The following is a 70,380-nucleotide window of genomic DNA, read 5'->3' on the forward strand; positions in this document are numbered from 1 at the left end:
TTGTTTTTCCTGACCAACACACTGAGACTATGGATTTTTACCTGGTTGACTCCTCCCAACACCTGATTATCCTCGGATTTCCCTGGCTCCTCAAACATAACCCTCATATTGACTGGACTTCGGGGGTTGTTAAGGGGTGGGGAAAACCTGTGCCACGACCTGTTTTTGGTCCGGACCCGGAAGGGGTTCTGGGAGGATTATTCCTGTGTCTATTTCTGCGAATGTGACTGTGGTTCCTGCTCCCCCTTCTGTGGACCCTGAGGCTTCTTTTGAGAAGGATATTCCCGATCTCTCTTCCATTCCTTCCTGCTATCTGGATTTAAATGAGGTGTTCCCACCAACCGCAAAGAGGTTCAATGTTTAACTGGGGTTTGGTCATTTCTATAGAAAGTTGCTATAGACTATAATCTGTTGCTGCTCCATTGCATGAACTCACCTGTTTCAAGATTAAGTTTGAGTGGAATCCTCTGGCGGACTCAGCCTTCTGGCTCTCAAGGAGCATTTTGTGACGGCTCCAGTTCTGGTTTTACCTGATCCCGGTCGACAGTTCATGGTGAAGGTAGATGCCTCCAATGTCGACCTGGGTGCAGTCCTCTCTCAACGCCTTTCCACGGATGGCAAGCTACATCCTTGTGCTTTTCTCTCCCGTAAACTGTCCCCTGCTAAAATAAATTACGATGTGGGTAACCAGGAGCTGCTGACAGTCAAGGTGGCGTTGGAAGAGTGGAGACACTGGTTGGAACCCTACCTAAACTCCCTTCCGCCAAGGAGATGGCGGAGGTTATGCTTCAGCATGTATTCAGGTTGCACGGACTTCCTAGAGATGTGGTGTCTGACCGGGGCCCCCAATTCATCTCTCGTTTCTGGAAGGCATTCTGCAGTCTTCTCAGAGTCACTGTGAGTTTGTCCTCTGGTCACCACCCCCAATCAAATGGCCAGACTGAGCGGCTCAACCAGGAGTTGGAGGTGGGTCTTCGCTGCCTGTCTTCCAGGAATCCTGCTAGTTGGAGCAAACAGCTAATTTGGGTGGAATACACCCATAGCACTCTGCCCTGCTCCTCCACCATCCTCACTTCCTTCCAGTGTACGCATACCATTCCCCCCTCTTCGCGGCTCTGGAACAGGAGCTGGGAGTTCCCTCAGCCCAAGCACTGGTTCGCCAGTGTCGGCGGACGTGGACCAGGGCGCATCAAGTCCTTCTACACAAGTCTTCATTGTACAAGAAGTCTGCAGATCGCCGGAGGTCCAAGGCTCCAACCTATACTGAGGGTCGGAGAGTATGGCTGGCTACCCGGGATCTTCCTCTTCGCGTTGAGAGCTGCAAGTTGGCACCCCGGTTCATTGGTCCATTTCTTGTCAAGAAAGTTATTAACCCTATTACTGTGAGACTGAAGTTACCTAGGACCATGAGGGTTCATCCGACCTTCCATCTGAGCTGTGTGAAACCTGTTCAAGAGAGACACCTTGTGCCTGAGACTCCCGTTCCCCCTCCTCCGCATCATTGATGGAGGCCCCGTCTATACCGTGAAGAGGCTTCTTGCTATCAAAAAACGAGGGAGAGGCTGTCAGTACCTTGTGGACTGGAGGGGTATGGGCCCGAAGAAAGGTCCTGGGTGGCAGCCAGCAACATATTAGATCCTGAGCTTATTTGTGAGTTCCACCAGCAACACCCTGAAGATCCTGGGCCGTCTGGAGTTGGCCTTTAAGGGAGGGGTACTGTCATGTCTCGTCCCTGGGTCAAGTTTTTGTTTTTAGTTTGTTTGGTGTTTTCTGTTTAGTTTTCCATTTCTTGTTTTATTTTGAAACTTACCTTCTCGTCTCATTTCAGATCTAATGACTTCCTGGTTCTTTGTCCTCCTTCCCACCTGTGTGAGTACCTGTCTCTACCCCTATGTGTTGCACCTTCGTCTCATTGTCCCCCCTGTCTTGTGTATTTAAGTTCAGTCTTCCCCTTACTCCTGTGCGAGATTGTCTGTTTTCCTTGTGTGCAGCCTTTGAGCGTTTTTCCCTGTATTCCTGAGTTCCTGATTCACTTGGATTTTTGACTACTGCTTGTTTTTCAGATTTCCCTTTGCCTGTCGTTTCTTGGACACTGTTGCCTGTAAGTTTTATTAGTGCTCTAAAAAAAACAATTGAACTTCTACTTACCTGAGTTGAGCATTTGTGGGTCCATTTCCTGGTGTGTGTGACATTTTGTTGTGTGACAGTTTTGTGGCTTGTTTTTCTCAACCACTTATTTTTCTATTGTTCATTGTTTCAGTTGTAGACATTGTTTCTATTTACTCTGGCATTAAAAACACACCTGCACAAAAAATCTGCAATTTCACCTTTATAAAAATTCTAATTAAATTACACTAAATTAAACTTGTTTTTTTACCTCCTCTAGTTTTCTGTTTATAGGAATAAAACCTCTAAAACTGTGTCCTATTATTGTCAAACAATGATGCCAATACTCAGCGTTGGTTTGTTCTCTGGGAGGTTATGTCTTATGACCTCAGGGTCTCTTAAATACTTCCAGAGTGAAGCTATGAGAGCCTGACCCACAGCCCAACACAACTGATGACATAGTTTCCATCTGACTTGAAGTTTGCCTGTTAATTAAGGCTGTAAACAGGTGGGTGAGAGAGGCTTTGTAGCTGACTTTATACTTGACACTCACTTGAACTTTAATGATGTTTACCTCCTCAGGTCCCCTTGAAGGATGGAAATGTACCTTTCACTAAGCACACAAACACACAAACACACGTCTGTATGCAGACACAAAAACACGCAATGTGAGGAATACCCATACATGCTTGTTGTATTAGCTTAAGTGTTCTTGCTTCCACAGCAGAAACTCATTAACAAAAGAGCTGCCTAAATTCCGTTGGCACGCATAATGCACCTGAAAAAAATATTATTATTATTATTATTATTGTATAGTTACTAGGCGACCACTTGGAGTGCTTAAATTCATTAATTTTCTGAAAATGAATCGAAGGATGTGGTGTGTTCTGTCAGCAACAAAAGAAAAAAAGCTATAGCTATATACTATATATACTATGTTATACTACTAAAATTACAGCACCTTATCTGGGTTTTACCTGTAAACCCCTAGTCAGAGGATAGAGATTAAGATTTACAGGTTAATTACAATAAATTACAGATTCTAAAAGTTTACATTTCTTTCTTTCAAGGTTTTTTTATTTCATTTTTTACCAAGTAATCTTACAATGCAGTTATATGTGGGATGTTTGTGCCGTACAATCAAGATTTATTGAATCAAAGCATGTCAGTAAAAGAAAACGGAAAAGGCTACATTTTGTGAAGTACATATGTGTGCTGAAAGATGGTGCTTCATGTTGATATAAAATATGTGTAGTCAGTTTAAAGTCAAAAAAGGGAAAGGGAAGAGGGATAAAGCCTTCAGTTTGACAATGATCTCTGTATCATGTATCAGTTAAAGGTAAGAGCTCCCAGACTGTAACTCCTGTGGGTTAGATATTTACATTGTGAGAGAAAGGGTGCCTTGGGGAAGATTTTGTATCTATAATTTGCATCTGAAGGGTGAATACTACTTAAAGTGTTAAATGGAAAAGTACTTGTTTTGCAGAAAACTCTTGTGATAAAATGAATTATTATTTATACTGATGCATCAATATACACTCACCTAAAGGAATATTAGGAACACCTGTTAAATTTCTTGTTAATGCAATTATCTAATCAACCAATCACATGGCAGCTGCTTCATTGCATTTAGGGGTGTGGTCCAGGTCAAGACACTCTCCTGAACTCCAAACTGAATGTCAGAATGGGAAAGAGAGGTGATCTAAGCAACTTTGAGCGTGGCATGGTTGTTGGTGCCAGATGGGCTGGTCTGAGTATTTTACAATCTGCTCTGCTGTTATTGGGATTTTCACGCACAACCATTTCTAGGGATTACAAAGAATGGTCTGAAAAAGGAAAAACATCCAGTATGCGGCAGTCCTGGGGGGAAAAAATGCCTTGTTGATGCTAGAGGTCAGAGGAGGATGGGCCGACTGATTCAAGCTGATAGAACATCAACTTTGACTCAAATAACCACTCGTTACAACCGAGGTATGCAGCAAAGCATTTGTGAAGCCACAACACGAACAACATTGAGGCGGATGGGCTACACCAGCAGAAGACCCCACCGGGTATCACTCATCTCCACTAAAAATAGGAAAATGAGGCTACAATTTGCACGAGCTCACCAAAATTGGACAGTTGAAGACTGGAAAAATGTTGCCTGGTCTGATGAGTCTCAATTTCTGTTGAGACATTCAGATGGTAGAGTCAGAATTTGGTGTAAACAGAATGAGAACATGGATCCGTCATGCCTTGTTACCACTGGGCAGGCTGGTGGTGGTGGCGGTGTAATGGTGTGGGGGATCCCTTTCACCTTCAGAACTGCCTTAATTCTTTGTGTCATTGATTCAACAAGGTGCTGGAAGCATTCTTTAGAAATGTTGGCCCATATTGATAGGATAGGGTCAAACATGGTATTAGTATGGTGTTCCTAATAATCCTTTAGGTGAATGTATACTTTATACACAGTTTTCTGCAGATCCTGTAATGTCTGGTGCCCTCTGCTGGAATAAAGTGGTATCACTTTTTAGTCCAGGGTAGGAATGAGGTCACACCTTGTCCATGAGTGACACTTCCAATTACCCCAAGCCCACCATCCTTACTGGATGTCCCCAGTTGTTGTGTTAGCCTGGTCTCAGAAAGAGCGTGTGTTGAATAGGAGGCCTTGCACTGTTGTCTTTAGAGCTTAGAGCTTGAGAGTTAACTGGCTTCACTCTGGGGGTCCGAGGGTGAACTGACGCCAAAATCAACAGGAAAAAAAAAGAGAAACAACAGTGGACAGCTTGAGGAATGCTCCAGGAAAGAAATTATTAGAGGAAGGAATAGAGAGAAATGGGGAAAGAGGGGTAACAGAAAGAGAGCATGCATGCAAGGGCTTCTTCCACAATGAGCTGAGAACAGAGGCCCTGTTGTGTTGCAAACAAAACACCTGGCAGAGAGCAGGAGAAGGGGATGACAGGGAGTGGCAAAGCTCAGAGAGACCAGGGGCATATTGGACAAAAAGATCAGGGGAACCTGTGCTGAGGAGACCGTGTGTATATGCATGTGTGCTAATGAAAGAGAAATAAAGAGAATGAGAAAATTAGATGAAATACAGGAACTTCATCATGTGTACAATGTGCTTGTGTATGCTCTTGCGTGTCTGGGTCTAGACAAACAGCTAATGGGTAAATGTGCATACACGATACGATACAATACGATACGATACGATACGATACGATACAACTTTATTGTCAGCCATGGCTGAAATTCTTTTTGCATCCCTAGGTAGCTCGTTTAAAAAAGAGGACACAGACATACACACAGACATACATAAGATGAATAACACCAAAAGACATACATAAAACATTACCACAAATGACATAAACACCCAAGTAAGGAAACAAAGCATACATGTATAACAACAGAAAATGACATGAACATACACACAGACGAGGTATTGGACACTGGTAACCCTGAATAAATATTACACTGTATTTAATGTAGCTGGATTAACAATAGGATAGATTGATTTATGAAAGAGTTTTTAATTCTGATGCGATTGAAAGAATGAACTCTAAAGCGTCTGTTTGAAGGCAAATGTTGTCCACACAGCAGTTTAAAAGGAGACTGAATGTGATTTAGAGCCAATCAGAATTATAACACAGCTATCAATGTGCGGAATATTGAAGTTTAACTTAGAGTTCATTCTTTCATTCGCATCAGAGTTAAAAACTCTTTCATACATCATGTGTGTTTTTGTGCACACTGTAATCCCAGTCAGGGTCCCATGGGAAAGCAGTGTGTGTGTGTGTGTGTGTGTGTGTGTGTGTGTGTGTGTGTGTATGTGTTTCCTGGAAGAGCCCCCCTGGACCCAGCTGAAATGTGCTCCAGCCAGGTCCTATGCAGCTCAGCTCAGATTAGCCAGGCTCAGAGCCGCCACTGCCGCTGGTGCGAAGCATTGGTTTCCTGTGCACATTCCCCACCTCCCCCGCTGTGTTATTGTTGGCCCAGACAGAGGGGTACACAGCTAAGAACCAGGGGTCTTGCAGAGGCCTCCACGGTCCCTACTCCTGAAGGCCTGCAGAGTCCAGAGAAAGGCGGCTGGATGTAGATGGTGGACCTTGTGGGCATAGGGCTGCAGTGGTGAAGGAAGTATTCAGATTCTTTACTTAAGTGAAAGTACTAATACCACACTGTAAAAATACTCTGTTACAAGTAAAAGTCCTGCATTGAAAATGTTACTTAAGTAAAAGTATGTAAGTATCATCAGAAAAATCTTACCAAAGTATTAAAAGTAAAAGTACTCAATGCAGAAAAATCCTCACATTTTAGAAATTAAGTTTTTAATTGGCTAATCATTTCAGCTGTTGTATGCTTATATATTGCTGGGTTGTTTAATGTATATTAAAACATTGTATTTTATAAACTACATTTGTTTTGTGTGCAAAAATCTTAATTTGTAAAGCAACTAGTAACTAAAGCTGTCAGAATAAGGTAGTGGAGTACAAATCACAATATTTCTCTCTGAAATGTAGTGGCGTAGAAGTAGAAAGTAGCATGAAAAGAAAAGACTCAAGTAAAGTACCGTACAAGTACTTCAAATTTGTACTTAAGTACAGTACTTGAGTAAATGTACTTTGTTACATTCCACCACTTTGGTGCAGACTGAAATATCTCAACAACTATTGAATGGATTGCCGTGCTTTTTTGTGCAGACATTCCTAGTTCCCAGAGGATGAATCCTATTGACAACACCCCCTGACTTTTCATAGTGCCACTATTAGATTCACATTTGTGTTTTTAACTGAAACCTCAATTATTAGATGAATTGCCATGGAATTTGGTACACACATTCATGTTCCCATCAGGATGAATTATAATAACCTTGATGATCAGTTTAGTTTTCATCAGGTCCAATACTTTGGTTTACAGTATGACCAAATACCTGCTAAACTATAGACATTCCAATCTTTGGGTTTGGTTCTGATTAGCAGATGTTAGCATGCTAACATGCAGAATTAAAATGTTGCACACAGTAAACATTATACCTACTAAACACCAGCATGTTAGCAATGTCATTGTGAGTATGTTAGCTTGCTGATGTTAGCATTTAGCTGAACCACCACTGTGATGATTTAGCCTAGTTTCACTTTGCTTACCATTTTCACACTGTGTATATTCTTACTTGCTGTATTCTATCCAAATTGTTTTTGCATGGTGTAGCTCCCTTGGGGCTGCAGGTCAAGCCAAATAACAAACTGCAATCAGACAGCAGAAAAAGCTTTTGTCACAAAGGAGAGGATGAATAAAAAAGGTAGCAAAAAAAGCTGTGAATGTCATTAGGACACAAGAAAAGGCAGCAGGCATTCGATTATTTATGAACATGTACATTAATGCAATATCTATACAGACTACAAACACTTTTACACATGGTTTGAAGTTGAACAAATTCAAACTGTTGCTCTGTATGTTCAGCATTTAATTAATATTTACCACCCTACCCACTGTGCCATGTTTGTACATCTGTTGTTGTGATTGGCCGTAAAACAGGAAATGAACTCAGTGGTTGTCAAAACCCACTCTATAAACCATATGTTTTCATCTCAAAACCAACTTTGACTTCACTTTTTGCATCACTGCTGTTTTAAAATGTTGCAGAATATTAATTATTAAATTGGTGTCTTTGTCTCTATTCATTGCCTGTGTAATGTTGACATCTGTATGTGTGTGTCTACCAGCCTGATCCACTAAATTGGGTAACCTGCTAGTAGTCCAGACAGCATACATTCCACATCAATAACATAATTACATGTCATAGATTTTCTAAGGCTTACTTTAAGGAAATTCACTAAACCCTGAGTGTATGACAAGGAAGTGAAAAGGGACTGGCCATTTGCATATTTGTGCATGACCGCATGTGATTGTATCGACATTCACTGGTTCCCGCAACACTATAATATGTAATTAACCTCTTGCACAACCTGTCACGCATAAAGTATATTCAGGAATTGACAGAAAAATGTCTTCATCTCTCCATAATAGCTGCATCATCAGTCACATGTTCTGTCTGAATCACACTCAACTCCGGCTCATGGTCACTTAGACCTGAACAAACCCTGCCAACTAAGGACAAAAAAGACACGTTATTTTAGATAAAGCAGTCTAAATAAGTCAAAACTCCAGCAACACCTGTAGTATAGAGAACAACTTTATTGCACACACACACACACACACACACACACACAAACAGACAGAGAGGCCAGGCAAACAATTAAAGTAAAGATCACATTGTAACCATGGGCACAGGTGGAGCAGTCTGTTGCACTGCAGAGCACTACATTGAACTTCAATTTACTGCCTGGCATCCACAAAGTGTACAACTTGGGAAGTGGTGGTGACAGGAATCGCCCAGTACTCACAGATCTATGGTAACACTGAATATCCTGCATTTATTGTCCTTCAGGCTGTTCTATAGAGCCCTCGAGGATTTATATATAGAAGCAAATTGGGCAGAGATAAAACTGCCAGTCATTGGCATTGTAAAGGGAAATACCTGGAATAACACCTCTTACTTTATTACCTAAAGAGGTTAAACATTACATGGAATAGGCCAATATTTTCTTTATTACTACACCTACATCTACACGCTTAAGTAAATGGTTTGACATATATATGACACAAGCAGCAAGCCAGGACTATACCTGTATAAGGTGGTTAAATCCCATCACTATGTGCCTCCACACTTTACATCAGGATTCATCGCTTAAGGTTTTTTGTAATAAAAAGAGAAAGGAAAGTGTGTAGCCTATATTATCTACATAAACAACTGCTGGGTGGGATTTTCTCTTCTCTGTACGTACTGTGATTGATATGAAAAGCAGTGCCATGTGAGCACCACTCTGAACCTTATCAGCATTCTTAATCTCACATTTAAATGATGAATGATATGAGAGACAGGAAATATGTAGTAATTTCCTGAATCCACCCAGTACAGAGAAAACGTGTCGTTTCCTCCCTGATGATAACCAAACAAAAAACAAACTTGATAAGCTGGTGATGAAAAAAACGTAACTGTTGAAAGTATTCTGGTAAATACTAATAGTACCCAGGTAATATCCCCTATTACTTCTGTTGTAAATGTACTGCATGATGTACCTAATAAAATCTATAACATAATATTTAATTTACTCTAATTACTTCCCATTATGTTCTTCTCTGTTGTGTGTATTCTGCAAAATCCTGATATGACACCTTCACTCCTCTCTGTTGCTAAGAGTAGCCTATTGCTACTTTTTTGGTGCACTACTATAAAGAGATGTTTTGAATAAGCATAGTTCTTCTACAAAGAAATCACTGATGAAAGCACTGTCTTGGATTGATTTCCCTCTGATCGCCTTAGGGAGTGGAACAAGAGGAAAATAGGACATAATTCAGGCTGCTGTGATTTTCTCCAGAAATGTCCATGGCTCATTAATAACGAAATAAAAATACATTTGAAAAAAAAAGCATATATATGCTTAGCTCCTGCAGTCTTGGCAGGTAAGAAATGGCTACCTAACCTTATCTCATGCTGGTGGGTGACACAAAACCCAACGAGATGACGATGAAAACAGCGCGTGCCTCTCCCCGCCCACACAGCAGAAGCAGGTTGCGTAACTCTCCCATTTGCTGCTGTGTGCTTCTAATCTCCATCACAGGAGCGCGGACAGGTAACTGCAATGTCGCATTTATATTCTGTCATGGAACAACAATGGGACGGTTTTACGGTGTTTCTGACATGTGAAGTAGATACATGTGATTAACATGGCAGGTTGTTTGATGATAGGGCTGTTCGGCTCCAGGCTGTTCGGCGGTAGCGGGATGTGAGAGGCTTCCTGTGGCTACCAGACTTTATGGGATTATTATTAATAATAGGCTATGTGTCGTGTTTTTAATATATAACCTGATGTTTGTGTCTCTGGTTGTGCCTCGTTGGGTGTTTTGGTTTCTTTTGCAGGCAGGCTGCATGGAGGCTTTAACACACGCTATCATGCTGAACCGTTATGATCATGCCGCATAATATCAATGTGACGCGATGAGAAGCAGCTTTTAAACTCATATCGATCAGCTATGAGCATGTGGTTTCATAATCGCATAATCGTGTGTAGCCTATGTCTGTCTGTGTGTTTATGAATGTGTGTGTTTTGGCTGTTGGATTTGTATTTTGTTATGTATTATGCTGTAATGTAGCCTACTATTGTTTTTTTCTTGTTGTTGTCTCCTTGCTATACCAACGAATATGTGATGACTTCATTTTTCAGGCGAAAATGTCGAATATCTTCTGTTTCAGCTCCTCAGATGTGATGATAATTGGCTGCTTTTCGTAGTCATATTGTAAGCTGAGGCGTTTGGACTACATTTCCCCCTATTTTCTGATATTTTTATAGTCCAACAGTTAATTAATTAAGATCAAGAAATCAAGAAAACAAATAGCAGATTAAGTGGTTCACGTGTGTGTGTGTGTGTGTGTGTGTGTGTGTGTGTGTGTGTGTGTGTGTGTGTGTGTGTGTGTGTGTGTGTGTGTGTGTGTGAACATGCAAGAGGCTGCTTTGCTCCCTGCGTCTTTTAATGTCGGATCTTAAGGGTCTCTGCTGCTGTTTGGCATAAATATGAATAAGGCATCAATGTTTTAACAGTCAGGTCTGCTCTGGAGCTCGACAAACACTCACATGAAACACTGTTCTCTCCTCAGGATGGAGGCCCTGTTAAATGAGTGGCTTTGGCGGGAGGAGTACTGGCTTCCTCCTGGCGTCCGCTGGCAGGACATTGAGATGAAGGAAGACGAGGGTCGCTTCCCTCTACCCAGGGATCTCATCTACACCTTGCCACTGGCCTTCGCCTTTATAGCCCTCAGAATTGTCTTTGAGAGGTGAGACACACCTGCCTCCATCAGAGCTGGACCATGAAATCACAGATGCAAGATCTACTTTTTCGTTGTTTTCATTAACTTTGACGTCTGCTGTGCTTGACTCGCTGGAGCAGTATGTTTTTAATATGTATGGTGGAAATTTGTGGTGATCTTAAATGGTGTATCATTTATGTCACATATCAAGGAAACTTTAAGTCTGTCGCCAGGTGAAAGCAAATGTTTAAACACATTGTATGTGTCTTTCCTTTTGGCACTGGTCATGCTGGCTGGCTGACTGGCTGACTGGCTGGTTTTCAGCCTGCTATGCCGCCTGTGTAGCTCAGCATAATGGCTCCTTTACCCTTCATTAGTGCTCCCAGTAGATGGAGAGTATAGATCAGACATGCAGTGGGAGGCAGGCATCACGAGTGGACAGTTTTTAGCTGTGTGAAAGCCCCTCTTCCTCTCAGAGGGACTAGGCTCTGCCTTATAAAATGTGATGTGTATGTTGGAGGAAAGGGAGGAACTATTATGATGATGGTGGTTTCTTTACAGCTGATGTAGGTTTAAAGCAACCTTTAGCTGGTGGGCTTAACTCAAGTTTCTGATGTTGAATGGCTACTGATGCTGTAATGATTCACAGTACTCATTGCTAGAACGGCCTCTGCAACCGCTTGTAGAGATATACCAAATAGTGGGTGTTCACCAGGAAAATAAATAAACTGGGCTTAAGTGTATAGGTTGTAATTTTGCTGTAATTGTGTTTTTATAAGTAAGATGTTTAATTAAAGAACATCAAAAGTAAAGTATAGGACTGGTCAATAAATCCTATTTATTGGATCACCATCATTATGAATCTCGTACTGACCTTAAATTTACACATATTACAAAATAAGTCAGGAAATGCTACAACAACCTAGAAGTTTTAACCAATCAGCACACAGTACAGTCTGGAAATCCAGAATCTGGTGAAATTTGAAGGTGAAACTGGGAAGGAAATATCATGCATGATGTGTTAAAAACATGTCATTATCAAGGAGTAATGCAACATTTATTTAGTCTTCGAGAGCATTCTGTTTTTCTTTCACAGGTTGCATCAATTGTTTGAATCAAAGACCAAGCGGCTCAGGAACGCTTGTATTGTGAAAATTGTAAATTGGCAGGAAAGTTAACTTGTTTTGCTGGTAGCAGGAGAGGAATTGAGAATGTGACGTGATGGATAAACAGATAGGAGACTTGTTTGAAGGTGAAAAGGTGTGTCTTAATTCGATCATCCTGGGCCGCAGCTGTTTCCTGTGTTGAGGTAGGGGGTTTGTGTGTGTGTGTGTGTGTGTGTGTGTGTGTGTGTGTGTGTGTGTGTGTGTTTTGGAGGTTCCTATAACCAGAGACAATGTTTGTCTCTGTGAAAAGCTTTCCTGACCATCTCATTCCTTCTCATCTTTCCTTCCCTGCCCACTTCAGGATCATTATCTCTGAGATAGAGTTACACATGTGATTACGCACACACACCTAATGAAAACATCTTTCCAAGGGCTTTTACACTCACATTGTCCTCTCTCTTTTCCTCTGTCTCCACACACACATGCAGATCAAGTGTCTCTTGATGCCATATCAGCTAATGGCAAAGGCCGTCTGGCCAAATGTCACAATACAGCCATGGGAGCGGCTCTACAGGCTGTCAGGAGCATCATAATGAGCGAACTTGTTGCCATTACTGTGTACTGAACTTTGGTAGAATCACATTGGACAGCTGTTGATGTCATCTCACATTAATCCCTCTGGAATTATAATCAATCCAGTTGGTTGGACTATCAAGATTGAAGTTGTTATGGAAAAAACATTCATTCTTTTCTCTCATGTTCTCTGTCCTCTCAGGCTCATCGCCGTCCCATTAAGCAAACATTTTGATGTGAAGGACCGGATTAGGATTCAAGCCGCTTCCATCCCAAAGCTGGAGACCTTCTACAAACAGAACAGTGCGCAACCATCGCAAGTTCGTATTACCCCCCCCACACACACACACACACACACACACACACACTACAGCAGGAGGAGATAAAACTGTGTCTGAGGGTCTGAAAGCAGTTCTTTATGTCAAACTAGTATCCCACAGAGATGCTGTATAACCTGCAGAGTAGATGCAAAGCTTAACAGGACTGCGCACCACTAGCCTCACTCTAATAATGCTTAGTTTGTTTCTAATAGTCAGGAACAGTGAAGGTAAATGCATGATTGGCTAATGCAAACATATAGAAGTTTGCATACATTTGCAAACCAAAATGCAAAGAGTGAAGAGAGGCTGTTGCTCTATTGTATCATCTACTGGTTCTGAATGTCGTATAAGAGCCTTTAAACAGCTCCACTATCAGTGTGCTCTCTGTTCTCCTCATTAATCACTATCACATTTTATTGCCATCATTTGCTTCTGTGAAACTGCTAATCAGAAGTGTTAGATAAGCTCTGCATCAAACACAATAACTACATCATTACTTTATGATGACATTTTAGAGATGCACCGATAGACCGGCCGGTGACCGGAATTGGCCGGTTTTCACGTGCTCGGCCATGACCGGCGACCGGCAGGTCAGTCTGACATGTGCCGATTTCATGCCGGTCAATGCTACAATTAACTGACAACATAAGTTATACGAGTTACAGTTCTCAAGGACGCACGCACACACGGACGCGACAGCACAGTCTCTTTTTCCTTTCTCACAACTTTCCGCCGTGTGTCGCGCGTACCCGCTCGCGGTGTGAAGCGCGTGTCCGCGCTATTCTCGCACATGTAGGGAACCTCGTGAATTAACCTGCAACATGTCAGCTGTTTGGAAATTCTTCAGCGTGTGTGCAGAAGATAACAAGTTTGCAATATGCAACACCTGCAAGGAAAGAGTAGGGCGTGGAGGGACGACACCAAAACCCCAAATCACATTTTTTTTTTTTAGTTGGATATTGGATGTGAAAAGAAGGAAATGGTTCTAACATTGCACTTTAGATGTGTGTGAATTTCCTCCACCAGGAGTCATTTATATAGTTCTATTTTATAGTGATCCATTATCTGTTTTTTCTATGTTCTGTGCAAAATGTTCTATTAAAAGATAGAAAATAAATATTTGTGTGTGCTGTAAAGTGGTTAGAAAAAATGGAATCGGAATCGGCTAAAATCGGTATCGGCTGACCTAACTCAAAGAAAATCAGAAATCGGAATCGGCCAGGAAGTTGTAATCGGTGCATCTCTAATTCATATATAATTGTTTCATTGTGCAGAGAAAGTTTTACTATATTTTCCCTTAATCAGTGAACAGGTGTAGGCAGAGAAGAGAAGACATGTGCCTGTGTGCTCAGACTTATTTTCAAATCATCTATTTCCATTTGGCCTGGAATAGCAGCAGCACCTGATGCCTTCATTGTTCTGCCATCTAAACTCCAGGGACATGATAAGAGTAGACAGAGTAGTACGATATTTATTTGTACAGTAAGATGCCGGCATTTGCACAACACAGTCAGGAGAAAATGTTGCACCCTCAGTATTGTTGGCTTCAAATTTGAACACAAGTAGAGTGCTACACATGGAAATAGAAATACATGGAAAGATGTGAGTGTTGTTGTTTTGTATTAAAAGTAATTAGGTTTCCTCTAGCACAGGGACCTTTTTTGCAGAGCCACAACCCTGTGCAAAGGATCAGGATGCAGAAAGAGAGAGCAGGGAACAGTAGTCTTGTTGCAGGCTCATCAGCGCAGAAAAAATGTTCGGATACAGTACATTTATCATTGTAGGAATCCTCCATTTTGACAGGTCAAATATGCATCTTTTATGATCAGCATTTTCCTGTAATAAAGTTAAAACACAACTGTCAGAAAGCTCAGTAAGGAGCTCTGGCTAGCATTTTTTGCCATTGTCTCAAGTGCAAAAATGAAGTCTAACCCTGTATGTGTGCACCTATACTGTATGTGTAAATATGTATTTGTGTTTCTGTGTATTCAGAGTGAGGTGGTGAGCTTGGGTAAGCAATGTGGACTTTCCCAGAGAAAGATCCAGACCTGGTTCAGACACAGAAGGCACCAGGACCGACCCAGCAACACCAAAAAGTTCTGCGAGGCCTTGTGAGTTTTTGTTTTCTTAAACACAGTACACATAATGCATCAGTAAAATTCAGCATGTTGGAATGAAACGTTTCATATTGATGTGAATATACAGTACTGCTGTACAATATGCCTCTTTGACATTTCTTCTATTTATTCCTAATAAAACGAATTCACTAACTGAATTTATACCATGGTCTCTAACAATGTTTGGTGTTTATTTTATCTGTGCAGCTGGCGTTTTGTCTTCTACCTCGTATCGTTCACTGCAGGGCTCGGCTCTTTAATTAATGTAAGTCTGTTAGTAGCTTCTTTTTTTTTTAAAGATCAGCCTTCCTTATTGATTAAAGTTATTTATACAATGTGAAGGAATAACAATGGGACTTGTTATTGGATGTGAGTAGTGATATATACACATTTTAATAATCCCATGTGGTGTCATAGTCACACACTGTATAACTTTATTTGCTTACGAGGCTGAAGTTTGTATCATGTGAAGACTGATGATTGTTTGATCTTCCAGACTCCGTGGTTCTGGGATCACAGAGAGTGTTGGAGGGGTTATCCCAAGCAGGTGAGCAGGACATACTGTAGCATGATTTGAAATGAAAGTTTTAATGTTGTTGATGTGAACTGTTGATCATTATCAGGCAGGATTTCATAAGACAATCTAGCATTTTAAAAGGAAAATTGATGTGATTTTCTTTCATTCCAGAAATGCCAGTAAGAACTCAGTTATTTTACTCTTGATTATTTTGTTGTCTTTTCATTTAGATACATCAGAAAAGGGAAGTTTGTTGATTAAGATTTTTTTTTTTTAACCTTTATTTATTCAGGGAAGGTTCACTGAGAGGCAGCCTCTCTTTTGCAGGAACACCCTGATCACATTCACACAGTTACACATTCATACCTGGAAGCTGCCCAGTACAACCACAGTCTGATCTGCTGGCCACTGAGCAGCTCCACTGGAATTAAATAACTAATGCGTAACTAAATGGAATAGCTTTGGCTTTGGACTGTTGGTTGGACAAAATATGCAATTTGAAAACATTACTCTAGGCTTTTTGAGATTGTAATGGTAAAGGCATTTTTTTTTACTATTTCTTGACAATTTATAGAGTAAATAATCAATTATCTGACAATAAATTACAGATTTATTGGTAGCGACAATAAATGTTGTCTATATACAGCCTTAGTACTGTTATCAACCTGGTCTCATGCACAACTGGGATGTACGCTAACACCTTTAAAAGAAAAGTGAGTAGAAAAAACAACAGCTAAGAGGAACTCAACAAAATAAGGTATTTAGCCTGTGTAGAAGACAGATGACTTTGATTTCATATCATAACACAGTTTGGTCAGTACACTCCACCCACCCATTAACGTTTTTACCCTGAGTTTGAAAAGCTAACGTCTCTTCTGCGTTGACACTTTGGTATGCCTGCAGGTCGGCATTCCTTGGGGAAGCCAGCCTTCCTTGTAGGGTCAGGGCCTCGAACAGAAAACACTAGAAAAAATGCTAAGCCGCATCTCTCTGTATCTGCAGTTTGACTGATTACAGCTCCTGCAGGCAACACTGCCGTCAACCTTTTTTTTCCATTTCTAAGGTCTTGTGGCCTCTGACAGAGAGAAAGGATGTTTTTAAATGCTTCAGTCCACTTCCTACCATTGTGTTGCTGCAGACTGTGAATGCATGATATGTTTTGATTTGAGATAGTATACCAACACTCTCTTTGAATAAAAAAACACTTTTAATATAGCCTACAGTATGTTCTAGATCATAGGTCTTCAACGTTTTTTAAGCCAAGGACCCCTTAACTGAAAGAGAGACGGATCAGAGACCCCCTACCACATATATTGTATAAAATTGAGTTGCATATTAATCTGGTCCTACAATAACTTTTAGGGCAACCTAAAGCATTTTTAGATACTTTTTTTTTGCATAGAATACTAAACTATTCAAATAGCCTAATAATTGTTGGCATTATAAATCATGTTTTAATGTTAAACACACATGTGGAACAGTCAGTCCTTTGGGATGAACTGTATCTGTGGATGGCTACCTTAGTGACTGCATCACCTATTGGCCAGTAAGCCTATCATCAGTGGGGATTTATATTTGCTAATAATATGTTGGAATCATGTTAAGACTTTTTAATTTTTGAAAAAACTTTTTTAAAAAATTAACAATTATTTGGAGGGCCTCCTGGAGTGACTCTGAGGACCCCATAGGGGTCCCGGACCCCCTGTTGAAGATCCCTGTCCTAGATGGTAATGTGAGGGAGGTATTATGGGACCATTAAGAGCTTTGGAAACACTTGCTCGACTTCACCAATGTACTTTTTCACACACACACACACACACACACACACACACACACACACACACACACACATACCAACCACACAGGGGGAAGCTGTTAATGCTCAGTCCTGAGGACTGGGTAGTTTCAGGACAAAGGGTGCCTTTGGGGGTCCGATTACCTCCCCCCTAAAAAATAATCTTCAGGTCTTTCTCAGCACACATGCTCGAGGGGCCATGTCACTTTGCAATATCAGTTAATTCTCCTCTTTTAGCTTTTTAAACATGTAGTTGAACAACATAAGTTTTTGCAAAACTGGCAAGAGTTTCACAAAATGTGTTTAGATTGCTGCCTGAACACGCTTCAACATACATCTACATTATGTTTTCATGAGGCTTCAAAGATAAGCAGGATGATGGAAATGCTTCTGTTCAGTTCTGCCACATACCACTAAATGTAAATTTGGACTTATTGTTTCTCTCTTCCTCTCATTCCTCAGCCCGTGGCCGAGGCTCATTACTGGTATTACATGTTGGAAATGGGCTTCTATTTGTCGCTGCTTCTGTGCGTCTCTGTGGACATCAAGCGAAAAGTGAGTTTGATTGATTGATTTTCAGGGATCTTGTGCTCTAAACTACTCAGTAAGACTTTCTGTATTGCTAAGTTGATCTACAGGGACGTGCACAGACATTTGGAGGGGCTGTTGCTCTAATTTGGAAAATTAGAGTAAAAAAATGTTAAAAAAAAACTGAACACTGACACTAGTGCTGCCAGTTGACCTTTAGACTGTGGCTGCACTCATTCTGGTTGAGATAACTAATGTTATGATTTGGCACCATAAATAATATTTATGTTTATATACAGTATATATATTATAAAGAACAATTACAACATGACTACAGCTAGTAAAAGTATTTTACTCAAACCCCAGGTTCTCAAATGCTCTGTGAACTGGAGCTCTTAATATACATAAAATAATAACTAATTCACAATGCCACATACGGCACAGACACAATTGACTGTGTATTTATTATTAATGAAACATTTGTTTTTAATGAGTTATTAGCCTACTCCAACTTAAAGAAAATGCCCCTGATAAAATAGGCCTACTTCACATTAAATGAATAATGTAGGATAGTTGTTTGACATTATCAGATGCTTCTCTCAAAGCTGGCCTGCTGGCAGTTTTATTCCAGCTATGCAAAGCTGCTTCTTTGAGCTCTTTCTCTCTCTTCTTTAGTCATCTTTGTTGTGAAGGCATACTGAAGCATACAAAACTAACATTAGGCTATATTTTTTTTAAATGCAAAGTGTATTACATTAACCAATTGGGACATTCATTTATCATCTCATAATAAAGAAAGGCGACTTTCACTTTCACTAACGTCACATCTGATTGTTGGTTGAAAACTCACTAAACATATTGACTGTAAACAACGTATAACCTAGCATGATTCAAGAGCCCAAACATCCCATCCCTGAGCCTCTCTTTTCTCTACAGAACGCACACTAATGTGATGGACGTAACGTAGCTACATTAGGCTGCTGCAACATACGTTATGTCATTGGCTTTGGTCGATAACGTAGCATTTTACGTTAATATAAGGCAATGCTGCGCGACGTGATGCAAACGTTACAAGCTGAAGCTGCACTTTATTAAGTGGATTTTTTTGGTTACTATTCACAGGGCATTTGTCATAATCTCCATAACTTTAAAAACTCACATGAGAGAAGGGCTTGCGGTGCTCCGTGTGTGAGAATATAAACAAAGTCACGTGACTGGGGGCAGAGGGCATTGCTGAGGGCAAGATTCAATGATATAGCAAATTTAATTTGATTTAACTTAAGTAATGATGGGCGTATTATCGTATTAATGCAGCCACAACAGCAAAAAAAGAAGAGAAAAGTTTATTTAGACTCTTTCGCCAGAGGGGCAGCTAATCCAATCAGGGCAAACGGGCTGTTGCCCGGCAACAATAGCCTGTATCTGTGCACGTCCCTGTTGATCTATATACAGAAATTACACTAAATAATTAATGTAATTCTTCTATTTTTCATTTCTGTGTTTTAAGGAAACATTTTGAGATGCTTACTGCTGCTGCAGCTTTCTTAGGAAACTTCCTAAATTCAGTGTAGGAAAAAAACTAAGATGGTTTCACCGACAGCTCCAAACTGCTGATCAAAGATATCTGAGCTTCAAACATAACCACAAATCACTCCAGACAACATGAAAATCTGCCTTTCCAATACTTGGACACAACGAATGAACAAGACTGCAGACAGAGAGCTGCTGAAGACTTAGTTATGCTACTATACATCTTCCTACTGTGTGGTCTCTGTGTGTTCACGTGTGTGTTCCAGGACTTCAAGGAGCAGGTCGTTCATCACATCACCACCATATTCCTCATCGGTTTCTCCTACTGTGCCAACTATGTGAGGGTTGGCACTCTGGTGATGCTGGTGCACGATTCTTCTGACTTCCTTCTCGAGGTAAAACATCACATGAATTTCAATCTGCTTTAAGTGATTCATTCATTCAATGGTGTACTTTAAGTTGGAGAAGAGGGAATGAGGAAATGCATCACTAAAATGTTCTGAAAGTTGAATGAACTCTGTTAACTCACATGCTTTGAAATGCCAAAAACATTGCACAAAGGTCACAGAGAACTTGCCTTGTATACACCCATTGTGTGTATTGTGGAAGTTTTCTTTACACCCTGGCACATTATAAACCTACGTCCGGTATGAACTGAGCTGCACATAAAAAAGCATTATGGTCAATGGTCTATGGTAAAAAATACCCTTTCTGGCTGTAAAAGTCTTACCTGCAAGTCCCTCAGCTAAACAATAGCTCCATTGTTCCATTGTGGTTTTATGAGGCTGATTTTCCTGGGTGTAACATTTCACTGATTGTATCTGAAAATAACAATTGCCACTGTCATCTCAGAGCTGAGTAAATATGTGGAGATATATGTGACCTCAGGCGTCTGGCCTCTGATAAAAGTCAGGAATGGGCGATGTATAATTATATTCAGCCAGTAACTCCTGCACAGCCAAACATGTTTCTGAGTAGTATATAATAGGCATTGATAACTATTACAATTCATAATTACAGATTATGAATCAATTACATTTTGGCCTGTGAAAGTCTATTGTGAACGTTATTGCCTGAATTAATTCATCTCTGTCTTGCCACTCATTTGATAATATTAGATTGAAATGCTGGAGATCTCATTTTGGAGTATTTCTTTTTGTTTTCCATTTAAAAAAATCTTCTTTTATCATAATTTCTGTCATATGAATTTCTTTCATTTGAGTGAATGGTAGGGATATTTTCTGATAAAGCAAACCATAATTGATAAAATAAGGTCAGGCAAGGTACAGTATGTGGTTAGGGAGACTATCCTGCAGCTAAAAGGCTGTCAGTCTTGTTGGCCGCTCACTGTAAGTTGCTCTGGAAACAATATCAGAGAAAAGCCTTGGATTGTATGTAGAAATGAATCATAGGTGTAAGCTGTAAGAGTGTTTGGTTTGGATAACTAAGAGGCACTTTTTCATCTGAAAGTCTGCCAAGATGCTTCACTATGCTGGCTGGACGAAGACGTGCGACTCGCTGTTTGTCATCTTCTCTCTGGTCTTCCTGGTGACGAGGCTGGTGGTGTTTCCTTGCAGGTAAAACAGGTTTCCTGTTTTCTCCCAACTTTCACACGTTATATATAATATATATGATATGTATATATTGCATCATACACTGCACTTGTTTTTGTAGTTCCTGTATGTGTGTACTAACCTGTTAAGGATCTGCTCTGTTCTGCAGCAAGCAACTCCATGTTATCTTGTTTTTCCTTATGCATCTTTTCCCTGTTCTCTCTCTCCCATCAACCTGACATCACTGGTTTCTTACCTAAGAGCAGCAGGTCTACAGTCCCTGGCAAAGAGTTGAGAAACCTGAGTGGTCAAAATGCTCTAAACCTTTCAAGATTTGCGATACTAAAACTGTGTTTGTTTTGCAGAGTGGTCCACACAACCTTGGTGGTGTCTGTAGAATTCTTCCAGCCCTTCTTTGGTTATTATTTCTTCAACGCCCTTCTGTTAGTGCTGCAAGCATTGCACATCTTCTGGGCTAATCTCATCCTGCGCATGGTCTACAAATTTGTGTTCCTGGGCAAGGTGAGAAGAGTGCGAATGAAAAGGGAACAGGAAATGAGTACAGTCAATTTTGGACCAAAAATTGTTTGTTTTTTAATATATTGTTTTCTTCATAGGTAGAGCGTGATGAACGTAGCGATGAGGAAAGTGAGGTGGATGATGAAGAGGAGGAGCCTGAGGAAGAAGGGGACGAGTGCAGCTGGGAGCAAAGAAAGGGTGCAATCAACTCCAAACTGGCATCGCTGGCTAACAACTGTGTCCTGAACAACCTGACCAACCAGAGGAATATAAACAGCAGACTGCCCAAAGCCAGATAGTGGAGCAACCTCCTTACATGTCGACCGAGCCTTTTCAGAAGATTGTATTATTTACCCTTTCCGCCTATTGGTGATAAACTCATTTCTGACATATGATACATCCACATGGCTTGTGTACATCCCACGGAGTCCACTGATGATTTCAGACAAGAGTTGGTCTGCATCCTGCCTATCTTCAAAAAAAGAAGGTGAAGAAGCACAGATGATTGTAAATCTGCTCTCCCAGTGTGGGATTAGGAAGAAACGCCATCATTACTGTCACCCATACCACTGCCTACTGGTAAAATATATATGGCAAAACAAGGAGTGAAATTTCCTGAACAACAAATCATATGTGTTTTTGCATATTTTGTATTTATGCTGTTTCTTTTCATTGTATTATAATAACTAGTTTGTAAATACATAAGGATACAAGTTCCTGACCTGTGCTATAATGCATTTACTTTGGTCAACAAGGAAAACAAAATGTGTTTTAGACAAAATCAAACTGTTCTAATCTAAAATAATATGTTTTAAACAGAGCGAACCTAAGCTAGAATGTAATAGTAATTCACTCTCCCAGCTTTGCATCCACATACACGGTATGGTTGATTGAACATAGACTATTAAAGAATATTGATCGTAGTAAATCTGTTGATAAACCACTTCATATATCTATTTTTTATGAACAGGTACATTTTATGTTGTTGCAACTTGTGACAGAATCTAAAAGGCTACTGCAGAAGTCCCGTAAAGTTATATTTTTCTGTGATAGGATTTGATTTAGGTTTAAGCTCGCATCTTAGAAGCGATATGGCGCCCCCTGGTGCAAAAAGAAGAATGTATTCTTGTAGAGAAAGCACTCTCCATGTCTGATAAAAAATGATGCCTTTACAAAAAAAAATGACTGCTCGTCAAAATAAGGACCTAAACCACATGTATGTGAGTGTGTGTTTTGTTTGTTTTTCTACTTTGAATAACATGGTGACGGCAGCATGATTTCTCAATAAGGTTTTTTGGTTAAGGTTTACTGAACTGGGCTTTATTTTTGTGCCTTGGCTGATGTTTTTACACTATTCTGTGACAAACACTTAATATTAAGCTCTGTGTGTAAGTAGGATTGCCATCACTGGACAGGTTTTACTGTGACGGTTTTTAATGTTTAGCTTGAAATGTTGGTGAGGCAGCGGCTGGTACGTAGTACCTAGTGCACACAGATGGGCATCAGGGAAATGTGAGATATTTTAGATAGTGGAACAATCTACAAAGGTCAAATGCTTTTTAGCTCAGATGAAATGTAAGGATTTGATGATTTTTATAAAAGATGGCATATTTTGATATCACTAGACCAGACTGCTAGGAACAAGAGGTCACTTGGATTTTAACATGTATTTTAGCACAGCGAAAGATGTGGCTCAGTGTCTGTAAAGTGTTTCCAGGCTTGGCTCTAGATAGTGCATCATGATTGTCACCAGTACAGCACAGAGATCTTGTTCAGAAACTATCAAACTACAGTGTACACTCATACACAGTAGGTTATTCACTACCCAAAACTGGTGTTACATTTTTACAGGTTAGTGAGAGCAATTCTTCAAGATAAGTGGTTAGAGTAGAAACGTGTCTGTCTCTGAACAGGGACTTAACAGCACTGGGGCCCACACATGATCAAGTTGTAGAGCACTAAAAGTGCTGATCCACTATATAATGCGCTCATGACCCCCATTAGAATATTGTTTTATTAATTAAAAAAATAGATATAAAACCAGGAGCAATGTCATGTTTCCATGAAAGTAACACTTGACTGTTCTCTTATGACTGCTTTGATTGTGTCGCCAGTTGGAAAGTTTTAATAAATTACTTCTATTGAATAAATTAACACTGCTGTCTTATTTTAAGTTGAAGTATGTGTATGTGTTAATTCAATCAATTTTTTTGATTTTCTTTTAATGAAACAGCTTTTTATTTTATTTATTTTTTCTTCACACAAATCATGACCTCTTACATAGAAATCTACTTGTGAAGTGCTTGACACTTCTAATATACGCATATACATAACCACAAATAGTGTTATGTGGAATAGATTAATGCATTTTCATTCAGTCACATCACAGGACCATTCTCATGGTGACACACCCTCTCAGGGGCACAGGGCAGGGTATGGCATCATCAACCTCAATGTAAGTGTCTATGTAAGGATCCATCAGCACCATGTTTGGGAATGCTTTGTTACTCTTTCTCTCGCTGACCAAATATATCTGGCCGTTCACTGTTGTGCAGCCACAGAAGAACTTCCTGTCCAGACATTCCTCCTCCAGCACAGTCCACTCGTCTGTCTCTACATCAAAACGCAAAGCTTGGCCTCCAAACAGGTAGAGGGCGCCGTTGAGCTCCGTGGCAACCAGGTCATATCTGTGAAAGGGTTGGAGAAAAAAAGAGGTTCATTTTCACATAATAACCCTGCTAACTAAGGTGGAAAAGAGAAGCTATTTAAAAATAAAATAACTAAAACAAAAAAATTAGTAGGAGTACCGGTAACTATTTTAAAAAACAATATCTTAATAAAGAAATATCAGTTGGTGTTGAGAAAGCAAAGATGAAGAGTCGATGCACTATTGAAAATTCACTCACCGTGGAAATAGAGAATAGGAGACCACATCCCACTGATCCTCCTTCACCGTGTACCTCTGAATTCCACCGTACACTTCCCCGTTTTCATCCAGGCCACACGCCACGTAGATACACGACCCCAGAGCAGCAGTGGCTGCCCTCTCCACAGCCCTAACCATTGGGCTGACCCCCTCCCAACCCTCCTCCGACCCCAGGACCAGCCTTTCCACATCGTCAACAAGCCCTTCATCCATGCTGCCCCCTAGGACATACAGTACAGAGTCCAGCCCTATGGAGCAGTGGCTGTGCCTGGACTTCTGCAGGGCCGGCCCATCCAACCAGCGCTGGTTCCCACATTCGTATATCCTGACCCAGTCCACACTAAACCACAGCACATCCCGGAAGTAGCCGCCAGTCACAACCACATTGTCTCCTGCATAATGAGTCAATCAGAAAATAAAGAAAATGTAATGTTAGTAAAAAAATGATTCTAAGGTATTCAACATACATATATGTTGTGTTATTTGGCATTTCATGTAAGAACAAAGACAGATTGAGATGCATTTACACACTCCACATGAGGAATAGAAACATTCAGTCCCTCACTTATCAGTTTCATTACTACCCTCATTTTAATCACTATCATTCACATCAAACCATTACCTACTGCAGCTACTGAGTACTGTGTGAGGTTCTTCCTCTGCAAAGGTGGACAGCGCTGCCATCTACCACTGAGTGGGTGAAACTGGTAAAGTGACTGCTGCTCCTGATCGTGAGGTCCACCTAGGACAAAGAGGGTGTCTCTGGCCCTGGTCCTCGTCATTGACCTCCCCATTGACCAAGATGCCGGGAAATGTTCATTCAGCATGCAGATGAGCTTGGCTCTAGGGTCACAGCTTTTCATTTTGGTTAAAAGATCAGTGATAAATGGTAAAGAGAGCGACTCAGGCCTCACCAGCTGAATGAGCTCCAGAAAATATTCCTCTCGTTTAGGGTCAAATGACACCCAGCGTAGGGTGGCATCCAGGGCCACATCATCTTTATGGATGGCCAGGTCATCACAGGCAAGAAGGTCTGCTACGGTCTCCTTAGGCAGGGACAGGAAGTCCTCTTCAGCGACAACAGCAGAGAAGTGTGTGAGCACCACCTGTCGTGCTGTGGTGTAGAGCTGAGTACAGCCCAGCCGCCAGGCATAGGCCATCATTCCCAGACAGTTACTGAGGTGTAGCTCACGCTCCAAGAACTTGCAGCACAGCAGCCTGGCTCGCTCCAGTTGTAAAAAGTCTGCAGTCTCAAGGATCCCCAGAACGTTTTTTCTGTCCAGAGCTAGGTTGGATGTCTTGCTGTATTCCATCAAAACCCTGAAATGCTGAAGACTCACACCTTTGAGCTCAACTTTCCTTTTGCTGCTCTCTAGGCCACAGCCAAAAAACAGAGCCCTGAAGTAGGGACTCTGGAGGGCCAGTCGTTTACGATTGACATAAAAACTCTCTCCTTCTACACAAAGAATAGCATCAGGGATTACATCAGGCGCAGAGACATGTAAAGCAGATTCGTCCTCTAGTTTGTTCTGTTCAGAGAGAACTGTGAATTTAAAGCTCTGAGGTTTTAGCTCAGTGTCGGCTCTGCCAGCCATGTCACAGCCACACCGACCGTCTTCTGCACAGTGCCTCGTCCTCGTTCTAGTTTACAACACACCAACTGGTGTTATTAATAGACTTTCCCCCTGAGTGACTGCTGGCTAAACACAACAAGGAAAAGGAGGTCGAACAGATGCTATTTATACAACAGAGAGGGCAGTGACTTATAATTAAACACTACTTGTTTGATTATTAAAAACTCTGATAATTTTCTCCTGTTATTAAATTAATAATAGAGACAACAAACTAATAAACAATAAACTAATGACGTCAGCTACAGGCGCTCAACGATTTGATTGGTGGAACACTTCTGCGATCACAGTTTAACTTCCGTGTCACACAGCTAAAACATGGCGGTGAGTTCGTTTGGTTTGCGCTTTCATTCAAACATCTTTTTACCTTTGTACCCATTAACATTCTCATGGGCATCTTTAGCCAGTAATTGTTTGTTCCCAACATGACCCGAGACGTAGAAGAGATATTCGAAAGTACCGTGGAGTTTTTCTTACATTTGTTAACTTGGCTAGCCACCAAAGCTAACCTCAGGCTAAGTCCGTGTTTGTGTGAGGCTAGCTTACATGTGATTTACAAACAAATGTGCCTTTGTTCTGTGTAGGATAAAGAAAAGAAGAAAAAGGAGAGCATCTTCGACTTGTCAAAATACATCGACAAGCCGATTCGTGTGAAGTTTCAAGGAGGACGAGAAGGTAGGTGGCTTTATCCTGAAGATAATAAGCTAACTTAATGCTAACATATTTAGCCGGTTGAAACGGTAACGTTAGCTACATATTTGGGCATCTTTCCCTCGAAGTCATTGAATTGATACGGCCTAATGCAAACTTTACTCGGTGTATTTCCCTCTCAGCCAGCGGTGTCCTGAAGGGTTTTGATCCTCTGCTGAACCTGGTGCTGGATGGCACAATCGAGTACATGCGTGGTAAGTCACAAACTCTTCAGGAAATAAAAAGTCTAAAAAAGTGTCAATTTGGGCTCATGAGTGAGCTGAATGCGACAAAGAAACATTGTCATGGGAAATGTCATTATGTGCAACATGACACTGTAAATTTGTTCTTCTCCAACTGGCAAAAGGAAACCGTATGCAGAGATATGTCGGACTGGGAGAAAACAAATATTCATACACAGTACTAGACGTAAACACATTTCCTCGTTGCCTCTCTCCTCCCATGATTTCCTCGTGTCCCTCCTGTGCCTCCACAGTGGGAGGGACTAAGACGCGAGGAAGGAGGCAAGTGGAGGAGGCAATTTAAGCCACATGAGAAGCACCTTGTGTCCGCTTTGATTTGTTTCCATTTCCCTCAACCTGAAACCAAACTAGTCATCAGTGCCCTGTCATTGACCTAAATTATGCACTAATCCCATCCAATGAGGGCTGCCTGACAGAAAACACTATTTCAAAGGGTAAACGGACAGAAGACACCAACTGTAATATCTAAACTCAGGAATAGTAGTATGGATTATCGAGAATGGCGTCCATATGTTATGAGGAAAATATGCGATTTTGTTGAATATCACGATAACGATATTATTTGCGATACATCAACAGCTGTTAAAGTGAAAAGTTTACAACATTCTTTTATTGAACATTAATTTGAATATAAAAGGCACCAAAAAAGAGTGATTGTTACATTTTTAAAGTGCAGTTTTCTACTAATTTTCTTTCAACTAACACAAAAATCTGAGTTTATTTCACAATATTTATCTTGTAACAGTTGATATTGCAACAATGAAAAAAAAAACAATATTGTGCAGCCCTAGTGTCCAGTCTACCAAACAAAAGTAGAAGAAGTGGTTACATGATGGTGTCTCTTTTTCCCTGTCTATTTAGCACTAAGTCACTTTCAACTCAACATGTTAATTGAAGTCGCCTGGTTATGGACCATGAAACCTTTAACTGTTATCATCCACTGCCCTATTTACAGGGTTTCATTTCAAAATGTATTTGGAGGTTCTGGTGGCTCACAGATCTTTTAGCAGGCAACTTCAAGACCGAAGGTACCGAAGCACTACTAATACCTCGCTTATTCATCGTTTAGAGTGGGTTTACGCCTACATTTTAATTTAAATTATGACGAGCAGTAGCAATTTGAACAAGTAATGCTGATATTTTATAACTTTATAGCTTGTGGTCAGTATATAGTTCAGTTCGTCTGGGAATTTCATCTGCTTGGTGAGGGAAATGGCTGATTGTGTTTTTTTTTTTAAATCAGATTGTACACATGGGGCTCTTCTCATGGGGGCAGAATAACTTCTGGTTCTGCAGAGGAGCTATCAAATAAGAGACATGAGATGCACCTCAAGAGATGTTTGTTAAGGATCTATTTTAAGGGACGTAGTAGTAGGGTAGTTTTCTTCTGAACAAAGTTTACAGTCAGTGTTACCAAATTGATTCTCTTCCTCATAAAACGATAAAAAGATATTTTGAAACCTGCATTGTTGACATTGTTTAAGTACTACCAGTCTTCTGCATTACCTTTTCTGGTGCATTGCTGCGTTTGTTGGCACGTTACTGCCATCTGTAGATAAGTGGAATAGTGTGAAAAGTTTGGCAAGACTGCATTGTGTCATCCGTGTGCACATGTGCATTCTCGTGTGAATGAGACTGAACTGAAACCCATACGTCTGAGCCTTGCTCCGTAGCGTTTCACCCGGGCCCCATTGGAAAATAAGGGTCTCAATGGGCCCCAAGTTTTAAATGAAGGTTTGAAATGAAAGTAGCGCTACTAGTAGTCAAAAACTCCCCCGGGTACTTTTTTTTAATTTATTTTTTTATAAATAAGAACACATTCATTCAAATTAATCTTCACTTATGTGACATGTAAAGTTGAATTATTGTCTGTAACCTTTGTCTATTCTTGTCTATCCAGATCCAGATGACCAGCTGAAGCTGACAGAAGACACCAGGCAGCTGGGGCTGGTGGTCTGTAGAGGAACCTCCGTAGTGCTAATCTGTCCCCAGGACGGCATGGAGGCTATACCAAACCCGTTCATACAGCAACAGGATGGCTAACACACAGCCTGTCACTCGCTGAGTCACAATCTCGCTTACAAATATAACCATGCACACACTTGAACATTTTGTGGAGTTTTTTGTTTTAATTTTTCAAAAACATAACGGTAATAATGCGTCCCACAAAGCAAATTTATGTTAAAAATCATAAGTTGATCAGCAAAAGGACACATGAAAGCACTTCACTTTTGTTTCTGTCTGGTGTGCAATTTTGCAAAGATTTGAGTTGTAAAGAGCCCACAAGTTTGGGAAGTGTAAACAGTACCATTTTCTTTTATCCACAAAAAGAAACTTTTTACTATTCTTTGTTGTTTTTGATAAGAAAATAAAATGAGTATGTATGTTGAGTGTTAACATTTTGTTCTCCCTCGTTTTTGTACATATTCATGGGTGCATAAGGATTTCCTTCTAAAGTGAATCGTTTGTTCCGTTTAGTTTTATACAAAAGTCTGCATGCTTGGCTCCTAATACCAAAGTCAGACGTTTCTGGATCGTACTTAACAAATAGCCAACGTTATAGGATCTTCCAGTTGAATCACTTCAGCAGGGAGGAGGACGGGATAAAGGACTGATACTGACTGATGTCTGTGTTCTTCCTTCTAAACCTCACTCAGTTATGTTGTTTGAAATATTTATTTTATTGACATTTTAGATGTTTCCAGTAAGATATGACTCCATCACTAGTAGCATACTTTCTGAAGGTACAGTGTTTTATTTTATACTTTTCATGCATAAACTTGTGCCCTTGCTAGGGATAAAAATCATAAGTTAACTGCTGCTAATTTACACCTGCAGATCTTTAATAAGCACACATGCTAATAGGTTGTCATATAAATTTCATAACACTGGTTTACTAGTTCAGACCAGTTGAGGGACTTCTTAACCATTAAATGGTAGTCTATGGACAAACTGCTGGATTGACTACAGCTCCATTCTCCACGTAGTAACAGAATTATTTGATTGTGATCGTTGTGTGTGTGTGTGTGTGTGTGTGTGTGTGTGTGTGTGTGTGTGTGTGTGTGTCCACTGACAAAGAGACATTTGTCATAACTGCTCTCACTCTGAAGTGCTTTAAGCAGGGTGGGGGAAATAATGTCAGTAAAGGGATTAAGGCTACCTTTGTTAGGATTGATCCTTTTGGGAGGGGGTGACAGGAGGGATTATATGTCCGCTATTGCGTCAGTAAAATAGCAAGTAAATGTATTTTTTGTTAGAAAAGGATCCAAGTCATTTTAAATGAGCTACTGTCATTAAAACACAGATTATAATTACAATTGAATTGTGCCATTTCTAATCGAAAGCATTTTCTTGTAAACAGAACTAGACTACATTCTGAATTGGCGCTCAGAATTTCACTTAACATATTTAGATTTTTGAGTAAAATATGTTTAAATCATCATGGAATTGCAAATAAAACTAACTTCACTTCCTCTCTCACTGTCAAAGTAAGTGCAGTAGGTAAATAAACTCGCAGTAAATGCACCTTAACAGCTAAAAACGGTATAATGGTTTGCCAGGTGTTGAGCCCGGGACATGCAGCCAGAATTCCAGGAGGCTTCGCCCCTCCTCTGCTGCTCACGGAGCACGGGCAGCCAGCAACTAGAGCGAGTAATGAGCTCTACTGAGGACATTTGTAATGCCCTTTTTGCATTTCTTTCCTCCAACTTACTGTATGTGCGTAAAGGAGTAGCCGGTGTTTATTATTTACCTGGAGATTATTGGTGGTGACAGTAAAATGCCTCTGCACATCGGGGTGTAACCAAAGGGATCAAGACCGATGGGAGGAGGGTCGCCCGGGGATTTCTGAAGCCGAGCCGAGTTTGTAAAGTAAAGTGAAAAGGTGAGCTACCTACGGGACGGACGCGCCACGCCCCTTGGCAGGTGGAACAAATAGCGGACCTCTCCCTTGTCTTCCTCCATCCATATTCTTGTGTGCGCAAAGTCATGCACTGAGAGCTGCGGGACGTCGTGAATGTCAGTGTTGAGAGGGAAGAGAGAAGAAAGAGGTGAGTGAGTTTACTTCAGAACATATAGCCTTTATTGTTCAATGCTTCACGCTCTGGTGCACCTGGAGTCACCGTGCGTAATTTGCTGGTGCAGGAAATATTCTCACCGAGTCCGTTTGTTCATTGAAATCCTGTTGTCTGCAGAATTTCAGAGAAGTTGACTTGTTTTTTTAGTGTGGCCTTTTTCCACATCTGATCTGTGATCGCCAGGCAACATGGCCTCCCTGGTCTCTTTTACGTAGGGCGCGTACATCTCAGCCAGCTCTCCGTAACAGAATCACTGCTTGATGTTTCTGTGTATCTTATAATCGACATTTTCTTGGGCATCTAGGTTTTAAATTAAACAATTTGTGTTTCATACATTTCCATTGTTTTGGTCATTTCATTAGTGGAACCTTATTCCTTAATGTTTTTGGAACACCCTTTTCATCATTGTAGAATTTGGTTTGTATGAATTGCAATAAATATTTAGTATTTATAAACTACCAGAGGATATGAACAAACTTTGTTATTTACATTTTTTTTGTTTTATCTGTTATAATGCAAAGCAGTGGAACACAGTACATATTCATATTGTGATATAAGGTCACATATATTCACATAAATATGTTCTTACTGATAGCCATCCTGTTGTATAGTCCTACCCATTGCATTAGTACGGTGGCCCTGAGAGGCCACTGCACTGCAACTCAAGAAAACGCAGGCAAATAAACCACAACACGCAACAATAAGAAAACGCACGCAAATAAACCACAACACGCAACAATAAGAAAACGCACGCAAATAGATCACAACACGCAACATTAAGAAAATGCAAGCAAATAAACCACAACACGCAACATTAAGAAATGCATGCAAATAGACCACAACACAACAGAAGTGTTTCCAGGGGACACTTTTAAATGATGCACACATCTGGGGGTAAGCCAGCAAGGGGGTAAGTGTCTGTCAACAACCCGTAGATACTATGGCGCCATTTTGATGCTAACAAGGACTCACCCGCCGTTAGCATTCCATTGACTGCCATTCATTTTGCCGTCACTTTGACAGTGAATAACTTTACATCTGAAGCGTTTAAAGACTCTATTTGTCCATTGTTTATTATTAGATTATGGCTCCGTAGCAGACGTTTTTGTAAAAATAGGCTAACGATTGTGTCATAACCAAGCGACTTACTGTCGCATAGTAGAGGAATTACCGTATAGTACAGGAGAAGCTCGCAGACAGTTTCGACTTACATTAGCTGTTTAAGTTTAATTACTAATATTAACTAGCATTTTAGTGATCAATAATTAGCCTGTGCCTATGTTATCTCCTTACATATACCTACGCTCCCCGTCTCTGCTAGATTGGGAATGATTGAGATTTCTCTTGACACAGCTACCAGAAGACTTACAACTTTCAGACAGGTTGCTCACGTCACATTTACGTAGTCAAGCTCAGTTGGAGGCTGCGCAGTAACGCTCAGCCATCACCGGAAAAGTGCTTCTAATATACTTCACTGGTCTCCCTAGAAAACAACGGCGTCACTGTGTCCATTTCTTTAACTGTCGATGCTTGTTTGCTGCAGCTTGACGTCTTAACTCGGCTATCCGTCAGTGGTGTTGGGAAATAAGCTAAAATGTAAGGGTTTTTTTTGTCTTTTTCATTTCATTTCATTGACATTGTATGATTCTGATATTAACTATTGCAAATATCTGCTGTTAAACTAGCGATAGCCTTTTGCTTATTGTAGTTAGCCTTTTGCTAACTAACGTTTTGATGTTGTCAAATTGATTAAGATCATTTCTTAAACTTGTGCTTTGTCTGCTAATTCAATTCCGATATACACACAATTGTGATTTGCTATATTAACTGGCTAGATTGATGGACTAGATTCCCATTGTACTCATAACAACAGTATAACGTTAGGTTAAAACCTTTGTGTGGAACAGACTTTGAACTTTTCTTACAATTGGGTTTTGACTGCGACAAGTCAACATGTCTGCTGTCAGTCAGAGGTTTCGTTAAACTTTCTCCTCTATCAATTTGACTGATAGTCATAAATATTAAGTCATAACATAGTATAACTTTTATTTAATGTTCCTATTTTAATGGGAATGAGACAGTGAATTTGAAATATTGATTTTTTTTTTTAAACATCCCGATCACAGTTTCAACATTTTAAGTTCAGGCACTCAGGGACTGCTATGTCAGTCAGGACACTTTTTTTACTCCTAGAAGATGTGCTGATTTGTTGCTTGAAATGACTAGCTACAACACACTAGAATCTAAAGACATATTACAATAAATAAAACAATAAATGTTCTTTAGGTGAAAAAACCAGGCTGAATCAGTGGGTGTTGTTGAACATCAAAAGATAGAAGTGGACTACTTCTAGCACTTTTCCTCTCATTTCACTCTGCAGCCAGCACTTTGAAGATCGGCTCATCACAGGTAACATAAGTAAGATCAATAAGTATTATAAATAATATGTGATGCATTGCCATCTTTCAAGTCTTCATTAAATTGTCTTGCTTTAACAGGAAAGCTATCCACACAGTGAAAACTGAATGACCACATAAGGAAAACCTGAAGATTGCAGTGTTTGGTGCCATCCTTCTGGGTGTGGAGATGGAAGACAACATGGACATCATCCTCTGTTCTCAAAAGACTTATGAAGATGATACTACCATCACAATACAGTTCAGCTTTTCTGATGTAGACAGACCCATTTTTCATTAGCAGTATATATGGATCACTGAAGGATCACTCTTACTTGGTTATAGGTTCAACTTCTTTTCTGTATAGAGTCTTCTATTGTTATAACTGATGTAAAATAGTCATTACATATTTTTAAGAATACAGTTTAAATAACTTGCAGGCTTGAGTTCAAGGATGAAACAAAGTGAAAGTGAAAAGTTTGATTAGATTAGAAAACAACTGGAACTGCTAGGTGGATGTTTACCTGAGAGCAAATACATTTTTTTATTTAAAAAAACTTGCAATAAATATGAGCCATTGGGAAGATTTTTGTCAACTGACTACTCCTGATTTTACAGATTTGCCACATGCCTTGTATAATACAACACTGCAGTGAATTGTTTTGTGGTTCAGCACATTTGATACGTACATATCAAATTGACATTGACACAAGTCATCTCTCTTCTAATCCTTGGTCGTTAATGTTAATGGACATGTTCTAATATCACATTTGTGTATAGGTTATTTTGCATGCAAGAAGTATAGGATGACATTGAGTATGGCCTTTTCTTGAATAATTTACATTCTGACAAACAAAAATACCATTATAGTATTCCTATGATTTGATTATTGTACATAATGACTTTAAACATATGTACCAAAACTGACCTAGAGCAACAAATAAATAAATTACTTTATTGCACATATTTAAGGATATAAATACACAGAGGTGGTTGTGGTCTATTTGCGTGCGTTTTTTTTATTGTGGCATGTTGGGGTCTATTTGTGTGCGTTTTCTTATTGTTGCGTGTTGTGGTCTATTTGCGTGTGTTTTCTTATTGTTGCGTGTTCTGGTCTATTTGCGTGCGTTTTCTTAATGTTGCGTGCTATGGTCTATTTGCGTGTAATTTCTTATTGTTGCGTGTTGTGTTTTATTTGCATGCGTTTTCTAATTGTTGTTATTTTACAGTCTTAAATATTGTCACTGTATTTTTTACCAGGACTGGATCATTTTGTCTGTCCGGGCATTATGATACTGGGTACATTGGCATGTGAGTTGTGAGGCTGTTGTTGCTGTGAATCCAACATGGAGGTGAAGAAGGATGGAGGAGGGCCATGGTCGTCTCCAGGAGCCTCCTCTTCTCCCTCCAACCGTGTCTGCTACAGGAGCACCCTCACAGCCTTCCTCCTCCTTTTCCTCATTATCGGGATCTTTGTAGGCCTGGTTATTGGTGAGTGTCACATTCACCACACAATTGCATACTTAAACATATATTATACAGGTGTAACACTTTATGAGCTATTTAGACTACTCTGTCAAACACAATTTCTAAACTTTATTATTTTGTGAAGCCATCTGTAAGAATGAACCATTTCTACTTTGTCGGTGCAGCCTACCTGGTGCAGGAGCAGCATTATTTTATGGAGACGGTGGAGCTGAAAGGTCTGAAGTATGATCCAGTTCTGCAGAATGAGAACTCTGGTTTCTTCATAGTACTGACCTCAGTTTTAAAGTCCAAGGTAAGAGCAGACTGTCGCCGTGTTGAGAGTCCACTATTTTCTTCTTTTTTGTAAAGTGTTAAATTGTACATTTTTCCTTTCTTACAGATTAAAAATGTCTTCACTGCCTCGTCAATATCACATCACTATGTTGATTGGAATGTTGTTGCCTATGGGTGAGTGAAAGCTGAACTCAGGTAGATGATCTACTCCAAGCGAAACAGCATCCAACAAACAACATTGTCTGTTTCTTCCCAGTAACGTTAGTGGTGATGTGATGGCAACATTCACACTGGTCTTCAGTGTGTCCAGGATCCAGCAGTATTCAGACAACTCTGTTCAGGACCTGCTGAGAGCAGGACTCAGCTCAGTAATGCACGGGAAACCACTGAAGGTGCCAGAATTTGGAGAGATCAACGCTATCATCTTACTGGGTAGTAAAACTACACTGTCATCAGTTGACTGTCTGTGGCTCTACAAGTGGATGTGTGTAGTGGGAGTGACACAAACAGGCCACAGCTGTGTGATGCATTGTGTCAGGGCTTCCACAGTCCTCACAGTATCTAATGTTTGTATCATTCCCAGGAGCCAGTGGGAAGTCATTTTATGCTATTGGAGATGAGTTGACAGGTGAGTAAATATGTAGACCCATGTTAAAGTGTGCCTGGAAATAACCTTCCAGCATTTGTTTACAGCATATTGTAACTTGTTAATCACAGACAAATGTGCTTGTCTGGGATTCTTATTTTTTTTTTAAGTTTAGAGTTTCTAGTTTAAAGAGCTGGTTTCTCTCTTTTCTGTGACTTTGATAATTTATTCAGACCTTAAAAAACACTCACATGCTGCCCATACTGGCCGTGAAGAGATCTCTTCATTACTCAATTTCAAGGTATGAGGGGGTGAACAAAATCCACAGTGCTCGTTCTGTGCAAAAATGCATTCTAAAGTTGATGTGACGCTAATATGAAGCTAACTAAACTGAAAAAGCCTCTTAGGAGCTTTGGCTGAACTTTGAGGTATATTTTTGTATGTATTAGGGAGCACTGTGAATTTTCACGTTAGAATCACATTAGGAATGGATTTCTTTATGCAGTATGAACAGGAGGAATAATTACAGTGACCAATAACTCTTGCAATGTACATATGGGCATGTGAGTATTGTTTTAAGACAGGCACGTGTAAAAAAATAAAATAAGGGAAAAGCTCTGTAATATTAATTGAATTGCACGAACATCCTTCTTGCACCTAAATATGTGAAAACCAATTACACTATAAAGACATTTTCAAATTGTACCTTTTTCTGTAACTCTCATCCTGACATTTTTCTCTCATCTGTTCTCTCCAGCCAGGTGTCCTGACAACACCTTCACTTGTGACAATGGAGAATGTGTCACCAAATTGAATCCAGAGTGTGACTTCATCCCCAACTGTGCAGATGGATCTGATGAAGCTCATTGTGGTGAATGACTTAAAACAACCTCCTTTTAAGCCTTGCGATTTTCTTTTTCAGTTGTTCTTGGTAAATAAGAATATACTGGCACTGACAGGTCATATTGTAAATATGAGGTTACTGACGTGTAAGAAAAAAAACATCACTGCTTCATCTCCATCTTGACCGCATCATCCAACTTTTCCCCTCAGCCTGTGGTACACGCCCCGCTATGGGGAATCGCGTGGTGGGTGGCGCGGATGCTCGGCAAGGGGAGCTGCCATGGCAGGTCAGTCTGAGGCTCAATGGACAACACTCATGTGGAGCCTCCATCATCAACGAGCGGTGGCTGGTCAGTGCGGCACATTGCTTTGAGAGGTAGGCATTATTTCCAAGTCACTGAGGAGTTATTTATGAATCTGCCAGGCAATGACATTACCTGCACTTGCCACAACAGCTTTTTAAAATCAAGGGACAAACAATTTGCAAAAATTGCAAAATTAAGTATTTTGTAATTTCTTTCATTTCTGTTTCTAGGAACAACGACCCCAGAGAGTGGACGGCCCTCGTAGGGGCCAGACTTATGAGCGGTGAGGAGTCTGAGTCTACAACGATTAAGATCAAGTCGCTGGTTGTGTCTCCAGACTACAACCCTACGACTACTGACAGTGATGTTACAGTGCTGGAGCTGGAGACCCCTCTCACCTTCAGCTCTTACATCCAGCCCGTCTGCCTGCCCTCCCCGTCTCATGTGTTTGCCCCCGGACAGAGCTGCATGGTGTCAGGGTGGGGCGCACTAGATCAGTTAAGGAGTGAGTCAGCCTGCAGGAGTTCACCTCAAAACATCAACAGATGAAAGTTTTAAAGTTAAAAAGAGCTCCTTTTTTGCTACCCAATACTATGATGCCAATAGTTTTTTAATATTTTGGGAATGACTGTGTTTAGCTCTCAGGCGATATTGTCCTATAAGATTATAAAGAAAAACGAATAATTTAAAATGTGGATACGATAACTAAACAGGGCAATTGAGGCATGAGTAATTCAGTTCACTTGTGCTCTTCTGTCATTCAGTTGACTTGCCAACCAAACTGCAGAAGGCGGTGGTGAAAATCATCGACTCCGAAGTGTGCAATCAATCATTTGTGTACAGAGGAGCTGTTTCTGACAACATGATGTGTGCCGGATTCCTGGAGGGCAAGGTGGACTCATGTCAGGTCAGTGCTGTTTCACTTGGTGCACATAATGCAGCTACAATAGCACAAGCTATCAGCTTACACAGGGTCAAAACTGTATGTTAACACTGATTCCACCCTAAAAATAGAGGCCTGTGGGCTGTTGCTGTTATTTTCGTCTCCGCTTAACATGATATGTGCTGTTAATATTACAGAGGAATACAGGGCATCCCCCCCAGTCAAGGCTCCCATTACAGCTCAATCGTTTTAAATCACCTGGACACAATTCAGATTAAATTCATTTATTCAACACATCATATGGCGAAAACAAGTCAAAGTATACAGAATTGAAAGAATGCATTCTGACAATTAATTTGTCTAAATACAGAAATTTCAGCAACCCCAAAGCTGGTATTGATTTGGTACCCTGCTTATAAAAATGTCATATGCACTTACATGAAGACTTGAAACTCTGTCCTTCATAGGGTCATTTGATTCTCTAAACAATCCATAAAACCATGGAAGTTACTGTGCTCCCATCTTAATTAACCAACATTGATTACCTGACAGTAACCTGAAACAGGAAAGTCACAAAAATGACACTAACAAGTTTTTCACAGGGCAACAGCAGTTAGATTTAATTAGAGGTCTTGTGTTTTCCCTGAAGGGTGACTCTGGAGGGCCTCTGGTGTGTGAGGGTGCCCCAGGGAGGTTCTTCCTGGCTGGGGTGGTGAGTTGGGGTGTGGGCTGTGCCCAGATCAACCGGCCTGGGGTTTATTCCCGCGTCACCAGGCTCCGCAACTGGATTCTAAGCTATGCAGATCCCAGCTTGGTCCATGGTTACTCCCAGCATGTTCCCACTGTGCCAGTTACTGTGACTGGAGGAAGCTCTAAAAATCAGCCAGTATCCAGGCCCATAGCCATGGATGGGTTATCTGCACCAACACTACCTGGTAATGTCATACTGAAAGCAGCTTGATTTATTGGTCACTCATTCATCAGTTACCAAGAGAAACATAAGTATGTCAGTCATGTAGTGTAGTGTGTATAGTCTCATGCTACATGATCTGTCCAACATGTCTTCCAGTCTTCAACTGCAGTGGAGACTTCCAGTGTAGCTCCACCTCCTGCATCAGCAAGGCCAACCCAGAGTGTGACGGCGTCCCAGACTGCCCCAACCAGGCCGACGAAAGAAACTGTGGTAAGTTTAAATGTGTGAATAAGTGCACATTTAAATTTTTTTAAATGGACATGCTTCTGATGGGTGTTTTTGTTTCAGACTGTGGCGTACGTCCTGCATTGGGTTCCCACAGGATTGTGGGTGGAGTAACAGCTCGAAGGGGGGAGTGGCCTTGGATTGGCAGTCTCCAGTACCAGAGACTTCACCGCTGTGGCGCCACACTCATTCACAGCAAATGGTTACTCACAGCGGCACACTGCTTGAAAAGGTACTGCTGAACCTAAACTTTACCACAATAATATTTGTTTATATCCCCATTATGTTCAGAAGTGTACTGAGCCAGTCTTCATTTCTAACCCCCAGTGACCCTAGCCCGACTCACTGGGCTGTGAGCCTGGGATCTGTGCTGCGCTCGGGGGTAGGAGCCCTGGTCATCCCCATCCAGAGGGTCGTCATCCACCCGGCCTTCAACAGCACCAACATGGACTATGACGTGGCTCTGTTGGAGCTGGCAGTACCGGCCCCCATGTCTTACACCATCCAGTCTGTCTGTCTCCCCTCACCGGTGCACCGCTTCCTCAAAAATGCAGAGTGCTACATCACAGGCTGGGGATCCATGAGGGAAGGAGGTGAGATATGTAAAATCCCACTGACATTAGGCTCAGTTCTCCAGAAAGCATTGAACAATTTCATAATGATGTTACATGCTGTTACAACAAACTAGACAATTGGATGTTACTGTCCACAGAGAATTTGTTGAAAGCAAGGAAACATTGGAGGAGCAAAAGTTTCCACATTATTATGATCCTAAAGACTCAAGAAAACAGACTTGAGTCTAAACACCTCTTTTTTTCAATAATCATAAGGGTTTTTGGACTGAGGTAAGCCCTTAAAGCTCCATTATCCCACAAACCTTAAAATATGATATATGAAACACTATCAAATGGTCTGTTCACACAATATTTCTCACTTACCCTTTTGGTATGTAGCCATGAAAAATAGTATGTAGCCCAAAAATGACATTTAAAATGCAACAGTGACTTGTCTTTCCAGAAACAATGTTGTAATAAGACTTTTTTTTTTGGTGAAAATGCACTAAAATTCTCACTATAAAAAATTAAAATTTTTTGGTACAGGTTCGTTGACCAACCTGCTGCAGAAAGCTGCAGTGAGCATCATTGACCAGGCAGACTGCCAGCAGTCATATGGAAACGTGCTGACTCCTAACATGATGTGTGCCGGTTACATGGAGGGAGGCAGGGACACCTGTTTGGTAAGATGCAAGACATTCTACTACGTATGTGACACAAATACCTTTTACACAGCCTGGAAATGGGCCAGACATCTGGGTGGTACAGTCTTGGCAGCATCTGAGCAGTAAAATTGTGGACCAAGTGCTCAGAGGCTCAGAAGAAATAGGGCCATGGCTCCGATAAATCTTTTTTTTTACAGTGGATGGTTAACTAGGTCAGAGCTAAGTAAATCTTGCCCTTTGTTCTTTAGAGGTTTCTAGGACTTGTCTTTGGAAAAAGTCAAAGCATATAAATAAATTCATGATTTGGAAATACTTGTTGGATATTAAAATGATGGCGAAAACCAAGTGTTGCTTGTTAAGGAACATTGTAGCACTTATGTGAGAGACGCTTATCTGATGGGAGGGAGTAGACTTTACTTTCCTAAAAATACAGAGCCCCCCTTTTCACCCACTTCCTCTCTGTAATCTTCTTATGTAAGAAAACCCACATGCATTCCTGTCTCGGTCAAAGCACCTGGCATCTCAGCAGCGATCCAAGTGACATTCTCTTTGTACCTTACTCTTCTGCTTCCTCACTCATCCTTAAGCAATTGTTTTATTCTCCTGTACATACTGGAGACCAAAGTGTATTTAGGTTATTTTAATTTTGGTTCTTTCTGCCCTCTCTCCTCCAATCATCCAGGGAGACTCTGGAGGGCCGCTGACTTGTCGTGAGCTCTCTGGCCAGTGGTTTATTGCTGGAGTGACCAGCTGGGGACATGGATGTGGGCGAATTGGTTTTCCAGGGGTTTACACTCGTGTTACGTCTGTCAGGAAATGGATATCTACATACCTGCCTTTCTGAAGAAGATGACACACTACACACAGTGGATTTTCCTGATACATCTTCAAAAAACTGTACTGTACAAGGACCAAAGTCATGCTAAAAGCCACACATACTGTAGTTTCCACAGTATTTACCTGTGTGACCTACTGGTGCTGTTTCGTAATACTGTGCAATCATCTAAACTGGGACCATCCTCTTTCATAATGTACTGAAGAAAGAAGGAGAATACTGAACTGTGGTCTATGGACATTCTGCTAGCACATGCATGATTGAAAGTATTTATTTACTTTATTTATTTACATTACTGGTTAACTTACTGTACATGGTGGTCTTTTTTCCATTTTGTGTGGGGTTCAGAATATATGTGGTTCATTTATGGGTACATTTCCTTGTCTTTTTTGTATCTAATCTTAAAAAAAACAAAGTATAAATTGTTACTGAAAGGTAGGTTTTCTGGGGGAAAAAATATAGTTCTGTATGAAAAAGTGGAATCAGCTTCAAAGGAATTTTGACTTGAGCTTAATAAACTCATGGTGAGGTTTCATTGATAGATATACACTCTTTGTGATGAGAGAGACAAGAGAAGACTGACATTTATTTTTCATGAAAATCATTCCATTTGCTCTCAATCTCACTGCAATTAATTTGTCCCTATGTGAACTCAGCATGATAGGGGTAAAAGGATTGTGGTTCCTAGACAAGCTATGCTCATAAAGCTGAGAAAGGTTCAGTACCCTGTGTACAGCAAGGCAGACCCTGCTGAAACAAGCCCACTACTGTGGAGGGCGGCAGATAGGGTGACAACTAGAAAACAGATCAGACAAAACAGTTTTGTTCTCCAGGCGTACTTTGATATCGAACTGTTTAGAGACTTGTGAATGTCAGGTTCACAGTTGTGAAAACACCAAGTTGCTCCTCAAGTCTTCCTTTTGATTTGAAGTAGGTCTTTTAGAGTAAAATCATGTTAAGGAAAGCCTGTGTTGTCCCCAAAGGGCTCCAGTTTTGCTGCTTATTATTTTAGGCACAAATGTTTAGTCTCTCTCAGAGCATAAACACAATGAAAAGCATTAGCAACATACATGCTGACAGTGTTTTATGGAGCAATTGTTGTGAGTGAGAGACTTAAGTCATGTTTACAGTTATTACAGGTATCATGTTCCAAGTATACCAGCTCTTAAACACAAGAAACATTCAACCTTAAATTTGATGGCAGGAAGGTGTCAGTGTTTCTATTGAAGCCACGCTGTAGTAAACACATCATATTAGAATTACTCCAAACAAAAGCCATATTGTTGCAGTTGACTGAATTAAAGACACATTGCAAACGTACATTTTAATTTTCTAACTGCTTATCCTATTCACACTGGGTTGAAACATATTCCAGCATGCACTGCATATGGGATACGCCTTAGACAGGTTGCCAGTCAATCACAGGGCTAGCACGAACTTACAGACACATTCACACTTATGTTCCCTCCACCGGGCAATTTAGAGTTTCCGATCCTCCTCACCTACATGTATTAAAACATGCAGGTGTAAACTGCAGCTTTTTAAAATGCATGTTTACTTGTTAACCAGAAGCTTAATTATTCATAATTAATTGCATTGTATGTACTTACAATTACAATAAAGTCAATTCTGAAAAACACAAATAATCAAACTTTGTAACTGAAGTGTTCCTCAGAGCAAAATAAAAATGTCCAAAGAGACATTGTAGTAGCTAGAGTCCACAGGCTCAGCTTGTCTGTCTGTGAGGTATTGTGATGATGATGATGGTGTGCTGCTGCCACGACACAACTTTGCCCAGCTCCTGCCTTCAGTGGAAACATTGTGCTCTTATTCACTGTGAGCAGCAGCCCGAGGATAGGGAAGGGTGAAGAGCAGGACGTTCACATGCGAGCTCTTTCCCTCTGTAATCTGGAGTTGTATGTTCTGGACACAGTGTTCCAGGCATCCATATACCGGTCCATACACATGGCAATACATTTCTGTTAGGACAAAAACAGTGGCATTAAACACACTTAATAAATAATACTGAAATTGTGTAACAATTTAACGTAAATTGTGAAAAATGCCCAAGTCAATTTACTAGACACTTCAATTGATATATTCATATAGCTTGTTTTGTCCAACAGACAATCCCTTTACTATCATTAAAATAAAAGGTTTCAAAGAGAGGCTAGAACCAGTGGATTTTTATTTGAAATATGACATATTATTAATAGATTGTTATTACATATCTGTCAACTGACTAGTCGTTTCAGCTCTAATCGTTTTACATCGGAAAGCAAACTGCTCATTTTGGGAAAATAGGCAGCAAATCTTCACATGAGAATATCATAGATGACCAAATTTACTACTGATTTTCTGTCAATTGATTAATGATTTGAAAGCAAACTGCTTGACATGGCCCAGCGCATACCTGCTCAGAGTTGTCCAGCGTGCTCCCAGGTTTACCTATGCACTTCTTGAAGCATTTGTCTGTCATTCTCTGAAACACAAAGACATCTGTTCGTTTATTATTGTAATTTATTAACGTTACTAACAGCTGACAGTTCACAACTTTACCCGGTGAGCATTTAGTTGACGTTTTATAGGCGAAAACACTCTGAGACGTCTAGAATTAAGATGGTTTAAAAAGGTACATTTGGTCGAAGAGTCAAATGTCTTTGGACGTTTACGCTAACGTTACGTTATGTCAACAGCATTTCAATGACTAGCTAGCTAGCTACTGTTGTTTATATAAGTCTTATTTCATTAACGTTATTGAATATTAACGACAATATCTTTATGTAATGTTGTGACATGGTTCGTAATGGCGATCATACTATCCCCAATAATATTTACTTTATTTAACGTTAGTCTTACACGTACTAAGTTAAGTTTTAGGCTAGTCTTGTTAGCTAAGCAGCTGTGTCCATTGATTTACCTGCAGCAGCTCCTGAGCGTTAGCCACTGCGATCTGGACCTTGACCTGCTCCATGATCGTTCCGGTGTCCACTTTACCACCGGATCCACCTGCTGAGAAGTCTGAACTGAACCCGTCCATTTTTTACCTGAGTCGTTACCGACAACTGTAGCTTTATTGATCTTATTTAAATGCACGTGCGGACAGCTACTGCTAGGTTTGGCTAACGTTAGTTTTCGGTGCCCTTGACAGCGGCGGAACACTGCGTACGTCACTTCCGTAGAAGGGATTCCAACATGGGAAATGTAGTTTTTGGTGAGCGGACACGATTGAGTTACAGTGCAATAAATACACCGCTGCCAAAACATCCTTCATATATTTAAACGCATGTTTATAATAGTTAGGAGACACAGACGTCTTGTCAGCACATATACACCAGCACTCCAACCCTCCTAACGACACACGTGCACGCAATCAGGCATGTTTGCCGCACGGTGGGGATATAGCCTAGGCTACTCCACTGAATCACAAATTAAAATGGAGTGAATTAGACTCTTTTGTACCAAAGATACCTATACCAATAACTATTGATAATAGTTCATATTATTATATTATGGTGTTAAGAGGTTTTTTTTTAACATATAATTAAATAGTTGAATGCACACATTGTTGGATTTTGAGTTTTGAGATTTAATAGGCCTATACAAAATCAAAATCGACAGACGGCCAATAGATAGATAGATAGATAGATAGATAGATTAACTGATTGCCACAAGGCTTATATAGCCTAGCACATGCAGTCATTGCATTGTTGTAGACCAAGAGTTGGTTGTACAGGTAATGGGGGCCAGTTTAGGACTGTTATGCTTGCTTTAACTTATAATAAAAAAATAAATTTAATTATACTTATTTACAGAAAAATATGCAATGACAAGATATGATACACTTTTGTTTTCAAGTTATTTATTGTCATATGCACAACAAATAGAGAAGCAGTCATTGGCAATGCAATTAGATCTCAGGCTCCCACCAACAATGCTACTACAAAATACATAAAAAGAAATGCATGTAAAAATTGAGTAAAAATTTGAAACCAAGATGTAAAATAGTGCAGAAGTCAAAACATAGGAAAGGGGAAATGTTCGTGTATTTGCAAAACATTACAACAAGCATTTATCTCATCCTCCTGATCCTCCACAGCAGGCTGTGTTGGAAAATAAATTCAATTAAAAAGATGAATAATATGCATCCACAGTGTGTCATTTCAGTCAGAATATTCCATAATCCCTTTATCCATTGCATAATTGGATTGCATTCATGCTCAGTCTGTCATTCCAAGGAAGTTATTGTAAGATTTATGTGACAACTTGCCTAGCCAACAACATAAATAGAAAGTCATAAAAACCTCTGCATTCTTTGGTGTTGAGACCTGGGCGTGAGGATGACCCCTTTGAGGACCCCTCTCCTTATGTTTCAGACGGGATGACCTCACTAAGAAGACCACCTGCCTTGAGTGAACAAATATGTGGCACAATGAGTCTGCAGGCAACAATGGAGCGACGGTTACTGTCACTGTCAACAGACACTGTGTGAGTGGCTTGTTGCAATGCTGGGGGCGTTAAGGAATAATTGCAAGGGGTCTGATTAGTGGCGTGCCTGCCTAAGAGTAATTAATGACCAGTTACACAATTCTAGCACCCAAGCACATGCAAACACACACATGCACATAAGTCCTCAGACCAGTTTGGCTTCAAGCCATTGGGCTGAATGCGGGGAAGGGAGGGTTGGGTTAAAGTGCAGCAAAATGAATTAACCCTAGATTACAATCATGAGTTCATTAATCTAATCTTCTTAAATTCTTAATCTCCTTTAGGCACACTTGTGTGTACGAAAGCATTTGGGCCAGTCGGGAGGCTTCACTGAGCACCGGCAACAATTGTTACGAGAATGTGAATTACCCTCAAGCGTGTTTATGGTGTCAAACTTTAAGGTTACACAAGACTCTAAGTGACTAGGCTTTCAAGTATAAAAAAAGATGTTGGTGACTTGAGATATGAGTAGCAGTCAAGTTTGAATCCCTTGTGAGGAAACAATGGGAAATAGTGGATAGAAGGAAAGCTGACTGAAAAACACACACACATGCTCACATACACACAAACTCAGACAGTTGAGAAACAGCAGCAGCTTTTAATCTTTAAAAGCTGCTGTTGAGTGACAGTCACAGGGAGTGAGAGACAGATAGAGAGGGAGGGGAAACCTGAGCAGTGTGGCAATGACTCAATTTTGAGAGGAAGTAACTGTCACCTTTATTGTTTGAATAAAAATGAGAACTCAAATATTAGAACTACCACTGATCCATTAACTGTTTCAAGTATGTTTGTGGTATTCAGTGTTCCTTCTTTGCTGACTTCCATGTGGCCTTTTTCCCAGCAGACATAATGGCTTGTTAAAGCATGAAACGCACAGGTGCAGCTAATAACATAAACTCTGTTCCATTTAAGTGTCCCCGGCAAAGAGCCAGCATGCACAATGGCAGGGCCCTGGATCTGGCACACCTAAATTGAATGAAGCCATTATTAATGTCATTAATTACACCTGCAGACATGCTGGGACATATCCCAACAAAGAGTCTTGCACAGAAAAGACACTTCATTCTTGAATCTGTTCTGTATTTTTTTAAAGATTCTACAATTCTTGGATACTACTCACTGGTTTCTGTTACATACATGCATAGAAAATGCACAAAGAGAGAGAAAGCGAGACACACCACATTTCATAGCTTCTGTGTTGCATACCATGTTTCATAAGCAGCCCATGATATTCCTTGTATGTGCAGGCTGACTTGGCTGATTCTTTACTATAGCCCACAAGTCCTTAAATCCTTCAGAAAATGCCAGGAATTCAGCTGGATAAACGATCTCATGGTCCTCAGAAGGACTTTAACCTGCCATCATATGATCATTAAGACTGTTGGTTATGTGGAGCTGGCAAACAGGGCAAGGAATGTGCTGTACCTGGTGCTATAGATCAAAGATGCGGATCAATATCCCTGATGATAGTATTAATATCTTAATATCTCTTTTTTGCTTGCTCAGTTTAAGAGGTAGCTACAAATGAGGGCATTAGGCCATGTTAAAGAGGGTTATCTCATCATATTCTTACTTTTTATCAACCGGTTTCATTAATTAAAAACTTGTAGCCTCATGGTGCTGGTGGATAGTTTGTAAGCAGTTTCCAGCCTTTTTAGACTTAACATATGATACAAAATGATAAATAAATTAAGGCTTCAGTATTTCTCCACTGGCAGTGTGAAGGTGGCATTTAGACCTTTATGTCTGGCAATAGCATTTTACAGAAAGTAGTACTAAACTGTTGACTGAATAAATAAAAAAATAAATAAAAATGTAAATCCTTTCCTGGTTTTTGGCCAAAAACACATATTTGGAACAAAGTTCCCAAAAATATAAGAAAAAATTGGCCACTGCTAAATTAAAATGTGGGCCCATTCAGTCATATCTCTCACCGTATTGTAGTTATCTGGTATTTTATTCGTTTAAAATCCTATGTGTATGTCTTGTTATATTACTTAGCATTATATTTATATAATGTCTTAATGTTGTTGAAAGGTGGTGCTGTACAAATAAACTTGCTTTGCTTTTAATACTAGAGGCAAACTAGAGCTTTTCCTCTGAGTAGGCCTACTTCTGAGTAAAAGTAAGAAACACACAGAGACAGGTGTTTCTGTATTCTTTATGGCAATGCTATTCTACAATAATACTGTGCATTGACCCTGAAGTTGGCTAGAGAATAAAGAACCTTTGCTGCAGTGTTTCAGCCCATTGGACAATGCCAGGAGGAGTAGGAGGAGCCAGTGTGAACACCACGGCTGCCTCTGCTCTTTCTCTCCGCTCCGCTCGTTGCTCTGCTGCAGGCTGCGTGGCTTTCCGAGAACAAACCGAGCTAGGCTACTAACTTTTTACATTGTTTTTTTTACGCGTTTAAACTCGAAGCTCGCGACGCAGACAAATGGCTCAACCATTTCCCAACACTTTAGGTTGCGATACAGTTTTAAACTCGGAAAGCGAATTTGTCTAAATTGTGTCACAACTTCAAACAAATCAACGACGGAACAAGTTGGAACCGAGATAAAGGAATCCGGATCAGCTTTGCGCCTATCAAGGTAAGCATTAGACGGCTAATCCTCCTAAATTATCGACCACCGAGATACGTGCCTGTTTGACATTTCTCCAACTTCCGAAATGTGAGGAGTTTAGTCGCAGGGAGTAACGTCGGATCATTTGATGTTGGCTGATTGTAGCTGCCTGGATGTTTGCAGGCTAACTTGGGAGGAAAGTTGAGCGCATGCTGAAGTGCTGACCGTAGTTTCACATTTACTGCACAAAACGAATTGGATTTCACGCTGAGTGCCTCCACGGAAGTCCACAGCCCCCTTTCAGTGGGATTGAATAGCCGACTTAAATTTATCTGCTATGAAACAATGGAGGCTTTAAAGCGGAAGATATAAATTTGGTCGTTTTCAAGTTGTGGACAGTCTTTATTAACCTACGGTGCCATGCCATGATAATTACTAACTGGTTATTTTACATTATTATATTTATTAGAAATGAAATAAATGTAATACAAATGTATTTAGCATGAAGTGAATCTTATTTTAAATTAAGCATAAACATTCTCCCACTTAATGCAGTGGCTGCATGCCTGTCTAAATCCACTGCAGATGATCAAAAGAGAGATTTTCAAAGGTTTTTATCTGTTGCACAGTGGTTATATAATTTCATCCTGAAGGAGCTGGACTGAAGTGTTACATCTTGTGGGCTTGAAAGCTTTGGCACCATCTTGTATGTGAACCAGCAGAGGAACAAGCTGAAAGGAATTGATTGGCTCTCCCTGTGGTTGGAGGTGACTCACAGCCCTGAAATGTTTATAGGGGTGGAAAGATGTGATATAGTGCAACACACCCAGGTGTTGTTTCTTTGCCTATCATTAATTACAGAAGGAAGGTTGATTTAAAGGCCAGTTAATGTAGCTCATTTGTTTTCACAGGTTTTGAGAATTAAGTCTTGGCACTGATGTCTGTTTTATGGTGTAAATCTCCATGTACACACACTACAGTTTTGTGTGGGAGTGCTCCTTATCTGATCTCCTTTCATCCCTGAAGGCTGAAGTTTATTTCCGTTGTAACCCAGCGTACTGATATGAGTATTTTATTTCTGAACAACTCGTTCAGCAGCTGTTAGCATAGTGAGTTTTGTTTAATCATAAAATGGGAGGAGTGTTTATGGTAATGTTCACATCAAAAGGGGGGGTGCATGACCTGATAAAATCTCTTCCTCCTGTCCAAGTGTTATAAATGGTTGAATTAAACAAATGTAAAGGAGTGGCTCTTTTTACTTGTGCTTATATTTTTGTATGCTCTATTTCTTCCTCCAGGTCCAAGTCAAGATGTCTGTCAGTAACCACGAAAACAGAAAGTCTCGCTCTAGTTCTGGCTCAATGAATATCCAACTCTTCCATAAGACGTCCCATGCAGACAGCCTGTTGACTCAGCTCAACCTGTTACGCAAACGAAAAATCTTCACAGATGTCATCCTGACGGCCGGAAATAGATCCTTCCCCTGTCACCGGGCCGTCCTGGCCTCCTGTAGCCGATACTTTGAAGCCATGTTTAGTGGCGGGCTCAGGGAGAGTCGTGACGCCGAAGTCAACTTCAAAGACTCTCTCCATCCAGAGGTGCTGGAGCTCTTGCTTGACTACGCCTACTCAGCCCGAATCCTCATTAACGAGGAAAATGCGGAGTCGCTCCTGGAAGCCGGTGACATGCTTCAGTTTCACGACATCAGGGATGCAGCAGCAGAGTTTCTAGAAAAGAACCTCCACCAGTCAAACTGTCTGGGGATGATGCTGCTGTCAGACGCCCACCAGTGCCAAAGACTGTACGAGCTGTCGTGGAGGATGTGCCTGGCGAACTTTGCTACTCTCTTCAGGACTGAGGACTTCCTCAGCCTACCCAGAGACAAATTCCAGGAACTGATCCTCAGCGAGGAACTGGAGGTGGAGGATGAGAGCCTGGTGTACGAGGCTGTTATCGACTGGGTCAAGGCCGACATGGAGCACAGGCACAGCGAGCTGCCAGAGCTGCTGCGTTGTGTCCGCCTGGCGCTGCTCCCTGAAACATACCTGCTGAAGAACGTTGCTTCAGAGGAGCTGGTGATGTGCCATAAGGTGGGCCGTGAGATTGTCGAAGATGCCGTACGGTGCAAAATGAGGATCCTGCAGAATGACGGTATTGTAACGGGGTTCTGTGCCCGGCCGAGGAAGGTTAGCCAGGCCCTGCTGCTGCTGGGAGGACAGACTTTCATGTGCGATAAAGTCTACATGATCGACAACAAGACGAAGGAGATCACCCCCAAAACAGACATCCCCAGCCCCAGGAAAGAATGCAGCGCCTGTGCTATTGGTTGCAAGGTATGTATATGAGCTATACTTAAATATGTGCATTTTAATGTAATGGCATGTAGAAGTAAACAAAATTTAACTTCTCTCCATGTGTCTCAGGTTTATGTTACCGGAGGACGTGGCTCTGAAAACGGGGCCTCCAAAGATGTCTGGGTCTACGACACATTACATGACGAGTGGTCCAAAGCTTCACCTATGCTGGTAGCCAGATTCGGACACGGGTCTGCGGAGCTCGACCACATGCTGTATGTTGTGGGAGGACACACTTCTCTTGCAGGATCTTTCCCTGCATCTCCATCTGTGTCTCTCAAACAGGTGGAACAGTACGACCCTCAGACCAATAAATGGACCCTGGTGGCTCCGCTCAGAGAGGGGGTGAGCAACGCTGCTGTCGTCGGGGCCAAAAACAAGCTCTTCGCCTTTGGGGGCACCTGTGTGAACAGAGACAAATACCCCAAGGTGCAGTGCTTTGACCCCTGCCAGAACCGTTGGTCTGTGCCGGCCTCCTGTCCACAGCTGTGGCGCTACACTGCAGCGGCCGTGGTTGGTAACCATGTCGTGGTAATCGGAGGCGACACTGAATTCTCAGCCAGCTCTGCTTACCGGTTCAACAGTGAGACGTACCAGTGGTCAAAGTTTGGCGATGTGACAGCCAAACGGATCAGCTGCCATGCAGTGGCGTCAGGAAACAGACTATATGTGGTTGGGGGGTACTTTGGGGCTCAGAGGTGTAAGACACTAGACTGTTATGATCCATCGTCGGACTCCTGGGACAGTGTGACCAGTGTGCCCTACTCACTCATTCCTACTGCCTTCGTCAGCACATGGAAGTACCTCTCAGCATAGAGAGAGACGCACTGAGTTTCTATGGTGAGTAATTGTAGTTTCCTTAAACTGACACAAACAAAATGTCAATTATAGGTGCTATGCGTAGTGTCCCTTGTATTGTCAGATAATATATGGGAACTCATTTTATGGAAAGAAAAATGTCTTTAGATAATTCACACCACATACTGTAGTTACTTAACAGAGGTGAATGTCAGTTTGAACCGGACAAAGCCAACTTTAAAAACCCCTCACTGTTTTCAGGGTTGCTAGTGGTTACAGTTACACAATATCTAGCTGCTGCGATGGCTGGGTGTTGAATAAACATGGTGGAGCCCTGGTTTAGAGAGCAGGAGGAATGTTAGCGGTGCTGACAATTACAGAGCGAGAGCAACAACACAAGACCTCTGTCCCTGACAAGAGCGAGGTGGAGAGGCAGGGATCAGGTCTGTGCTCGTAGGTGCTCTGCAGGGCTGGTCCTGGGTGCTAACCTAAATGCCTAGCATGAGTCAGTACCTCAAAACAGTAGGGGTGGGGGGGAAATCGATACAGCATACCGTGGCACTACTGTATCTATACACAGACGCCACATATCAATATTTTATTATGTATGTGTTTGTCTGCTTGACAGTCCCATTTTGCAGCAATAAAATTGAAGTGAGATGAACAAAAAGAGAAATGTATCTTTTTAGATAAAACAGTTTTTCTTTTGGGGACATAATTTGAAATTGCGAAAAAATTGATGTTGGAAAAAAAGGTAATAAATTGCAATATCGCAGAATATTGCAATATATTTAAAATCGCAATAATATCGTGTCGTGATGATATCGTATCGTGAGGCCTCTGGTGATTCCCACCCCTACAAAACAGTTAAGTTATAAAAGTAGATGTGAGCAAGAGGAGCATAAGGAGCCTTCGGGGAGCTTTAGATGAGAGGCAAAACAAACCTTTTAATATCTTACATATGTGTGATACAGAGCTTACTTTGACATAATTGGAAAAACCTAGTTTTACCCCAAAAGTCCTCTGTACACTTATTGATACAAGCCCCTTTTTTCTTAATACAAATAAAACTTTATCCAAATAGCACCTTTCGTAAAGTGCTTTCAAGGACAAAAAGAAAGTACCTAAGTATGTGCTGACAGACGCCAGGGCAATCTGTTCTGCTCCGAGTAAAAAAGCCTGATCGGTAATCTTATGAGGAATTCGGGAGAGGGGGTTAGTGGGAATAAAAAGGGAAGGATACATCTCAAGGGTATGAAAATATGATTGACTTAGGTGTAACATACCATGTCAGTGTAGAATTGCTCGCCCTAATCTGCCTGCAGGAATGACAGGTGGCAGTTTTCACAGCTTCATGTGAGATAAGAGATGATACATTTTTCCTGAGGTGTTTTCAGTTTTTCACACAGGGTGAGGACGGAGGGAGAGATGGAGGGGCCAGTAGATGAAACAAGAAGAGGATGTACAGTGATGTACAATGAATGTTTTGCAGGTTGTCGTGCCCGGTGGTGGTAGAGCTAGTTTTAAGTTTTGTGACGTGAGGCCTGTCCTGTGATCTTATTTTAGCACTGATGCAATCAATAGAGAACTGTTCATTGCTGCAGTAATCATTGGTTTGCTTTTTAAAAAGCCCAGACTCTGCTGCATCCTTTGTATTGTTGGTTCTTGTGGTTTTATCTTTATTGGAGGTTTTCTTATGCTGACCACATTCACTGAGCTTTTAGAAAGCACGTCTGTCCTAATGTATTATTTTGTGCTACAGATTCAATGGTTTAATGCGGCCCATTTGCCATAAAGATCCAGTCTGTCACCAAGAAAGGGAATTTGTTTATTTATCAAAATATCAAACCATTGCTTTAAACGAGACTGGAACAAGCTGAGTTTGTTAGCCAAATCTTTATTTTTAACAACTTTGGCCAGAGATCAAAATGGATAAAACTTCGTAAATGTAAACTATACTCATATATCTGACAGGTAAAGTCTGTTGTTTGCATTTATTTCAATGCCCCCATAACAGTTGAAAATCAAGTTTAAAGTATTTCTAGTTGTTGCCAAGAAAGATATTTCATCAGTGTCAATGATGTAAATAAGAATACTGAAGTACTGAAGTAAATAGTGTGCAAAGTGTGGCAGATTGGTCCGTTTAAAAAAACAAAACAAAAAAAAAGATAAAGCGTACTGCAAAACAGCTTTCTCTGTCAGGAATATGGGAAAGTGATTCTGAACTAGGGCTTTGACTTTTGCCCAAAAATCATATTCGAAGTTCGTTTGTTTATGAATATTAATATTAGAATATATTCGAATATTTATTAATAATATTTTGACCATTAAATGCCTTCAGTAAGGCTTATGTTGGTATCAAAGTTCGTATATGTTCTGTCCATCAGAGGGCAGTGTATCAGTCAGTAGGCGTGCAATGATGTTAGAAGAAAAACACACTGCCACCACTGTTTTTTTTTTTTTTTAGGAGTGTGTGTTGTGAGAGAGTGACGGTGATTACCGGTAGCTTCAGAGCGAGTAGCGACTCTATAGTCTTAGTGAGAGAAACAAAGTGTCTCCTCTGTTCTTTCTGACCACGGTGGGAGATCTGGAGCAGGAGAAGTTAACCCTCTCCTTGATTTTACGTTGTTTATGGAGAAAGAGAACCAGGAAATGAGTCGGGGGAAATGCGCTACCAAGCCACGGCCGAGCGACGTGCGTCGCCGCAACGTGTAGTTACATTTTGAAATGCGTGAAAAAGCCTCGGAATCTGAATTGAAAACAAGGTTTACAAGTAAACACATTTACAAAAAAAAATGCCCATAACAGGTTCGAAATTCGAATATTAAGGGCTGCCTAATATTCGTTCGAATATCAATTTTTTTTTTTTTTAATATTCGATTTATATTCGAATATCAAAGTTCGGCGTCAAAGCCCTACTCTGAACAAGCTCCTTTTATGCTGCCAAGAATTTATTTTGAAATTAAAGTTGAGGGGAAGCAAGTGAGAAGCAGAGAGCTTATGTGTGACTTGTGTCTTCAGTAAACAGCTGGATATGATGGAGCTGGGGGCTTAGCATTATGAGGCTGTTGGTATGGACCGCTAGCCTCGTTTTTTTTTGCCGGGATGGAGACAGGCTGGCTATGAAAGATCAAGGCACTGCATCTTTATGAACTCTTGCAGTTACAGCAGCTACCATCCCACTGCTGGCTGCCTTTCTGTTTAATTACAGCAGACATGGAAAAGCTCAGTTTTCCATCTTGTTAAGCAGGCGTCCTACCCTGACACTGGTCGACTCTCTCTCATCTGAGAGTCGGGGGGGCTTGAGAGGAGAATCCAAGTGGCAAAAAATGTAGGGAGCAACATAGTGACACAGAGCAGGATGCCTACACACAAACACGTGGAGAGAGGGAGATGACGTGCAGACCGACTAAGCCAGGAGAAGCAAAGCTATATTTTGCACCATGTCTGTCTGTCTGATCAGCTGTACAAGTTTTGTAGTATTGTGAGTTTTTACGCATTTGTCAAACCACTAATTTTCCACTTGTACAACTCTGTCTCTCACACACAGGCACTCACATTGCTAGCATTGCCTGTCCTTTAAAAAGCCTGCCATCCTTACTCTAATTTGGGAGGAATGAAGGTGTGGCCTGCATTCCCATTAGTAAAGATTTGTTAATGTTGCCTTATGGTTGAGGCCCTTTTAGTTGTTGTTGTTTGCGTGGCCTGTGTGCGATAACCAGCCTTTTTGTCACCACCTACTGTAGTTTGTGGTCCTGTGTATTTCCAACAGATGTGACTAACCACAGACTCTAGGGCCAAGCCAGAACCCACTGTTGATGGAAAAGTATTTGTAAATGTTAAAGCATTATAGTTCAAATTGGTTATGGTCCAGACGGGAAAAGTAAATAACTTTTTAGGCTAAAAACAAAGACCTAAATAGTTGTAATATTCGACTATTGCCTGTACAATTTTTACAGTTACCAGTTAAGCTTAGATTAGTATATTAAGTGTGTGTTTTGGATCCGTAAGCAGAGGACCATCATGGTGGAATCTGGTCAGTTTTTCGTTCCAGACTACAACCAGACAGGATGTAACCAGAGATCCCTGTACAAAGTTCAGGACAATCTCTCTCTCTCCTTTAAACTAATGAACTTTAACAGCCCCAAAGATGACGGTTATCTACGCTTGAGCCTTTGTTTTCTCAGCCCCCCCCCCCTCCCTCCCCCCCTTCCTCTGTTTTCCTTTTCCACCCCTCCCTCCTCATCATCCCTCTCCGCTCCTAAAAATCAGACATAAGCAGTATTCTCCTCTCAACGGCTTCAACCGAAGCACTTATGAGGTGGGCACGGCTCTGGGTGATAGTGTACACCTGGAGAGGTCAGGGGCCACAGAGGGAGTCCTCGGCGGGCGCTCTGCTTTCCCAGACAGCTGCTGTAAAATGGAAAGGTCACGTTGGGATCAGGGAGGAGGAGTGCAAAGGCCCCAGTCACTCAATACTAATGTTTTATTAATGCCTCGCTGTGAGGGCCACCAGGAACACAAGCTGAATGAGGCTTTTATTGTGGCATCTGTGTACAACAACGATCCCCCCTCTCTTCCCTCAGACACACACATACACAGTCAGAGTTAGTATGTGCACACACTTCTTCTTCAGTCCCTTGAGTAATCAATCTGCCACATTACAGCCCTCGGCACGGCTGCTTAAATTTGCATAAACCTAATGGAGTTTTTATTGGTCTTTTCACCATGCTGCGAGTAACAAAAAGGAAAAGGGGAAAAGATGCTTAAAATGGCTGAATAATCACCCAGACTAATTTGATTACGCCCTTAAAAAGAGGCGAGCCATTATACAGTTACAGGGGCCTCTGCAGGAAGCCAGCTGGGATGGGACAGAGTGTGTCTGCCTGGTATTTAATGTGAATTACGTAATATTTGCGCCTCTGAAGTAGTACTGAAGTGGCACGTTCTGGTCTTTGTTCTTAAATCGTAAACTGGAGTTTTTTGCAAGGATTCATCAAGACTCAATATACTTTGCAGCTGTACCAAGATACTTGTGTCTCTGAGCTCACCCAGGAGTCCTTAATCTGTCCCTGAAAACGATGCAAAATCATGTAAATGAAGTGACTGTGATTCATACGTTCGTCAATACAGTGCATTTCTTTGTGGTCATTAGTAAACATGGCACAGGGGGGACACAAGGGACACATAAAGAAAAAGGACTCAGCTTTGGTGTGTTACATCGTGGGTAACTGGGCCTTTGGAAGACGTTATTTAATAAATGTGACAGGCAGACAGGCTGAGTCAGGTTAGACCTCATAGTGCCAGATCCAATCACTTCATATGGTTCCAGCCCATCTGTTTGGTCTGCTGTGGACACGTGGACTCCCTCCGTCCCTCACAGCTTCACACTGTGGTTACTGCACAGGATCGGACCAAAGGCACACACACACACACAGGGCATCTGGGTACTTTCTGGGTTACAGTTATTAACCCTACCACCTGTTGGCACTCCAGACAGCTTACTCCCTGTTGGCAGAAGGAAGTCGGACAGGTGAAGGTCCATTTGGTTGTTTCGGTGCAGTAAGAGTTTGAATGCAAGTCAGGATGAGTTTTTCTGTATAAACAACTGTGCTTTGAAATGTGGGTAAAAAGTGTACAGTGTGGACGCTGCAGCTCAGTGTTGAGTAGAATTGACCTTGACGTGACAGGTAATAATGACGGCACTGTGAGGCAGTCTGGAGCTGATTTCTTGTGACAGCGGGACCCTTGTTGTGGCGCTGGGAGCTGAAGTTTGATGATGCGAGATGGGAATGGTGTTTTTTGATGGATGTACTGATAATGACAGACACATAACCTTTGTGGGTCAGAGTGTATCTCTATGGAATACAATTTAACCTTTTTGTTTTGTTTTAAAGTTCAATAATGCACTAGAAATCAAAGAAAAGTGTTTCAAAGTGCACCTTTTTTGATGTGGTTGGCTTGGGTTGAGATCATGCTGGTGGTTTGACAACACGACTGCATCATGTGAAAGCCCATGCTCTTTGCCGTAGATAGATGACTAAATATAAAGCTGCAACTCGTATGAAACGGTGATATTGTCATAGTTGGAGCGGAGCAGAGTGGCAGAGTATTTAAGATTTAGAGGCATGCTCTTCATCATCTGCACTTGAGAGCGATAAGACCACCAGCAGCAGCAGAACTCAAGAAGTACAGTGACCCATGCACATGTACACACAGAGAGAGCAGCAATGGAAACTTCCATCAGGCCTGCAGTCACAAGTGATGCAGTAAGTGCTACTACTGCAACTTTACTTTGATCAGGAAGCTGAGTTTGTCTTGCAGCATACAGTATGTGCTGTTAACTGGTTGGTTTCAGTGCTGGGCGTTGAACTTGAATACTTTTTTGGCACTGATCGAAATGTGTCTGTAGCAGTATCATAAACTGTCAAATACTGAAAGCTGGCACCGAATGTGTGGCCAGATTTGGAAGCTTGTTTACTTATTCTGTGAGCACTTTGTGATTTAAATGATAATTGTGCCAATTTCAGATGACAGATGACTAGTTCTTGTACAACTGCTTATATTTATACAACATTTAACATTGAGAAGTGTGGCTTATTTCGTTAAATTAAAGGAATACTTCACTGGTTGCCTAGCAACCTCACAGTGATGATAAGACACCAGGAAGCCACTGCGCAGGGCCAAGAAAAGGACTGGTACATAACCCCCCGTAAAACCACAGCTTGTTGTTTTTAAGGACTAAACAGAGGAATATATATAACGTGTTAGTTAGTGAGCTTTAGCGGTGCTGGTAATTCCCGATGTCTACCACCGAGTTCAAGTGGTGTCCCCAGTGAAACATCACCATGGACGATGATATAGTCTATAGGCCTATCTGTCTCTCCTCTCAGTGCTGAGCACTCGGACTGCAGACTGGGGGCTGCGCGACTTATGCAAACTGATCAAATCATATGGACACAAAACGTGCTACAGCAGCTATATCCACCATTACAAATAAAGGGATGTCTGTCATCTTATCAATCCTGACGTTCTTTCGCCATAAATGAGTGTGTTTCATAGACTGTAAAAAATGTGTTTTGCTTTTAAATCACGACGCTGGGCTCAGTGGTCGGTCAGTGACTGTCAGCCATCGGCCTAGCGTAAATGGTAGGTGGATTTGGGGTTACACTTTACTTGAAGGTATCTACATAAGAGTGACATGACACGAACATGAACGTGTCATAAACATTATAAACAAGTCATAAACGTTTATGACATAATGCTTCTTTTAGTAAGTGTCATTCGGTTTTTGTCATGACAAGTTATGGTTATGGTTAGAGTTAGGGTTCATGTGTCATGACTGTGTCATGTCACTCTTATGTAGATACCTTCTACATAAGAGTAAAGTAAGTAAAGTGTTATTGGATTTTGTTGCCTTCAGACAGAGCCAGCCTAGCTGTTTACCCCTATTTCCAGTCTATCTTCTAAGCTTACTAGCTGCTGGCTGTAGCTTCATATTTAACAGAGAAATATGAGAATGGTATCGATCTTCTTATGTAACTATCTGCAAGAAAGCAAAAATGGCAAACTATTTTTTTTATATTTTGTAGTCTTTTTTTGATATTTCTCAAAGTAAGGTATCAAAAGGTCTGTGTTAATATTGGTACAACATTTGAAAATGAAACCCTTCCCTATACTTGGTTTGTGCCTTGAGGCCATTCGACTGATGCTGTCTAGTACGTCTTATTTTAGCTTTCAGGTTAATACAAAATACTGTATTTTGCATTGCATCAACCTGCCAGAGTAATTCTTTCAGAGTTTAAATGTATTTCCTCCTGCTTCTTATCCCGAAGCTTGTTTGTAACCTCTTTCTGTCTCTCTGCTAGTAGTGCAGTGTTCTGGCTGTGTCCCACTGTTATGCTAGAGGCAATGTCTTCACAACAGTAACAGATGTGTATGGATCAGTTGGGGCTTCAGTAGTATCAGCCGGCTTTGTCAGCCATGGAAATGAGAACTCATTAGGTTATCCAAACAAGCCCCCAGCAGAGTCTGTCTGTACAGTAACTGTCAACTGTGTTTCTCCTAGAATAGAGAGCACACACACATCCTTCATCTGTTCTGGCAGAATGAATTATCATCCAAAATATGCAAATCAGAGGGTAACATTTCTCTCCATCCCCCCAAATATCCAGTGGATCATTTCTTCATAACAGCAGGGGAGGGAAGTTAAATACTGAAGTATCTGAAAAACGGCGGAGATAAAGAGATTCTAAAGAATTCACAATGTTTAGTAAAATATTGTGCTTCACACATTCAGGAATTTGACAATTGAACCATAAGGAAGCCTCTTACAGTTATGACTTATATCCAGATAAAGCAGATGAGCAGATGGTTTTGGAATATGTGTTTAGTCCAGAGAAGCTTATTTTTGCAGCGTGGGGTCCTCTCTACTGCCACCCTCAGATATTTATTACCTAGCGACATAAATGGCTTGAGCAGCTTAATCCCACATGCCAGGAGGACTTTGGTTAAATAGCGCCCCATCCTGAGGCATTATTAACGCTATGTGGGTAAGCCTGATAAAATGGCATGGTGATAAGCTAATGTGTAGCCCGGAGGACCAAAGTCTCTGCATTCCTCTCCACTCCCTTAGAATGTCCAGGCTGCCCCTCTGGTCATGTGGTTGTTTCTCATACAGCAGAGTTCACAGGACCTAAACATTAATCTCCCTCTTGTCTTTTTCCCCAGATCAGCCGTGGTGTCTGGTATGCAGGCATGTGTCTCTCTTCACTGGCTGCACGGAGGAGGAGGAAGAGCTTGTATATTCCTGCTGTGGCTCCATCCAGCCTGATTCACTTTATTAGTCTGCGGCCTCTTTCCACCTGATCTGTTTACTCTTACTTCTTGTGTAACTTTCCCATGTAGCTACTAGCATGAGATGGACTGGTTGCCATGTCTACTGCAGTGGGGGCCTCACAATCTCTATACAACATGCGAAGCACAGCCAGGAAGCAGACCGATAGCATAGATGTGTGCTCCAGTCATCTGCCTCAGATCTCCAAACTTTTCTCTTTCCACCTCCTGGGGCCAGTCTGCTAATTGTATCGGCCCTGCACTGCTCAACTGACCCACTCCATCATCAAATATGTGCTTCATCTCACCAGTAGAGTACCAGTTAACAGACTCCGTAAGGACTTATTAGTGTCTCTCACTGACATCTTGTTTTAAAGTCAACAGAAAAGAAAGTCAGCTGGTCCTTTTGTTGTGGTTTCTCTCCACTCCTGACACTGAGCGTTTTACTCAGGTGTAATTTATTTAGACTGCTGATAGACTGAATTAGACCTTTGCTATGCTCGTGTATGGGGAAGGAGAGAAGACATTTGGGGAAGTGTATGATTTTGTGCACAAAAACAATCTTCCTGTCTGTATTTTTAGACTTTGGACTCGGTCTTCCCTCAATTTTGGTAAGCTAAATTTGTATCTTCCTCCTTGACTTAAAATATGCGCTCGCAAGAGAGAATGTGGCCCTTTAAGGCCTTAAGAAGATACTTTTCTGTTTCAAGATGTTATTTCAGGCTATGATTTTTTTTTTTGTCATTTTTTGTGTGTATTTTGTGTCTCAGGGTTATGTATAGTTTTGCCTGTATTTGTTCAAGGAAGGGTAACGTTTTCTGTCTTTTTGTTTTGTGTGTGAATGTACTATTTTGTTTTTTGTTTGTATACAGTTTCACAGAGCTCTCTCGTTTTAGAATACATTCTTACATACATTGTTTTGCCAATTGTAAATGTATGATTACGGTTAGTAGTAGTGGTCATATTTAAAACGTATGTTTCCAAAACCTGAATAGCTAACCTTCGTGTCCAAAGTAGTTAAATACTTTGTAGCTATAATGTTATTTTTTTCATTTGATATTTCACAATCTTTAATGGAAGTTTTTCGTGTGTATAGTTTGTATATTTGCTTTGTAATGAATTTGTAGAAGCCTTTGATTTGCACATTTTGTACAAAAATCTCTTAATGGTCTTAATTTTGTATCTTTGTCCTAACCCAGCTTGGGTAGTGTGAATAATCAAAAGCGTTTTTGTAGCAAATTATCAAGTTGTTTCTGTTTGAACAATATCTTCCTTTGCTCTGTGGGGAAGTCTGCAGTTTTCCAAAATATCAAAGTATATATCAAATACACTGATATATTAAGCTATTACTGATATACCATCTGTTACTTCATGTTCTACAGCCCATAACTGGTTAATAAATATCCTCTTGTTGAAACCATATTTTCCGTTGTTTGTCCTGTTGTTTTCCAGGGAATGACTGGAATTCAGCAGCTGTCATTAAAACAGCGTGGGCAGCCATATAATCATACAGGTACACTTAACGTGCCTGGAATAGTTTCCAAACGCAGGTTAGGAGTGGTTTTGGTATTTACCAGGAACACCCGTCTCCTTCCTCCTGTCTGTGTGCAATCCAATTAAGATCCAATGAGATGAACAATCCATGCTCTGTCTCTTATATAATCCCCCCCAGAAGTACAGTATATGCTTAATGCTCAAGTAAAGTACCTCAAAATTACCTAATAAAGTACAGTACTTGAGTCAATGTACTTTTCCAGCACTGCTCACATGTAAGATGTGCACACACATTATGAGCCTCAAACATGGAAGAATGTGCTAATGCTGCTCCATACCTCTCATTCTAAAGCGGCCAGGTTTACGTGAGAAACTGGTGCAGTCCAGATTGGGCGTTGCAAGGGAAGAAGTCTGGTTGGCACATTTGTACAGTGCGGCAGGGAGGAGAACCAGAGAGGAATGTACCCACACTCAGGTTCAGGGAGGCAGCTCTGAATGTTCTTCTACATATCTTAGCTCCTGAGCTGTGGTATTCAAACAATCCAGCTCCACTTTGAAATGAGACATCACTTGATGGCTGTTTCTTTAGTAGCTTGTGGTATACTCTAACTTTCAAATTCTCCTATTTATTTCTAAGTAAAGGGTTGTCAGAGCATCTGTCCCTCAGAATCCCTGGCAACAGATGATTTAAACACCAAGTAGAAAAAACGTTAAGCTCTGACGAAGTGGGTAGGTAAATGTTTTACAAATCAATAGAGAAAATGTGGATATAAATCCCAAATTATCACTTAAAAATAACCTGTCGCATGAACTTTCTCTTAAATGGGGGGCCTACACATTTCATAAATCTTTTTGGGTGTAAAGTTTGATTAACGTTTTTATTGTTTTTGAAAGTTATTGTTATTGGAAACAATAATCAACATTTTTTACAATTTTGAGACATTTGACAGATTAGTCGATAATGAAAATGACAATAATTATTTTCATTATCGACTAATCTGTCGATAATGAATAAAAAACTAAGCTCACGTTCCCTATTAGTGGGTGAACTATTCAACACTTGGTTAATGAATTAGTTAATTCTTTGAAAGCTCTGGTAAAAAGCCTCTAAATGGACCTTGAGTTAAATTTTGTTGTACCACAAATATATACTGTATCACAAGGACTCCTATCAATGATAGTGTAATAATGTTAATATGGTTAACAACTTGATTCTGTCAACACTTAAACGCGTTGTATTTGAGAACATGTTTCATGGCTGTTTGTGTGGACATCAAATTGTCCCTCAGTTCTTCCTTCCTCACAACTCATCACCATTTCCTCCTGCCACTCTGCCTGGGTGGAGATGAGATGAGTTACCTTGAGGATGCTTGAGGAAGATGGATGGATGAACGCAAATATCAGTATGCAAATGTGTGTGTATACAGTAAATGTGTGCGTGGCAGACGGTAAGAGTGAAATGAATTACTGGAGAGAGACACGAGGGAAAACATCCTGTCGAATGTTTTCCAAGTTGTTTGCAAGTTGTGCTCTGAGTGATTTGAATATCAGAAGATTTTTTCCTCAGATATGTCGATCGCTGTAACATCCTGTTCTAAATATTTAAAGATGGAGTGTTATGTTGTAAATGTCTACAAACTGGATAAACAGAAAAGATTCCACTAAAAAGGCTTTGCACTATTTGCATATATACACTAACTAAATGACTATAAATGACATGATTTGTCAATCAAATTACATCAAATCTTTAGGGGATGCCCTAAAACAAACACTTCAGTGACATAATGCAACACCATTGTTAAATCTTTTCAAAGCCAACCGAAAAAGCTTCAAAGGCTGCTGTTAATTGGATGTAGGCGGCTCCAAAAAAATCCCCTTCTGCAGCCATGACATCATGCCTGTAACAGGCTACGTCCAATCAAGCATGTGGACATGTTTGTGCCAGAATGGGTACAATGATGCATCAAAGGTCAATTTATGGATTTGTAAATACAATGCAGACATGCATAAAAAGATGAAACACCCTCTCTGAAAAGAGGACCTGGCACTGGACAGCAGGATGAGCAGGCCGGTCAATGGCTCCTATTGTCATGCAAAATGTGCTAACTGAGCCATTTCAAACAGATCTTGCGACAACACAATTAAACCATGGCGAATAAATATACATTTGAAAGTCGGCTGAACACAAAAGAACCTCAGAGACCGCCAAAACAGAAGACCAGAGCAGAAGAAAAAGGACAAGCTGTCATAACAATCTGGATCGAAAGATATTTGGGGTCTCTATGCATGCATGCGTGTGTGTGTGTGTGTGTGTGTGTGTGTGTGTGTGTGTGTGTGTTGTGTGTGTGTGTGTGTGTGTGTTGTGTGTGTGTGTGTGTGTGTGCATATGAATTTATGCTTAATGTACATGTGTGTGTGTGTGTGTGTGTGTGTGTGTGTGTGTGTGTGTGTGTGTGTGTGTGTGTGTGTGTGAAGTGGGGGAGGAGCAGTTACGACTTCTTGTTAACCAATAAGAAAGGAGGCAGTGAGGTGGAACCGACAGGAACGTTGCACACTGCCTCTCCACCCAAATATTGGTGTGTCTCTGCTGGCCTGAGACCCCCAGCTGGGGCCTCCGCCTACTCTGGATGTGGGGACAAAGACGCCTTGATGAAACCAGAATCAACCTTCTCTCACCTTCCCAAGGGGGCCTGGAAAATGCCCCTGCTGGCCGGCTCTGTAAACCCCACAGCCGAAGGGCAGATCAATATGTACCTTCTATCAGAAACAGATCTGATCTAACAGATCTGCAAAAAAACTGCCTTTACTTCACTATATCAAGAGAAGTACAGTCTACTGAATTTTTCATATTTGTTACCTCCACTGTAGCTGCTTTCAAAAACTGTGTACTGTCTGAGGAGACTCTTTCACAGTCACTCTTGCATAAATGTCCCTCGCTGCAAATCTCTATAAATAAACATCTTTCTCTCCCATCTTCCTCTTCCATATTTTCTCTCTCTTTCAAAATGTGTTTGTTTCATTAACATTGCTTTCATTAAGAAAGACACAACAAGCCTGACCTTCTGTTGTCCTCCTTCTTTGTGTCTATGCTGGTTGTGGTGTTAAATGTGTCTCTTCATCTTTCTGTCTCCCCACCCCCCCACCCCTCTCTGACTGTGGGCACCTCTGCTGGCAGCAGTTCTGAGGTTTCAGAGCTGACTGAGTAAGCAAATGAGGAGTAAACAATGTGTGAGACAGATAGACAGCCAGTCAGACAGCCTAACTACTGGAGCGCATGCAGGGGTTGCCTTGTCCCTGCTGTCTGAGCAGGAAGTGTGTGTGTGTGTGTGTGTGTGTGTGTGTGTGTGTGTGTGTGTGTGTGTGTGTGTGTGTGTGTGTGTGTGTGTTCTTGTTTAACAATATTCGTGGGGTCCAAAAACCGGAAATACAGTATACTTGTGGGGTCTGGACATCTTTGTGGGGCCAAAATGCTGGATCCCACAACTTTAAAGGGCTGTTTAAGGGTTAAGACTTGGTTTTAGGATTAGGGTTAGAATTAGGTTATGGTAAGGGTTAAGGTTAGGCATGCAGTTGTTATGGTTAAGGTTAGGGTAAGGGGCTAGGGAATGCATTATGTCAATGACGGGTCCCCACAAAGATAGTGCCACGCACTGTGTGTGTGTGTGTGTGTGTGTGTGTGTGTGTGTGTGTGTGTGTGTGTTTTTCATGACTTTTTTATGACATACTATACTATGACTTTTTTCATGAATTTTTATGACATACTATACTATGACTTTATTATGACAAATTATACTATGACTTTTCCATGACTTTTTTGTGAAATACTATGCTATGACTTTTTTCATAACTTGTTTATGACATACTATACCATGACTTGTTCATTAATTTTAAGACATACTATAAAATGACTTTTTATGACTTTTTTGTGACATATTGTACTATGACTTTTTCATGACATACTATACTAGGACTTTTTCATTACTTTTTTATGACATACTATACTATGACGTTTTATGACATACTATACTATGGTTTTTTAATTATTTTTTATGACATACTGTACTATAACTTTTACATATGACGTTTTTATGACATACTATACTATGATTTTTTTTAATGATTTTTTTATGACATATACTATACTAATAGTTTTTCGTGAATTATTATGACATACTGCCGAGGTTTCTTCCTAAAAGGGAGTTTTTCCTCGCCACTGTCGCAATAGCCACTGCTAATGCTTGCTCTTGGGGGAACTATTGGAATTGTTGGGGCTTTGTAAATTATAGAGTGTGGTCTAGACCTGTAAAGTGTCTCGAGATAACTCTTGTTATGATTTGATACTATAAATAAAATTTAATTGAATTGAATTGAATACTATACTATGACTTTTTTCATAACTGTTTTATGATATACCATACTATGCCTTTTTCATGACTTTTTATGACATTTCATACTATGACTTTTTCATGAATTTTTATGACATACTATACTATGACTTTTTTCATTATTTTTCAATGACATACTATACTGTGACTTTTTTCTTGACTTTTTATGATATACTATACTATGACTTTTTTGATAACTTCTTTAAGACATACTACACTTTGACTTTTTAATGGTGTTTTTCGACATACTATACTATGACTTCGTGGTGGCACACATTCTTTGGTGGCACACTTGCTAAGTGGTTAGCACCGCAGCCAAGCGAAAATAAGCATACAGTCACTGACCCAGGTTTGATACCCAGTCTGGGCTTTCGACATGCAATACTATGATTTTTTCCGACAATACATTTTGACTTTTTAATGGCTATTTTCGACATACTATACTATGACTTTGTTATCACTTTTTTCGACAAACTATGCTATTACTCTTTTCAACATGCATTCTTTGGTGGCACACTGGCTCAGTAGTCAGCACTGCTGCCAACGGGCCATCGTAGACTCTGACCCAGGTTTGATACCCAGTCCAAGCTGGCCCTTTTCATGACGATGTTTTCAACACACAATAATATGACTTTTTTCGACATAACTACATTTTGACTTGTTAATGGCTTTTTCGACATAATTTACTATGCTTTTTAACACTTTTTGCTATACTATGACTTTGTCGATAAGTATACTATGACTTTTTTTGACATACTATACAATGACTTTTTTCAACATACTATACTAGGATTTTTTTAAACATTCTATACTATGACTTCAACATATTATACTATGACTTTTTTTTATCATACATACTATAACTTTTTTATCACTTTTTTCGACATGCTACACTATGACTTTTTTCGACATACTATACTATGACTTTTTCTATATTATTACTTTGTCAATTAGAATACTATGGCTTTTTTGACATAGTATACAATTACTTTTTTATCACTTTTTTCAGGACATACTATACTGTGACTTTTTTCAACATACATACTATAACTTTTTTATCACTTTTTTCGACATGCTACACTATGACTTTTTTCGACATACTATACTATGACTTTTTCTATATTATTACTTTGTCAATTAGAATACTATGGCTTTTTTGACATACTATACAATTACTTTTTTATCACTTTTTTCGACATACTATACTATGACTTTTTTCGACATACTATACTATGACTTTTTTTCGACATGCTATACTATGACTTTTTTTTAATGACTTTTTTTGACATACTAAGCTATTAATCTTTTCTACATGAATTTGGTTGCACACTGGCTCAGTGGTTAGCACTGCTGCCAATAGCCAACAAGTCAGTAGTCACTGCAGACTCTGACCCAGGAATGATACCCAGTCCAGACTGACCCTTTCATGACATTTCTTTCGACAAACAATACTAAGATTTTTTTTATCACTTTTTTTGACATACTATACTATGACTTTTTTCAACATACATACTATGACTTTTTTATCACTATGACTTTTTTATACTATGACTTTGTCGATTAGTATATTATGACTTTTTTCGACATACTATGCAATGAATTTTTCGACATACTATACTTTGACTTTTTTCGATATACTATACTATGATTTTTTTAAACATTCTATACTATGACTTAGACATACTATTCAACATACTTTCTTTGGTGGCACCCTTTTCATGACGTCTTTTTCGACATACAATACTATGATTTTTTGCCAACATACTATACGATGACTTTTTCAAGATTCTATATTATGGCTTTTTTTAAACATACTATGACTTTTTTATCACTGTTTTCGATATACTATACTATGACTTTTTTTGACATACTATACTATGGATTTTTTCGACATAATATAGTATGACTTTTTCATCACTTTTTTCGATATAGCATACTATACTATGACTTTTTATGACTTTTTTTAACATACTATACTATGACTTTTTTTCAACATTCTATACTATGACTTTTTTATCACTGTTTTCGATATGCTATACTATGACTTTTTTTGACATACTATACTATGGCTTTTTTCGACATATATATAGTATGACTTTTTCATCACTTTTTTCGATATAGCCTACTATACTATGAGTTTTTATGACTTTTTTCAACTATGATTTTTTAGAAATACTATTCTATGATTTCTTTAAACATTCTATACTATGACTTCGACATACTATACTATGACTTTTTATGACATACTATACTATGACTTTTTACGACATATTATACTGTGACTTTTTACGACATACTATACTATGCCTTTTTTTGTTACTTTTTCATGACATACTATACTATGACTTTTTTCATGACTTATTTTATTCATTATTGTATATGGTATGGTTTGATACCATGAGATGTGAATTTGCAATCAGTGTGGTTTACAGAGGCAGACTGTTTTTGTAGACTTGATCCAACAATGTATCTCTCTCTCTCTCTCTCTCTCTCTCTCTCTCTCTCTCTCTCTCTCTCTCTCTCTCTCTCTCTCTGTCTTTGTCAAAGCCACAAGTCTTCACTGCACAGAAACTCGAAAATAGAAGCAGTGAAATTAATCTGGTGGAGAGAGAGAGAGAGAGAGACAGAGAGAAATAGACAGAGAGAAAGAAAGACAGAGAGAGAAATGTGAACATTGTAACAGGAGAACGCTTTTAGACTGGCCAGGATTCAGCCACAGTAATAGCTGTTTACACAATGGAATAATTACCCAGTAAATTGCAGGGAGGAGATATGAGAGAGGAGAGGAGATGTGACAGTCAGAGAGTTAATTGTTCAGCGTTCAGGTCTTTGATGAGCTCAGTTCTGTGCTTGATTCCTTGTACTTTCACTCAAGCTCAAACATGCAAACACACATCTAACAATTTTACTGCTATTTGCCTGCAGATTCAAATTCCATGTTGCCTATAATGATGACAAGAAAGCTTGTTTTCTCTTCCTGTTGATGAACCAGTCTTTGGTTAGTGTTGGAAAGTAAAGTAAGTATATTTACTCAAGTTGTGTACTTAAGTACAATTTTGAGGTACTTAAGTACAGTACTAGTATTTCATTTTTCCAAAATGTCCAAAATACTAATTTATGTAGTATAATTTCTTCTTTTCTACCCCATTATTCATATCACGACTCCCCAGATTTATCTTGAGACCCTTTGCAGGGAGCCCAAGCCTATACACTGGACAGAACTACCTAATTGCATATATAGTAGGTAAAAGCTCCACCTTAATTAATTACAATAGTAAAATGCTATTTACACATGGATGAATTAATAATCTAATAATGTCATACTTTGATACTTTAAGTACATTTTTGCTAATGAGAGCCTACTTCAGTAGAATTTTGAATAAAGGACTTTCTCTTAATGGAGTATGTGTACATTGTTGTACTTATACTTAAGGACAGGATCTGTGTACTTCTTCCACCTCTGCTCAATATTTCATGAATATGTAGTTGCATGCCTCTCTGAATGGCATTATTAAGATGCCTCTCCCCTACCATATTTTTCTCCCCCTTACAAACAGAGGTGGGAGGACCATCTGAAATATGCACCTTGGTAGAATAGGCACACAAAGTCACAAGTCAAAGTCAACACATGCAGTTTCATACACAGTAAAAGGACACAAAGGCTCCATCCACTGACCGTAGCCGATGAACAACAGCTGTTGTCAGAGCAGAGACGAGCCAGCGGACATTCTATGCAAGCCTGGCATACTTGGATTAATGTGGTAGAAAAATTCTCTTCCTCTTTGTCACAAAGACACAGCAAAGCCCTTTGTGTTTTTTTGAAGGAACTGAGATGTTTTATATATAATTGACACTTCCTCTGACTCTCATTAATAAAACAGATTAATTCCCAGTTGGCCTCACTGCGAGGCTCAAAGAGGGGGTTGCCGAAGGTTGGGGTAGCATGGAGGGGTTTGATATGTTGCCTGAGGTGACACATTTACACACACACACACACACACACACACACACACACACACACACACACACACACACTGCTTTCCCATGGGACCCTGACTGGGATTACAGTGTGCACAAAAACACACATGATGTATGAAAGAGTTTTTAAGTCTGATGCGATTAAAAGAATGAACTCTAAGTTATATCTATATATATATATATATATATATATATATATATAGCTGTGTTGTAATTCTTTTTTTTTTAAAGATTATTTTTTGGGCTTTACCACCTTTATTCAATAGGACAGCTAGGTGAGAAAGAGAGAGGGAGAAGACATGCAGGAAATCGTCACCAGTCAAATTCGAACCCTGGACCTCTGCATCGAGGCATAAACCTCCA

The 70,380-nt window shown here is 40.4% G+C and overlaps 6 protein-coding genes across 9 annotated transcripts; 4 read left to right on the forward strand and 2 right to left on the reverse strand.

The window, feature by feature from the left end:
• Positions 1 to 9,570: 9,570 nt before the first annotated feature.
• On the forward strand, positions 9,571 to 22,012 carry LOC116055362 (ceramide synthase 2-like). Of its 3 annotated transcripts, none has more exons than XM_031307325.2 (11): positions 9,571 to 9,779; positions 10,802 to 10,978; positions 12,833 to 12,950; positions 14,943 to 15,061; positions 15,275 to 15,332; positions 15,564 to 15,614; positions 17,842 to 17,934; positions 19,704 to 19,832; positions 20,908 to 21,014; positions 21,356 to 21,512; positions 21,608 to 22,012. In XM_031307325.2, exons 2-11 carry the CDS (start codon positions 10,803 to 10,805, stop codon positions 21,806 to 21,808), a joined length of 1,209 nt encoding a protein of 402 aa, XP_031163185.1. In that variant the 5' UTR covers positions 9,571 to 9,779; position 10,802; the 3' UTR covers positions 21,809 to 22,012. The 3 variants fall into 3 exon arrangements, with proteins under 3 accessions (XP_031163185.1, XP_035862899.1, XP_031163184.1); XM_036007006.1 differs by lacking the exon at positions 9,571 to 9,779 and adding an exon at positions 9,807 to 9,922; XM_031307324.2 differs by lacking the exon at positions 9,571 to 9,779 and having other exon boundaries at positions 9,956 to 10,978.
• Positions 22,013 to 23,724: 1,712 nt separating this feature from the next.
• Positions 23,725 to 26,030, reverse strand: LOC116055459 (kelch-like protein 23). Its single transcript, XM_031307475.2, has 3 exons — positions 25,058 to 26,030; positions 24,416 to 24,827; positions 23,725 to 24,196 (listed from the first exon to the last, which is right to left on the reverse strand). The coding sequence occupies exons 1-3, from the start codon at positions 26,028 to 26,030 to the stop codon at positions 23,893 to 23,895; spliced, it is 1,689 nt and encodes a 562-aa protein (XP_031163335.1). The 3' UTR covers positions 23,725 to 23,892.
• Positions 26,031 to 26,281: 251 nt separating this feature from the next.
• On the forward strand, positions 26,282 to 29,416 carry lsm7 (LSM7 homolog, U6 small nuclear RNA and mRNA degradation associated). Its single transcript, XM_031307476.2, has 4 exons — positions 26,282 to 26,390; positions 26,651 to 26,741; positions 26,900 to 26,971; positions 28,920 to 29,416. The coding sequence occupies exons 1-4, from the start codon at positions 26,385 to 26,387 to the stop codon at positions 29,060 to 29,062; spliced, it is 312 nt and encodes a 103-aa protein (XP_031163336.1). The 5' UTR covers positions 26,282 to 26,384; the 3' UTR covers positions 29,063 to 29,416.
• A 1,247-nt stretch (positions 29,417 to 30,663) lies between these two features.
• tmprss9 (transmembrane serine protease 9) lies at positions 30,664 to 42,299 on the forward strand. Of its 2 annotated transcripts, none has more exons than XM_031307403.2 (16): positions 30,664 to 31,068; positions 34,752 to 34,982; positions 35,144 to 35,271; positions 35,359 to 35,426; positions 35,509 to 35,684; positions 35,836 to 35,880; positions 36,596 to 36,709; positions 36,892 to 37,057; positions 37,217 to 37,491; positions 37,751 to 37,893; positions 38,519 to 38,804; positions 38,939 to 39,052; positions 39,131 to 39,299; positions 39,395 to 39,660; positions 40,168 to 40,304; positions 40,969 to 42,299. In XM_031307403.2, the coding sequence occupies exons 2-16, from the start codon at positions 34,838 to 34,840 to the stop codon at positions 41,128 to 41,130; spliced, it is 2,394 nt and encodes a 797-aa protein (XP_031163263.1). In that variant the 5' UTR covers positions 30,664 to 31,068; positions 34,752 to 34,837; the 3' UTR covers positions 41,131 to 42,299. The 2 variants fall into 2 exon arrangements, with proteins under 2 accessions (XP_031163263.1, XP_035862898.1); XM_036007005.1 differs by having other exon boundaries at positions 30,664 to 31,058; positions 34,749 to 34,982.
• timm13 (translocase of inner mitochondrial membrane 13 homolog (yeast)) lies at positions 42,189 to 44,308 on the reverse strand. Its single transcript, XM_031307404.2, has 3 exons — positions 44,042 to 44,308; positions 43,535 to 43,603; positions 42,189 to 43,100 (listed from the first exon to the last, which is right to left on the reverse strand). Exons 1-3 carry the CDS (start codon positions 44,159 to 44,161, stop codon positions 43,002 to 43,004), a joined length of 288 nt encoding a protein of 95 aa, XP_031163264.1. The 5' UTR covers positions 44,162 to 44,308; the 3' UTR covers positions 42,189 to 43,001.
• A 3,574-nt stretch (positions 44,309 to 47,882) lies between these two features.
• On the forward strand, positions 47,883 to 61,582 carry enc3 (ectodermal-neural cortex 3). Its single transcript, XM_031307305.2, has 4 exons — positions 47,883 to 48,200; positions 49,472 to 50,506; positions 50,597 to 51,367; positions 60,056 to 61,582. Exons 2-3 carry the CDS (start codon positions 49,484 to 49,486, stop codon positions 51,341 to 51,343), a joined length of 1,770 nt encoding a protein of 589 aa, XP_031163165.1. The 5' UTR covers positions 47,883 to 48,200; positions 49,472 to 49,483; the 3' UTR covers positions 51,344 to 51,367; positions 60,056 to 61,582.
• Positions 61,583 to 70,380: the final 8,798 nt, after the last annotated feature.

Source organism: Sander lucioperca, chromosome 11 (assembly GCF_008315115.2).
Source record: "Sander lucioperca isolate FBNREF2018 chromosome 11, SLUC_FBN_1.2, whole genome shotgun sequence".
In the NCBI taxonomy this organism is placed as follows: domain Eukaryota; kingdom Metazoa; phylum Chordata; class Actinopteri; order Perciformes; family Percidae; genus Sander; species Sander lucioperca.

Excerpts from the sequence above, each read along its gene's own strand:
- LOC116055362 (XM_031307324.2), top strand. The coding sequence starts at position 10,779 with ATGAAACACTGTTCTCTCCTCAGGATGGAGGCCCTGTTAAATGAGTGG. Across the intron at positions 12,951-14,942 it reads ACAGTGCGCAACCATCGCAA|AGTGAGGTGGTGAGCTTGGG; the intron begins GTTCGTATTACC and ends CTGTGTATTCAG. Across the intron at positions 15,615-17,841 it reads GGAGGGGTTATCCCAAGCAG|CCCGTGGCCGAGGCTCATTA; the intron begins GTGAGCAGGACA and ends CTCATTCCTCAG.
- LOC116055459 (XM_031307475.2), bottom strand. The coding sequence starts at position 26,030 with ATGGCTGGCAGAGCCGACACTGAGCTAAAACCTCAGAGCTTTAAATTC. Across the intron at positions 24,828-25,057 it reads GTACTCAGTAGCTGCAGTAG|GAGACAATGTGGTTGTGACT; the intron begins GTAATGGTTTGA and ends CTCATTATGCAG. Across the intron at positions 24,197-24,415 it reads TCCTATTCTCTATTTCCACG|ATATGACCTGGTTGCCACGG; the intron begins GTGAGTGAATTT and ends ACCCTTTCACAG.
- lsm7 (XM_031307476.2), top strand. Across the intron at positions 26,742-26,899 it reads GTTTCAAGGAGGACGAGAAG|CCAGCGGTGTCCTGAAGGGT; the intron begins GTAGGTGGCTTT and ends TTTCCCTCTCAG. Across the intron at positions 26,972-28,919 it reads CACAATCGAGTACATGCGTG|ATCCAGATGACCAGCTGAAG; the intron begins GTAAGTCACAAA and ends TTGTCTATCCAG.
- tmprss9 (XM_031307403.2), top strand. The coding sequence starts at position 34,838 with ATGGAGGTGAAGAAGGATGGAGGAGGGCCATGGTCGTCTCCAGGAGCC. Across the intron at positions 35,272-35,358 it reads CCTCAGTTTTAAAGTCCAAG|ATTAAAAATGTCTTCACTGC; the intron begins GTAAGAGCAGAC and ends CCTTTCTTACAG. Across the intron at positions 35,427-35,508 it reads TGGAATGTTGTTGCCTATGG|TAACGTTAGTGGTGATGTGA; the intron begins GTGAGTGAAAGC and ends GTTTCTTCCCAG.
- timm13 (XM_031307404.2), bottom strand. The coding sequence starts at position 44,161 with ATGGACGGGTTCAGTTCAGACTTCTCAGCAGGTGGATCCGGTGGTAAA. Across the intron at positions 43,604-44,041 it reads ACGCTCAGGAGCTGCTGCAG|AGAATGACAGACAAATGCTT; the intron begins GTAAATCAATGG and ends TTTGTGTTTCAG. Across the intron at positions 43,101-43,534 it reads CGCTGGACAACTCTGAGCAG|AAATGTATTGCCATGTGTAT; the intron begins GTATGCGCTGGG and ends TTGTCCTAACAG.
- enc3 (XM_031307305.2), top strand. The coding sequence starts at position 49,484 with ATGTCTGTCAGTAACCACGAAAACAGAAAGTCTCGCTCTAGTTCTGGC. Across the intron at positions 50,507-50,596 it reads CCTGTGCTATTGGTTGCAAG|GTTTATGTTACCGGAGGACG; the intron begins GTATGTATATGA and ends CATGTGTCTCAG.